Genomic DNA, 72089 nt, shown 5'->3' on the forward strand with positions numbered 1-72089 from the left:
CCAATCCAATACAGAAAATGAAATCATCATAGTGTAGCTGTTTAATTTTAGGATTAAAAACTTTAAAATTTTTCCAAAACCTTAGTAGGTTTTATAGGCAGATTATCCAAGCCATACACAAACTACTTTCTTAATCAGACAAGAGAGAACTACAAACTATATGCCATTAATGGCCAGATTTCAGTTAAGGACAGCACCTCATTCGAAATGAGAAGTCTAAAAAAATTTGACTTTCGGACCAGTTCTTAATCCAAAAAACTTTCCAAATATAAATATATATTTTTTATAAACCAGAGATGATTAACTAATTTTCAGACCTAAGCCCTTTCAAGCTATAATCCCAAATATAAAAACTGCCACTGTCATTATGCAATGACTGACAAACTTTTGTCCAAGTTCGTAATAAAACCTGATATCCTACCATAGTTTTTTAGACAGCTCAGTCAATAGAGCAAGTCCAGACAATTTCCGAAATATAATCGAAGTAAACGTATCAAGCCAAGAACATCTATAAACTTCCCGTAGTAAATATTGCATACTAGTAGGCCAAGAAAAGTTCACATAAATAAGAGATATCATATACGAAGCGAGTCAGAAGCTGTAAAATTTATTTGTATTACTTTAAGGAAAAAAACAGTCACAGCCAGAAGCAGTCATTTGATAAGCTGAATCAGAGATTCGCCAAGCAGACCTTCCATTACATTAACCATCTTGTGAAGTATTATGGTAAAAACAAACGAGGGAGAATAAACACAAGAAAATTTCCACCAAATTAGGGTATGCAAAGTCATTTTCAGCTTTCCGAGCATCATCCAATTAGGCAACAACTCGGAGCAACGTTATCAGTTCAGCCAGAGTCTCTTTAGACTTTTCACGACATTAGGTATAAGTACTAAGGACAAAGTCAGCCTGCGGTCAGTAAATGTACCCATCGTAAACCGAACCTTTAGTTTTACAACTTTATCACGGAATTCGACAATCTCTGCTCACAGTTTTGAGCAATACATATTTTATATATATTTTTATAAAACCATCAGCTTGATTCAAATCCCTGCAGTAACTGATTCATACTTACCTTCTTCAAAAAATCGACATCCTCAGCCAGTCAGAACCTCCCTTTCCTTAATAGACAAAATGCCTTCCAAACCACAATACAGCCATACCGATATATCAACAAGAGAGCTGTCATTTCCAATCCACCAGAGTCAGATTTATCAAATCCCAAAAATACCTTGATTTATTGTTCCTTCAAATTGTTTATAAAACGGAAATCTTCAACTTTAGTCTACGAGGCTCATATCTTCCAACAGTCCAGAGGTAAACACATACCATAATTCCCTATATCAGATAAATCGGTTCCAGAACCGGGTCTATTATTAAAATATTAAAACAAGACTACTTACCTTCAGTCTGTATAGTAAGCTGGAGAGAGTAAAAAATCCATATCCTTGCTGGTAAATACACATAAATCCAAGTATAGAACCAAGCGAGAAGGAGTAAGTCACCCTTGAGATAACCACTTTTAGGGTTTCTTACCGTTTGTGAGTTACAACAATTCCTATAAAGTTTCATTTTAGCCTCCAAATTACAACTAGTAAGCAACAACCCCGGCAAAAAGCCATGTCAGCAGACATTTTCAAGTTTTAAATGTTTCAAATCAACAACCATTTAATGATATGCATAACTTCAATATCTTCATCCCATTACATCCCACTCGGCTGCCCTACAGTAAACTGCTCGAGTCACAATCATCCGGTAACAATATGCCCCAGCCACAATTTCCAAAATTCCATCCAGTAACCAGTCCAAACAATTCCTCAAGCACCAGATCAAATTGAAAGAGCAATTAAATTTTACCAATTTTAACTGATATCTCAATCATTATTTTGAAGCATTAATTCCCGTTAAGCAAACAGGCAGAATCCGATTAACAGTATCCCCCCTTTTTTAAAAAATTAGAAACAAACAGAAATATAACCTGCAAATTACAACTAGTAAGCAACAACCCCGGCAAAAAAGCCATGTCAGTAGACATTTTCTTAAATTTTTAGTTTTAAATGCTTTCAAATCAACAACCATTTAATGATATGCATACCATCAATATCCTCATCCCATTACATCCCATTTGGCTGCCCTAAAGTAAACTGCTAGAGTCACAATCATCCGGTAGCCAAATGCCCCAGCCATAATTTCCAAAATTCATCCAGTAACCAGTCCAAACAATTCCTCAAGCACCAGATCCAAGAGCACTTAAATTTTACCAATGTTAACTGATATATCAATCATAAATTTGAAGCATTAATTCCCGTTAAGCAAATAGGCAGAATCCGATTTACAATATCTCCCCTTTTTTTTAATTTAGAAACCAACAGAAATATAACCTTTAAATTTGATGCAGAAGCCTCCATGATAGCTTTATCACTTTTTTTCGGCATGATGAATTCACACAGCAACGTAGAATTGAATGCAACACAGAGGTCACAAATCACAGTGCTAAGTGAGCATAGGCGCTCACCTTATGATCCATTTATAGGCGAGCTTCTGTCACGCTACAGACGGGCATGAAAACTGCACGCTTCCCCCATCGAGGCCGGCCTTCAAGACCATTCACTCCGGGATCATACTCAGCACAAGATCTGGTTATGAGAAGCCAGAAGAGAGCTCACAAAACGTCTCAGCTCAGCAAAGCCAGGGTATTCCTTACAAGCGGCAGAACGCCAGCGTGTGATATACACAATAGGGTACTGCAGAGAATACAAAACCTCATACAGGTGAGAGTTATAAAAGGTACGTTTTTCCTCTATGTACAAGGCGGTCCCACATTCACAATAAAACACTACAACAAACTACAAACCATTTTATGTGTTAACTTGCAAGTGGCAGTAGATAGCAAGTGTATGTAAGCCCATATTTGAAAAACCGATATACGGTCTTCATATGAGCTAGTGCTCTCGATCTTGGTTGGATACAAACCGCCAGTAATCCATAACACCTTATCCCTTCAGAGTCTAAGGTAAAAGATCCGTCCACTATGACAGATTTAAAGACAGAAGCTAAAGCAAAAACTAGACGAGGCATATAAAGTAAAGTTCTTTTCTTTTTGTTAAACACACAACCCTTGGGTTCAGTCATCAATCTGTCTATATAAGACGAGCATCTTTTTAACAAACTAGTGTATAGCAACTGTCGAGAGTAGCTGATTGCGAGTAAAAATAAAAATCTAGCATTGTCATCAGGTGTATTCTACATATTTATCTGTTATGGCTCATACTGGGGAACAGGTTTTAGCAATATCTATTGCACATCTTCAGCAATCAAGTGAGTCTACCAAGCGAGCCACACTCCTCCGTTATGAACGGCTTTTATTTCCACAATTAGGCATATCTGTGACTCAAACGAAGTGGTGGACATATCAGAACCAAGTGACCAGGGTGACACTTTGGGGTAGAGAGCATTTTAGGAATAACATTCGTCTGGCGATGGTAACAGAAGAAATGGGCATAGGGCCACGATACTATTATGTAGAATATTCAATGAAGCGAGGTTTTTCAGAATGATTATATCTGCTAACGCAGTTTCTTCCATTGCGAAAGATTTTTTTGTATCGCAACTATGGCCAGCCACTCAAAGGGTATTTCAATATTACTCCACGAACCTTGGAGTATGGTGTACTCTTATCTACTCGAATCCTACCTTTGTCAGAACGTCCAAACACCTGTTTCTACTGTGACAGTTGTTTGTGCGATCATGTCATGGATGGTCTACTAGACATGTAAAAGTGAAGAGCAAGGAGGGGGTTTTTTTTGTAAAAAACCAAGTTTCTTTCAAACTAAATAAAGTGGTGAAACTTGAGAAACGACTCGTGTATTAGTGTGTGTGTGTGTGTGTGTGTGTGTGTGTGTGTGTGTGTGTGTGTGTGTGTGTGTGTGTGTGTGTGTGTGTGTGTGTGTGTGTGTGTGTGTGTGTGTGTGTGTGTGTGTGTGTGTGTGTGTGCACGCACGCGCGCGTGCACCCACCCTTACCCAAGCACCATAACTAATGAGTCTAGTAGGCCCATTAGATATGGGCCTACTTCCTCAGTAAAAGACTAAATAATGCAACATCAAACTTGACACCAGGCCATTCCTTTTTACTCAGAGCCGTCGTTATGGTGGAAATCAAAACTCGTTTATGGAAGCCATTAGCTTGAAATTTCCTAATAAGGACCTCCGTTTCTTTGATGGTTGGCTGAAAATAGATTAGAGGAAGAGTAGATAATTAAGTGCAAAATACCTAAATAGGTATGTAGAGCCATTTTGAATGGTTTGTTGCTCTTTTTTAATACAAACTCAGCAACAATAAGCCTAAGGTGATCCCGTTTCCAAAAAAATCTAGTAGGAAAGTTACCAACTGTGCAAGTGTCACTAATCAATTCAATGAACAGGTAACTAGTACATTTAGTGAAGGCAATACCATTGACAGTATCTTATTCTAAAAATGTGGGTTCAATTGCTAAGCAAGCAGGATAGATATCCAACACCTGCTGGGAAAAGTTGAGATTATTAATACTTAATATGTCATCCATAAATCTATGAGTGCGATTACACTTTATAAGTATAGAGAGTCCTTTTCCTTGGAAAGTTTGTCTAATAATCCATTTATATTCAAAATATAGTAAATAAAGGTTACACATAGCACGGGAACAAGAGAATCCCATAGGAATGTAACTTGTTTGACAAAAGCAGTCATTACCAAGTACAACATAGCAGTGGTTTAGAACCCACTGCATGAGTATTTTAAATTGATCACTATTCATGTGAAGTGGTGAAGCCTTGCTCCCTTTCTTCACCCACCTGACTATCTTAACAAAGGAGATGCCAAAGAATCCATCTTTCGCTTTATTAGAGAAAAGCGAGGTCTATAATACAATTAAATACATTTATGAGACCATATTCACCTATTAAAGGGATATTTTCATAGCATTGGGTAATATCTGATGTATATACCGAATAAATGGCAGATGGTAGGTTTAAGATGACATCAACCGAGTTACCAACTATCCAAAAGGGTTGAATGTCTACTTGTGAGAAGCACCTTACATCTATTCTTTGAATAGCAAATATGTTTTTGAGTTCGTCACTTATCAAATTAAGTCCTTCCGTGACATGTTTCATAATCTTGGAAAAAAGGCAATTGGAAGCATCTGAGATCTATCGAAATTTACCTTTATGAATTTTAAACGTTGACGTGGGAAACGGGATGGGAGGTTTGGTAGTTTCTTCCCAAAATTCTATCTCACTCATACTTTTACATGTTCTTTGGATAATAATATCCAGGTCTTCTGCAATGTAACAGAACTCAATACCTCTGAGATGGTTTTTCGCTGCTTTAAAGGCAAGCTTTTTGTAGATGACAGATGTCATGCTAGATGCCTTATCTAAACTCACAATGAACCATTTCAACTTAAGCTTGTGAACGGCTGAGGAAAGTGCAGCGGTGAGCCAAGTTGACTCAGTAATTATACACTCATGTGGGAGTTGTGAAACTAGACTAGAAAAGACATTTACCAACATTTTTTTAAATTCTTCTTGTTAACTCCAATTGGAGTTTTTTTACCAATTCGGCCAGATGTTCAGTAAGTGCTTTAAATGCAATATGAGGATTAAGTGATTGAGGAGGAATGTGATTCAGGCCTTTAGAAAGGACGCATCTTACAGAGCTATTCTCAATAATAGAAAGATTCCTGGTACAAACATGCCTTCCAACATTGCCAAATTCAATTGTAAACTCATTCCATAAGTGACAATCACATGATAAGGGTTTTTCTTTTCTAAGAAACTCATTAGAGTATACCAGATGTCGTATACAATCAGTAAATCTCCACCCTAACCTAAATTGGCTAAGTAAAACCAAATTATCAAATGTAGAGAGAAAGAATTTGTTAAATATAAAACGAGGTGAAAAGAATTCTAAAATTTTGTTGGCAAAGACGCAATGAACAAAAACTCCATGCCCACTGTCCTCATGAGAAATAAGATGCATTCTTCCAACCTCATTACATAGTATCTGCAACTACAAAACCAACAAGTGCTTGACAAGATATCCTCTTCCTCTCCCTCTAATCATGCTTCTTGCTTTCCCTCTCCCTCCATACGACTCAGCAGAAGAAAAGGCGGGAGTCAAAAAAGATGTGTACAAGGAAGTGGGGGATATAAGAGAGTTGGTCTTTTAAGAGCAAGGGTATCTTCAGCATCCGTATTAGGTTTTAGCAAGCTTAGGAAAGTTTAATCCCAAGATAGTTACCATAAGTAGTCAAAAGGGGCCCAGGTTTTTCTACATCCAGTTCTTTGAGAAGAGAAAGCATAAGGGATCGAAATTGAATAAATGCCATCTGAGCTAACACAAGTTCCTTGCCCTGGCCTCCAAGCCAAGAGCATAACAGAGAGAGGTAGTGAGCTAAAGGAGTGTCAGAAAACATGAGATCCAAGTTGTTGAGGGCATACCATATAGCATGATCAAACCAGATAATGCTTGATTCACAAGAAGCTGTAGGGTCAAGAAAAGGACAAGCACATTTGACATAAGGCATGAAAATGTTCCAAATAGACTCAGTGTAGTACTCATAGCTACTTTTGGAGAACTCCATCAAGCCTTTTGTACGCACATACAAGCTGATATTTGAGCCACATTTCTTTGTATCAAGAAACCGCATAGTAAAAGAAACTATAATAAGGTCCCCTTTATCCAAAGATTGAACACCCCTTAACACTTTGAGTCGTGCTTCTTCAATTGAAGATGCTGGAAGGTTGGCTAGAAAAACCCAGGTCTCAATAGAGATGGGAGCTAAAAATCCTTTGTTGGGCAGGGCCCAACGGTAATGGTCCACACCAAGTGATTTGATTTCAACTTGTTTGGAAGACAAGAAGGGAAAAAACCAGGAAACTTTAGGTACCATTTCCATTAGCAAGGTTTTACTGAGAGAACACATCTCTTTCTGAAAGGCTTTGACAGCATCTATGGCCAAGGGGTCCCTGCAAAATAGACTGTTGGATACTATTTGTATCGGAATGGATGGAGCTGAAACAAACCCACGTCTAAGACCACATAGTTTGCGTAAGTAATAGGTTAATTTAGCACCTTCAAAAGAGAATTTAGCTCACTCGCCTTTATGAGCAAGTGTCAAAGAAAGAATGTTCTCTATGAATTCTAAGAGATCTGCAACCCCTTCCTTAGAGTTATTTACAAGCTAGGCGAGGGTGTGGACACACTTATCAAACGACATGGTTTAAACCAAGGAATTGGGTAGATCAGTAGAAGCTCCTGTTATTAGTTCAGATTCCATAGGGTCATGAATGCATCTAAGTACTTGAAGCGATGCTTTAGAAAGAGGCTCAGTAGAAAGCTCTAACCCTTGAGATAGTGGTAAGCTCTGCATGGTGAAAAATGGTAAGATTGGTAGCCTCTTCAACCTTCAACCAACCAGGAGAACCCATAAGGGCCGTGTGAAGATGGCCCCATCCCAAAGGTACAATCCTAAGAACAAAAATCAAGGACGAACACCGTGGGATTCAATATAGTAACTAGGCCTTTGAATAGTATCACTAGTATCCTTGGTGTTAGGTGTGTGTGTGTGTGTGTGTGTGTGCGTGTGTGTTCCAGTGACAATATAACATAAACGCCAAAGAATTATTTTAAATTACAAAAGACACTAGAAACTATGTTAGTGAAGAGGTTGTATAATTCCCATTCATAGTACAGAACAGACTTTCTACACAAGTAAAAAAGAGTTAAGAGCCTGAAGATGTATCAATCCACCATCTTCACTCCAAGGAACTTTGAAAACCATAGTTGAGAAGGTAACCCTCACTTGCACCCATGGAAACAACACAACTTTTAGTTAGTATTGGCACCGTATGCAGGCGATGCATGGGTATCCCACATGTTATAGATGTCACCCAACTAGATTTCTTTCAAAGAATATTAATAAGAAATACTATGTACTGCCAATTTGAGCAGCTTCCCAAATGGCATAGTTGTAATTGAGCTTGAGTGGTAAGCCATGTACCAAACGAGAAGTACAAACCACATACTTCCAAACTGAGGGGAAAAAAAATTTAAGGGATCACAATACTCAGATGGAAAATCCATAAACTAGCAAGCCTAGTAATCTCGGTATCCACCTCATAAGTGCTTCAATAGTATAAACCTACTGCGGCAGTAGTTTTAACAACTAAAAACCAGGTCATAGTTATTTACAAACCAGTAGGTTTAACACTATCATGTTAAGAAACAATTGAATCATCAAATCCTAACCAAAGGTTCAAAGCAACAATCATCCACAATGACTAGTTTTTACCTACACCAGGCCATAGTTTTTTACCCAATAGGTAGGCCATACCTACCATATATGGGCCTTCACCAAGTAGTAAGAAGACCTTCAATCATACTATTAAGCTTTTAATGACACCATTCATTTAGTTATGCAGGAGGTTACCTTCTTTCCATGTTAAACAAACCAAGCCTTTGATAGAACCATATATATGCAACAACAGAGAAACCCTATTTATGGAAAGAAACCACTAACACAAGCTGTAGCTACAAACGGCTGCATATCCTTATGAATCAACAAAAAATTGAAAGCTTTTTTTTAACGGTGAATAAACCAACCAATCCATAGCCGTACACGGCATAGTAGAAGTAACATTAGAGTATTTGTAGAAGGTACCATAACCTCAAGTGAATCACATACACCATACGGACAGTAATCCATAGTAATTCCATATGTCACCTGAGAAGGAGTCGGAGCCGCCAACTCCACAATAGCATGCTTATCCTTGCGTTTAGCCATATGGTCGACTACTAAATGCTGCCCCTTGTGGAAAAAACCCAATCTCAAAGAACACAAGCACTCACACTCACCAAAGACACACAGTACCAATGCTAAGTGAGCATGAAAGCTCACCTTTATAGGGTTGGGAGCCTGAGGCTGCTTTCCCTCTACAGCAATGTGGCAGGCCAAGTCTCAAGAGGAAGACGATGTGGCAACACCGCTACATTTAGTGGCAACTTTCCTTCATAGTGGTGAGGCAAGCCTTGCTTCAACTACATCAACATCACGTACGGAGAGCAGGTGGAATGGAAACATAGTGAGAGAGAGAGAGAGAGAGAGAGAGAGAGAGAGAGAGAGAGAGAGAGAGAGAGAGAGAGAGAGAGAGAGAGAGAGAGAGAGAGGGAGGATAAGTGTGTGAGAGAGAAGAGAGAAGAGGGAAGAACTAGGGTATTTAGAAAACGCAGTAGCACAGACTGCACGAGGGTCAGTATGGTTTAATGTAGAAGAGGGCAAATTGCCAAGGCCAGGCCGCCTGCCTTTCCTTATATCACTTAGCTATTTATGAATAATTATGTGTCATTTAAGGCACCCCCAAAAAAGAAGCTACTGAATTACCTACTAAAATACACCTAGGATTCCCTATGTCAATTAGCCCCATTCAATAATGCCCAAGGATATTTACACAACAGTATCCTTACATTATCCTAGCCAGGCAAAAGGTCCACCCGATTTTTACTCCAATACATAAGTAGCACCGGTACCAGTTCAGTACAATACTTTACCAGTACCAATACCATTACAGTCCTAGTTCACAAGTATCACCGGTATCAATCCACAAGTAGCACCAGTCCAGTATATTATAATACACAAATAGTTCTAGTATACACAAACAGTCCTAGTACCAGTACCCGTGCACGCTTAGCACCAGTACCAGTATCACAATTAGCACTTAGTACTAGTTCGGTATAATTACTGTACATAACCAGTACCAGTATATCTCATAAGTAGCAGCAGTATGAGTTCAGTATAATATACTACACAAACAGTACCAGTCCCAATACACGTACATCACACAAGTAGCAGTAGTACCAGTTCAGTACGATACAGTACTAGTACCAGTATAGTACAATACCAGTTCACATGTAGCACCAGTATTAGTACAAGTACTACTATCCAAGTAGCACTAGTCCACAATAATATAGTACCAATACCAGTACCAGTGCACAGGTAGCACCAATACCAGTACCAATTTTAGTACCAGAGCACGAGTAGCACCAGTATCAGTATAATGATATTAACACGTTATCCTTACCGATGTGTGTATGTGTGTGTGTGTCTCAGTACTAGTACACAAGTAGCACCAGTATCAGTCCAGTATAATATAGTCCCAGTACCAGTACCAGATCTGTTACCAGAGCACAAGTAGCACCAGTATTAGTATAAAGATATTAACACAATATCCCTAGAAATGTGTGTGTGTGTGTATGTGTGTGCGTGTGTGCACGCGCTTGTGTGCATGTGGACAAACAATGTTACTCAAGCAAATTAGGTCCCAAGATGGAAGCTTAGGCTCATAGACATGATCCTGAGTATAGACAAGGTGATCACAAGTTCATAAATAGAGCATTGCACTCAAGGAACGCAATAATATAGTACCAATACCAGTACCAGTGCACAGGTAGCACCAATACCAGTACCAATTTTAGTACCAGAGCACGAGTAGCACCAGTATCAGTATAATGATATTAACACGTTATCCTTACCGATGTGTGTATGTGTGTGTGTGTCTCAGTACTAGTACACAAGTAGCACCAGTATCAGTCCAGTATAATATAGTCCCAGTACCAGTACCAGATCTGTTACCAGAGCACAAGTAGCACCAGTATTAGTATAAAGATATTAACACAATATCCCTAGAAATGTGTGTGTGTGTGTATGTGTGTGCGTGTGTGCACGCGCTTGTGTGCATGTGGACAAACAATGTTACTCAAGCAAATTAGGTCCCAAGATGGAAGCTTAGGCTCATAGACATGATCCTGAGTATAGACAAGGTGATCACAAGTTCATAAATAGAGCATTGCACTCAAGGAACGCAAACTTGGATGACTTTTCATTCAGCTTTAGGCCTCTTTTATACTTGGGCATGGTATTGTGACCCTTCATCTTCCATCAACCCTTCTTTCCTTCACTCTCCACCAAAAAGGTCACAGCTTGACACAAACTTCAACACCTCCCATCAAAGATTTAATCTTTGCATATCCATGTTCTATATGCCTACTTCCCTAGTAGCATAGCTCGGACATGGTGCCCCAAATTCCTTTAGCCCAACAATGGCTAGACCGAATCTTGATAAATGCACTTACATTTTTGCACTTTCCTAATCCCTTTACTCCCACACTGAGTAGCCCAGAAAAGGTGCCCCAGACTTCTATAATCTAGCCCGGATCTCCCATCCCTATAGATTAGTCCAAGTCTTGACACGTGCCCTGCATACATGGGGGTTTACAAAACACTTTCAAAATACATTTTCAGTCTTGGAGGCTTCTGTCCTTGCTTCCTCCTCCTCTTCTTCTTCTTCTTCTTCTTCTTCTTCTTCTTCTTCTTCTACAGTGTGCATCTTCAATTCCAACAACCGATGTGTCAGCTTCTCGACACACAATCAGCAACAAGATTCCCATTCCTGAGAAGTCAGTAGTAGCAGAGCCCATTCTGCATGCTGATTTGCGAGCGTCTGATTGGGCTGCAGGTGGTGATATTACGTTGGCTGAGTTGGCGTTCATCTGGTGGTTGAAGCTAGAATTCCTTGATATAATGGACAGTGGATGTACGGCCCAGATCCACTGCCCCCCACCCCCCGACCTTGACGGGGTGTGCAGCTTGTTTTCTAACCTTCAAGGTTGGGCGTCGGGGGGCAGCGCATCGCAGCCCTCCGTTTACTGTCCTTTCTCAGCCGGAATCTCAGTTTGCAACCGACGGATGGCCACCATGTCATCATGCACAATTTCTCGAAGTTATAGGCCAATCATAGCACTACAAATCAGTGCATAGAATGTTGCGAATTGCAGACAACTAAGCGTCAGGAATGTTAGCGCTCCAAGCCAATCATGGTTGTCCATATTGGCTCACGGAATTTAGTGGCGTCTGTCAACTGCAACATTTACTGTGTTGACCTGGCCCTCCTTCGCCCGACCTTGAAGGTCGGGAATGGTCCCTGCTGACCATTCCCAGTTTTCAAGGCTCTCGCCATGGCTCCCGGCTCCCCGTCGATAGCCATGCAGTCGCCCTAAAAACAGGGAATGGTCAACAGGGGACAATTCCCTACACCTTAATCCATCACTACGGACTCCACAAGTGTAAGGTCTCTACTTTCGAATTTCACACAAGTTCTATTACGCATTTGAAACTTTTTTAACCATCACTCATTATTTAAGATATTCGAGTTCAAATTATGAATCGTAGGTTGAGAAAACCTAGAATTTGAAATTTACGCTACAAAATTCTGACATGTTTAGCTATATGAATCACTAACTAACTTATTGCAAGACTTATTTACTGATTGTAGAATTTTCTTTTACTACTGTAAAGTTAATATAAGACTGTAAAGTTTAACTTAAAAATGTAAAGTAAATTATCATTAAGAAAATAAATAAAATAATTATAAAGACAAAAGAATACACAGGGATGACAAATGAAGGCACATGGACTCACCTGGACTCACATAGGAGGGGACAAAGTGGGATACATTGTCACATGAAAAGGAGAGGCTAAGCTTGACTAATCTTAATGAGGGGGACTGTGTGGCCTTATCTTTTGATGATAATGACAAAGTGGTCAAGCTGATGGATACCACAAGGGTACCAAAAACGCGGGTATGATTTTTGAAAAAATTATTTTTTTTTTATTTTTTTTTAATGGGAAAAAAAAGTTGGACGTTTTCTTTTCTGCTATAAATAGAGCATCCATGCTCACACTTTAGACATAGATATTGCCTCTATAGTGCTCACGAAGTGCTGTCACTTCTCTTAGAGAGAAGGCGTCCACAAACCACTAAGAGAGCAAAAACTCCAGTGGACTAATAAGTACAAAAAAATGGCTCCAAAGCGTGCTCGAACCCAAGGCGCTAATGATCATGAAGCCGGTACAAGTAACGGGGGAACTCTTGCGGAACATGCTATGTCTCCACCAATCGGACCAATCAGAGCTATGGTACAGGTTAGTATTTTAGTTTCAAGTTATGCATCATTGCATATGTGAGACCATATGAATATATTATTTACCTTATGAAAAGAAAACACGGACCAAAACCACGGGGCTTAACCCCAAGAAACTCAGCATATGTTTGACAAGTAGGAAAGAATGTCTGGTTAAAGTGGTTGCTATAGGAAAGAATGTTTGTCCAAAACCTTCGGTATGGTTTCTCTCAAGTCTCTCTACTTATTAGCGCTGGTATTATGTGGAAGTTGTCGAGGCGTGAGATGACGCCCAGGATGGCACCGTTGATGCTATGGTGGGAGTACACCCAGATTAGCCTAGCTGGATACTGCAGTTTTGTTTTTCCGTGGAGTGAGGATGACGCCTAGATTGGCACCGTTGTTGCTGTGACGGGAGTACGTCCAGATTAGCACAACGAGTACTTGTCGAGCGGTATGGGACGCTCATGAGGACAAGGGTTTTTATAAATAATGTATATATCGATCGGACATAATAGCGCCAGTAGAGATTCTTGAGTGAACTTAATCCAAGGGTTGTTGGTTTAAAATTGGACGACTTCTTGTTTGACTATTGTTTGTAATACTGTTTGAAGGGCTGTTTTAACGAACCAGTATCATAAATAAAGTAAAGAAACATGTATGTTTAAACAGTGTGGTAGTAATTAGATAACAAAAGAAGGGCGAGTGTGGTGTGGAAAGTGGGAGAATGATACCCGACGGTATCATTCTATGGACGGGTGGACCCGATGAGTCGGGTAACTTTCCAATGCTAGAAATTGTTTGTTTTTAAGTCATAAATCTTAAAAGAGACAAACCTTGGCGGCTGTGCTTCTGAAACATGGGGAAAAAAGCACACAAGTTGGTCACTCTAAGATTTATACTTTTAGGTATAATTGATTATAGATAGTTTTTAGATAGGGTTCTGGTGGTCACGCTTCGCCATAGCGAGATAGGACCAATCCTTCACTAACGGTTCATGCCCGTGGCTACGTAGTAGCTAAGGCAATGTCCGTTGGTTTTTCCTTCTCAGGATTGGAGACCTATCAAAGGTACTCCGCTCCTCTCGACAAGGGGCAGGGACCTCACAACAAGTCATTTGTCATACTCTAAGCTCTGCAAGGATTAGAAGCGTTCTCCCATCTTTCTCTGCTTGACACTGCTCCCTGCTTCTACTTACAATAAGGTCATCAGCAAGGAACGAATTGGGGAAGGCTTCCCTTTTTTTTAGAGCTTGGTGGCCATTTTACTCTTGCAAGATGAAACATCGCCTGCAGCCTCCCCTGCAAGCCTTGCTTTGACTCAACGCCGCAACTTCGCCTTGGTAGTAGATATGCAGCGGTTCGCTTATGGTGATGGGCCTTCGAATCCAAGGACCTAGAGGTTATGGACCCACCGTGCTTTTGTTGCACGAGCTCCAAACCTTGCACTCGACAGAGTCACACAAGCAACTCGAAATCATTTGAATTCATGTGTAAAACACTCTCCAAATCTTCAAATGGTTTGATGTCACACTTCAAATTGTACTACGCATTCTCTTCATACACTCCTATTGAGAGTCAAAAAGAAATTAAGGATAAATAAGGTGAAAATATGAGCTTTGTACATACTCAATGGAAGCTCTCTCAATTCCCTAATCAAGGTCTCCTTCCACTAAGCACTTATGCTTATGAGAGCGCTACCCAACCCTAGCAACCTAGGCTCTGATACCATGTTAAAAACAAGGATCAATCTAAGCTAGGGTGGATGAAATTTAGTGCTTGGCATGATGTGTGTGTGTGTGTGTGTGTGTGTGTGTGTGTGTGTGGACAAACAAAGTTACTCAAGAAAATTAGGTCCCAAGATGGAAGCTTGGGCTCATAAACATGATCTTGAGTATAGACAAGGTGATCACAAGTTCATAAATAGAGCATTGCACTCAAGGAACACAAACTTGGATGACTTTTCATTTAGCTTTAGGCCTTTTTTATACTTGGCCATGCTACTTCAGTAATGAACCCTGCTTTGAGAAGATATCTCCTCCTTGAATTTCTTTGCATGATTGGGGTTCATCTTGTAGCTCTGTAATCTGACTGGTCTGACATCTGCTTTTAGTGGAATCCGATGTTTGCACACTTCTGGATCTATATGTTCCCCATGCAAATACATCCTTATATTTCTGGAACATTGCCTTTGCCTTCTCCTTGATCTCTGGCTTCATATGCTTATTGACCTTGATCATTCTGGGGTTTTCCTTGTTAGGAAATAGGACGTAGCTAAATACACATATGAGAGAGAGAGAGAGAGAGTGTGTGTGTGTGTGTGTGTGTGTATATATATATATATATATATATATATATATATATATATATATATATATATATATATATATATATATATATATATATATATATATATAGAGAGAGAGAGAGAGAGAGAGAGCAAGAGCACATGATATATGTGGTTCACCTAATGTGGGCTACGTCCACGAAAAAGCAGCAACTCAATGGCTTTAGTACTTCAAAACAAGAAGTAGATTACAAAGGGATTATACCCTTTTGGAGCTCCCGCCTTGATTCACTCTCACCACCTCACATCAACTTCACAATGCTTCAGAATCCTTTTTTGTGTGTAGGCCAAAAGGGCTGCCTCTCATGACTGCCCTCTCTCATGAGAGGCAGCCGTGTGTAGCCGCCCTTGTGTAGACAAGTCCAAATTGGACTCTCTAATCCGCCCATGTGTGTCCGCCCTTGAGAAGACAAGTCCGCCTTTGAAATCGGCCATCGGCCACCGACCACCGACCACCGACCATTGACTTTCGACCATCGGCCAAACAACCGCCATGAAAATTTTGGTTTCCGACGAGTGATTTTTCTTCACGCACGATGGCTTCTCCTCATAATGGGGGCCTTACAAATGTGTGTTTTTAATACGGAAAATTACAAGAGGTAAATCAGGCTCCATACTTAACATTCCTTTGAGCTAAGATTCCACTCCTCTACTTCTTGATCATCTGGAAGGAGCTAATTTGGCCCTCCTCCCTTCCATTTAACCATTGATTCTCCTTCTTTGTTGGTTTGAATATTGGCATCATAATCATTGAAAGGATTACTTAATTCCAGAAGGCCATTCTGAATCTCTAGTTCTTCAGCTCTTGGGTTCCCTTCCTCAAAATTTATTGAATTGGTTTCCCCAACTAGTCTAAAATTAAATTTGTTCGATGATGGTTGTTTTGGTGATTGGCCATCTATTGGAACTGACCTTTCTCTAGAATTTAGTTCGGTGTATTGCTCTGGGTATTATTTTCTTTGCCTCTTAGTCTCTTCCTTATCCATTAGCACAGCACTCATATCAATCTCTATCAAGGGAAAGATGTTCAAGGAGGCAAGCATCTTTTCTATCTTCTTTTTTCCATACTTCTGGCATAATTCTTCAAGTCTCAATGCCTTCTTCCCAGCTTTTGGTGTTGTTAGTCTTTCTCTGAATCCTTTTGCTGGCCCCTTGAATAGTCAATGTCTAGTTTGCATAATCATGTATAGCACTAGCAGTTCTGAGCCAAAGTCTGCCTAAAAGCATCCAATATGACCTAGAACATCCAACACTAAGAAGCTCATCTAAAATTTCCCCTTGCCCACTTTGATTTGCATATTTTGGACCAGCCTAGTAGCCTGAACCACCCTATGGTCAGCCATCCTCACTCTAAATGGTGTTTGTTTTAAGTCCATGATTCCCATTTTTTGACTGGGATGTATCTCTAGAATATTCACACCAGCTTCTCCATCTAGTATGACTCCTGACAATGGTTCCCATTGCTTTCTCAACTTGTAATCCACTTGTATAATTGGAACCTTGTCGTCTTGGATAGCTGTCAGGTCCACCACTTTGGCTTGAGCCTCAGCTTTTCTCTTCTACCTACTGAATTTTGCAGCTGCTGGTAATGTCATCCTGATATCTGGACCATTAAATTTTGTATCTTTTTGCATACCTTGGCATATACTGCTAATTTCCGTATCCTCTCACAGACATTGACATATATATCTTCATGTTCATTACCAAAGCTATTGTATGAACTTGAAGATTCTTCCTCCTGACAATCTTCACGGTTCCATTCCATTGGTTCCTCTTGTCTGGTTGCTGGTTGGATTTGAGATAAATCCTCTGACTGATCCTTCATCAGACCAGTGGCTCTAGCCATGGCCAAGTCTGATCTGACTTGTCGTGCCTCATTTTCCAGCTCTGTCCGCAGCGATCATAGACTCATTTGGTCTAGATGTTGCCTTCTCATTGAGGTTTTTCTGCCCTTCTGACGATTGGGGCGGTAGCTTATGAATTGTGCGAGACTCAAAACATTCTGGTTGTTCTAGAAGCTTCTTGTCAAATTTCCAATGATTTTTGTTGCAATCTCATGTTGTTCCTGCCATTTGTCTACTACCTTCTCCTTGCCCTTAGCCTTCCAGACTGCCCTTTGTTGCTCCCACTTTCTCATTTTTGCAGTCTTCTTTTCCTCATTCTCATTTGGGATCTCCTCAATGACGACCCCCTTGCTTCTAGTTACTACCCTGACCGGCACTAGTTCTGGTGCCTTCTTGTCGAGTGCTTGTGGTTTCAAAGCTTATGGGCATTGGGCCGCAAAATGTCCAAATTTTTTGCATATATAATAGTTGAGGCTTCGCTTCTCAAAATTTCCTCTACCTCTGCCCCTACCAGTGTCCCCTTGATACGTGCCCTTGCCTGTACCAATACCTCTAGTACTTGTGTTGGCTTCATTCTCGCTAGACCCACTGGCCCTATTTGCCTTGATCGCTTCAGGATTTGTCAATGCATTCATTCTCAGATCTTTCCCTTTAATGAAATGTTGGATTCTAATTCCACAATGGTTCCACAAGATTGTGAACACTCATCAGACCTATGATCTTTGGATATATACTTGGAGCATCAAATTTCCATTTTCTCGACTGAAGGTCTTGTTTTGGCAATTTCAGCGATCTGTTTCGACATCTCCTCTAGTTTCCTAGTCTACTATTCTTTTTTATTCCCTTTTCCCTTGTCATTTGATTCACTTTAAAATGTACCAGAACTAGCACTGGAGTCTAATTCTTCAGTGGAAGATTCACTATCACTGGAATGTTTCTTCTTATGACCTTTCTCCTTCTTGGCTTGTTGCTCAAGTTTCAGTGCCCTCTGTAGCAGATCATTAAACTTTTTGGTTGGTGTTGGAACCTCATGTTCCCTAAGCTTTTTACTTCTCAACCCATTCATAAACCAGGCTCTCATTCTTTTCTCTGAGGAAGGCTCTTGCAATTGAGTGGTTGGTTCCTTGATCTTCTCTACATAAGTCCTAATTGACAACTTGCCCTGTTTAATTTGATCTAGCTCACACAGGATATCTTCATCGCCTCTATGAGACCGATGCTCCTCCAAGACTAGGAACAACTGATGAATCAAGGAATTCGGAGCATTCATCTCATTTCAAGCACAGACAGTCTAAGAGAGCAGAATGACGCAACCGAACCCATGGATCCTAGCGTAGCCAGCAACGTGCTAAAGAAAGTGAGTGCAACAAGAGAAAACATCATTCAACAAGACACAAGCCGACAAAGAAGAAAGTTGAAGATGTAGTGATTGAAACATAAACAAACAATGACTGTGAAGTAGAGATCAATCATTACTGCAAGCAAAAATTTAAGGACAGAAAACCAATTTCTAGAACCAGAGCCAGTAGCCACGAGCATTCCACTAATCTAACAGTATCATTTTGAGTATTCAAAGGGGGCAAACAGGATGATCTTGATGTTCATATCCAAGTGTTTGAGTAGTATCCTGAGCTTAAGGATATCAATGAAGATGAATGAGGAGAGTACCTTCCCCAGACACTCAAGGAGGTAGTAAGGAAATGGTACTATCATTACCCAACCTACAAGCTAACGGACTACACAAAATCCATGGAGCTTCGTACGAGTACCTTGAAAAGGGGAGCATGTCACGTGCACATCTAACTCTATGTGCATGTGGACAAGCTAACTCCTATTTCTCGAGTTTAGAACTGCCTAGGAAGTGTTCTGGCACCCTGTGAGCCTGAACGTAGGACCTACATGGCCAGACACTTTAGAGTAGTTGCATACCCTCTGATTGCACATGAGAATAGCCAGTCTAGGTGTAGGCACTATGAGAGTCTTCCCATCCAGTTGCGTTAGTACATAGCATAGGTATTATCTGCATGTGAAGCACCTCTTATAAGTGAGTCTAGCCAACGTTTTTTAGTTTTCAGCCCATCCTTGACGTCGGCCATAGCAAATCATCCCATAGCCTCGTGGAGCTTGCAGGTCCCATTCAGTATCCCTAGCATTTTTCATTTTCAACCCCTAGCCTTGCAGATCCAAGCATCTACAACAAGATCCCATCAGCATCTCAGCATATAGGACCATTGTATCAGTATTTGTGCAATCTAAAGAAAATCCCTCTCCATAGTTTGTTGATAGAGATTTTATTTTTCTCTATGTGATGCAATTCTATCTCTTACCTAAGTTCTAAGGACAACTTGGTTCCTCTAAGTTTACAACTAAATGAATCGACTTCGTTGATCTTCATATTGAGAAATTGGAATGCTTCTTTCTTGAAACTAATTACCACGAAGCCCACATAAAATTTTGAAAGAGCTTACAAATCTATTCACGTTCTTTATTTTAAAAGGATGATTTTGACTTTTTTTACATTCATTGAACACTTGATAGCATTAAAGTATTGAGAGTACATTGAAGTCAACCACTTGGGCATTGAAAACTAGTCTTGCTTGGTTGGCTTTGTCATGGTAGATATGTGTGAATTGGTGCAAGTGTATAAATAGTAATTGTGTAAATAGGATACTATGGGTACACTGATTGATAAAGTTTTTTCTAAAAGAAAAGATAAATCAAAGGAAACGCAAAAGATTTTGTAAAACACATTTAGTGAAAACATTATTTTTTTTGTAAAGCATGCATGCGATCTCTTCGTCAAAAGAGAGCACTTGCCTCATGAGTAATGTCTTCACTTGAAGTTTGTACAGCAAAAACATTGGTTTTGAGGAGCTACGAAAGAAAAAACCAAACTTTTTGTACTAAGAATTTTATTCTGAAATATCAAAAAAGTAGATAGCATACAGTCTACGTGAGTGCCATCCAAAAGTATGGTGGAGAGTTGGCACAATGTCACTTTTCAAGATTTCAATGTGTGCCTTGATTTGTAGTTCATTTCCTACTACATAGTCATGGTATTCAAGGACAAGATGAGAAACCTGAATTTCTGTCTAATAATTTGACATTGAAGTCAATGCAATGCCAAGTGAATTTTTCTTGTTCCTCACATGGGATCTTCCCAAGGACGATTCAAATATTTTGGGATGGGAATCAAGCATGGGTTTTTGCTACTACTCTTATAACTTTCTCCTCTCTTTCCCACAGAAGATTGTGTCAATGAAGCTCTATGAGATGAACCATCTCGACATCCTAGAATTTTACAAGTGACACAAAAAACACTACTTTGTTTGACCTCTTAAGAAGGTTGGTTCATCCTCATTGTGCTCAACTTCAAGCTCTTCATCACCTTGATCTTGATACAAGAATCACAATCTATGAGCATTATAATTGGGTTGATCCCTCACATCCAAGACTCATGACAGTAGTAGTTACTTAACTTTCCATCATTTCATTCTTCTACTGGTCGCCCAGAAGAGCCATTTTCATCCTTATCTGTGATCATAGCCCCAAAAAGCCCTTTGCAATCTATTGTAGGCTGATTCATATCAACAAGACTAGATTCCTTATCCAAGGATCTTCTTTTCATCTTTAGAAGATCTTCCTTGTCTTTTGGTCCCCAAATCATGGTAAGGCTAAGTTTTTTCGGGTCAAGGAAACAACCTTAGCCATACCTCTTAAATCTCTTGCATCAATTTCTTTCTTTCTTGTCAAAAAGATCCAAAAGGATATGACCTTTTGACTTAGTTAAATATATCCATATAAGTAACACGTGCAAACATCTAGGCAGTCACTCTGCTTCGTGCATCTCTTGGAGTATAATCAGCTCTAGGACCAAACGTCTTCTTTCTCTCATACATGATATGGCTCTCATATTGTATGCAAAAAGCGGCAAAGGAAAAGTTACAGCGTTGAATGTGCGACGTAGAATAATAATAAAAGGGCATGCAACAAGTGCCTTCTGGATGATGAATGCAAGCGTTCATTCGATTTGTATTTTCAACCTACGATTGGTACTATGCAACGTGGAACATGCTCCTGCCTCGCATGAAATTTGTGCAGCCCTATAATTTTGCCTTCCAGGCCTTTCGGTCTTGGAAAACATCAACACTCTTCTCTCTGCATGCAAGATTAGGTGATATGCAACTGATTAATGTTTTAGAAAATTGGACAGCTATTTGAAAAGCTCCATAGACACCAATATGTCAGCAGCTTGTTGAATGCATGCCAGAGCACCAGTTTAAGACCTTATTACTTTACATAACAACAGCAGTCGAGTCACCTGCCACGTGTAGAGAGAGAGAGAGAGAGAGAGAGAGAGAGAGAGAGAGAGGCTTAACATATTCTAAAGCTAAGCTTACATCTAAAATTTGCAGCTCCAAAAAGGCCTTCAGACAGTTAGTTAATATGTCACACGTTAGAAACCTACACATTTTCTGGTTCGTCATCTCCATATGTTGCTCGGTTTGAAGACCTAAGCAACAAATATACATCACTGAAATTCTGCAATTGCTTTCTCAACGGCAGAAACATTGTTTTTCAGAACTTTCCATTGATCCACTGATAAGCTTATACCTGCAATATGCAGAGAAAAATATATATAAGAAAAAGATACGTTACCCTGCTTGAAAATTTCAAAGCACACATGTATATACCTAGATGAATCCACGAAGAGCCCAGATTCATCTATGAAGGAAAGTGCAGCTATACCACTTTGAGAAGGCACGACTACGAAAACGGAAGGGTAAGGAAAGGCTTTTCCAAAGCTAAGTATGCAATATTGTGGACCTTTCTAGATAAAAGAAAAGACTAAATGATGTATCCTTCAAACTAAAAGGTTACCAGATACTTGGAAGATTTACAATGCATTGAGACCTTTCAAAGGTGAAGTGCCGGTGGATAGGGAGCAGAGAAATACTCATTCCCGAACACGTCTTGTCACGTGACACATCCAACCCTATGTGTCCGTGGACAAGCTACAGTATGATCAGGGTTCAATCAGTCCAGTCAGTCTAGATTTATAAGTGATCTAGCACTTGTGAGTCTATTGGTAGACCATGCATGCCCAGTCACTTAGTGTAGATGCATATCCTCTAGTTGCACACAGCATGATCATAAGCATTCCCATCAGAATCCTTCAGGGGAATTTTCCAATGCATTTAGCCTATTTTTGACATTTTTCACTTATTATGTTTAAGTGACTTTTGTTGGAAAGTAGGTAGGGCAAATTGAGTAAGTTTGTATATAAGCAAACCTAAACTAGCACTAAATGGCAGAAGAGGCAACAGGAGCAAAACTCAACAGGCAACTTCTCAACAAGACCCCTTGGCGATTTCCCCCCTCCAAGCAAAAAGAACCATCAAACCCTTGCCTTAGCGTTTTCTCATCAAGGAGATCCTCGCCAGAAGCAAGCTCAGACCTAGCATTTTCTCATCAGCAGATCATCGCCTGAAGACCAGCAAGCTAGCGTTTTTCACATCAGCTAGCGTTTTTGCAACAATTAGTAACCGCGGCAAAGCTGCGAAACACCAACGTTTTCAGCCTCGCCATCGCCAGCAGAACTCCCCATGACCAACGTTTTCAGCAATGAAGAACCTGCAAGTTCAGCCACTAAAGAGTAGCAGATTCAGCTTGGAAAGACCGTCAGTTTTCAGCCTTTAAGAACCTCAGTTTTCAGCCCTAAACCTGCAGATTTTCAGCGTCAAAGACCACAGAAACAGCCCCGAGCATCAGCGTTTTTGGACTAGTCGCAGATTTCAGCCCATAGCGTTTTTGGACAGCAGTAGAAAGATTGCAGATTTCAGCCCTTAGGTCGGTTTCGTCATCCCCATCGTCATCACCGACATAGCCTAGACTTGCATCAGTCTCATACAGTTTGTACCAGTTTGTGCAATCATAAGTAGACCACTCTCGCCGACGAGAGTGGGGCCTTCGGAGGAGGGTTTTACAACGTCTCTAGTGTCGTATTCTCTTCTCTCTCTATCTCTCAGTCTCGTACACTTGCATGCATAGTGTCCATTCACTTTGTTTGTGATCATTGCATTCTCTCATTAAGAACGGAAGGCTCTACCTTCCATAAGAACAAAAGGAACCTTGAGCATAGTTCGGAGCACTCATCTTGAGCAAAGCGCAAACATTCATTCCGCTGCACCTTACAGGTCTTGGCTCAAAAGGAAAGGAAAGTGAAAGGTAAGCTGACACGACGGTATTTGGCGAAGTTCAAGAATTAATGCCAAGTGGATAGAGGAGGACTTAGCAGATACTCCTCAAACACTAAAGCTTTACCTTGAAGCTTTTGGTTTAACACCGACTATTCCAAGAGTTACGGATGAATCGACAAGTTGAATATGGTGTGGTGCGGACTACACAAGAGGGGAGTTACTCTGCTCCTTTGTCACAGGTTACCTCGATGGAATAAAGTCACAGATTTCTTTTGAGAATTTAGGCATACTAACAAGCTGACAGTATTCTCCTAGACGACTTTATGTAAAGGACTTTAAATGGGAATTCCTAAAATGAATCTCTTACATGTGCTCTCATGTGTGTATTGTTTGAATGCGTGTCTAAAAGACAAAATGATTGCAACAATTTGTCCCGGTCCTAGACGGTGATGTAGATGTGAGAGTGCCGAGATTTAGTAGATCAAGATACCCCTGAAAAGATCAACGCGGTTTGGATGTGATTGCTAAATAAGTTACAATGATCATGATTCTCATCTAAGATCTCAACGGGGATAGTGAATGATTCTCATCTAAGATCTTGACAGGGATACTAATGTGAATGTTTCGTGACTATCGTCTTCATGCAAGTGCTGGTTGTCTGTGGTCTAGTACGTCGATACTTGGAGTGTCACAGACTGATAACGTGGCATGACCTCCCAGACAGGACCAACAACACGGATGCTGGCGTGGACAGGATGTACAGATTTTCCGCGATTTGAGCTAACATGCTGACGTGGCTGCTGTACAAATTTTCCGGAATTTGCGCTGACAAGGTGACGTGCAGACAGTACGGATTTCCACGTTATGTGCTGACAGCTACAGACGTTGCAAGCTGTATGGAATTCCGTAATTCACACTGGCTGCTTTTTGGGGCAGATTTTAGACCAGATGCTTTTAGGGATTCACAGCTTTTGAGTTAAATTGCTTTTGGGGCATCCTCTGCAAGAATAAATAGACCCAAAGGGCCTCACTCTTCAAAGCATCTGGATGCATAGTCTAAAAGCAAAGGTCCTACGGGTGTTGTACTTTGCTCAAGCATTAATATCAAAGAAATACTGAAAGGGGCATCAAATTTTGGGGCCAATACCTCTGGGCACAGAGCTGCCCCGGGCCGTGTCGACTCTTATTTTAAAGTGTGAAAGTATTTTCAATGATTCTCTCGTGTGTCAAGTCAAATTCCCGACTTGGGGTGCCCAAATCTGTGTCAGTGGTATCAAAGCATCAGGCGTGTGCTTTTCTCAAAGCATACCAGTCCGGACACTTTGGAAATTGTTATTGAAGAAACTTCGTGTCCGGACCCCGGACTTCTTAGCTACTCCCACCCTTCATCATGCATCGAGCGTGCTCCTGTCTTCATCGCTCTCTTATACAGGGCATAAGCCATCATAAAAATTTCCAGATTACACATGGGTTCTCATAGAGAATCTGACATAGATAACACCTTTCAACGAGAAGGCAAGGAAAAGTTGAAATCCAGCACGGAAATTGAAAAAAAAAATGAAGAATACGACAAATTCTCGGCTAAAAAGTTTGCCAGAAGACCTTTATAATTTTCTTCAATGGTTGAGAATTTGGATATGCGACAAAAGGCAAAGTTGATCCTGGTCAACAAGCTCTACACATTGACAGGAACAAATCTTATATCCACTTTGCAAGTAAAATCGAGGATCACACGCAAGGGATTTGCATTTGAAAGCAATTGAGAGCAACAGCAGCTCAAGAATGAATCCAAATAAAAATGATGAATTTTGTTTTGAACAATGATGGATGAATGATGATGATGAATGATTCTAGTTTATCAAAATTCCCATATGAATGAGATGATTGGATATTGTCGTGAGCGTATCAAGAGTTCCTGCGGGATGAGATGGCTACATAGGGATCTAGGTGCATCAAGGCTTTTGGACGGATGAGATGACTAAATTGAATGATTGAAACATTGTGTTCAGTATGAACTAAGTGTGTGAATGAAGAACTTTGAAATAGGAATTTCCGAAGATGATTCTTATTTATGTAAGAAATTAATGTTTTCTAGAAGAACTTGCTACTTATGTGCAAATAACAGGTGAAAATCGAGAATGAGATGATGATGAGTTCGGAGCAATGAGAGCTCCAAAATGAACCTGATAACGATAAGAATCATGAATTTTTAATCATGATGAATGATTGAATGGAATTGTCATAAGCGCATCAAGAGTTCCCGAGGGATGAGATGGCCACACAGCTAGAATTGAATGATTGAAACACTTTGTTCAATATGAACTCAGTGTCTGATTGATGGATTGGAATTCTCGGAAATGATCACTCACACATGACTGTGTTTGAGTGCAAATGGAATGATTGCAGAAATGACTACAACATTTCGGTCTCGAGAGATCTATGGACATGATCGCAATATGGGATTAATTAATCTAACGTCAATGAGGTCCGATGTGGATCTAGATGCATTAATCTGACGTCAATGAGGTCCGATGTGGATCTAGATGCTAAATACGTTGCCAAAAATCATGGTCCTAGATCAAGAATGGATTCTATGTGATATGACTTGAATGTAATGTGATGTGACTGCCGTCTTTGTAGAAGTGCTAGATTTGTTCGTCTAGTGCGTTGATACTTAGAGTCAGTGTCTATTGAACTAGTTTATGGCTTCTGTCTGATTTTGCGGGCGTAATCGAGGGCGATTACAATTCTTTTTAGAAGGGGGTATGTCACAAACTGATAACGTGGCATGACCACCCGGGCAGGACCAACAATACTTATGCTGACATGGACATGCTGTACGGATTTCCCGCTATCTGCGTTGACATGCTGACATGGCTGCCGTACGAATTTCCTGAGATTTGCGTTGACAAGCTGCCGTGGCAGACAGTACAGATTTGCGTGTTATGCGCTAACAGCTGCTAACGTGGCAAACTATACAGAATTCCTAATTCGCACTGGCCGCTTTTTGGTGCTGTAATCTTTAAATATGTGGGCAAGCCTCTCACAACTCAAAGCATCTGGACGCAGAGTCTGAGTGTGAGCGCCTACCCACACTCTTATACTTTGAACACAGATTAATACAAAAAAATTACCGAAAGGGGCGCCAGTCTTTGGGGCCAATATCTCTAGGCACGGAACTCCGCCGGGCCAATGTCGAATCAATTGTGAATTGTGGACTGTTTTGAAGTGTTTATTTGTGTTGTCGCGGTAGATTCTCGACTTGGAGTGTCCAAGTCTGTTACGGTGGTATCAGAGCACGGCCGATTTCTCTTCTACAGGAAATCCGATCCCAATTTTTTATATAAAAAAATTCGCGGCACTTATGGCTTCAAGCAAAGATCAGTCGACTCCCTCTGCATCCGGAGATGCAAGAAGGGATCACAACGACGATTAACGCGAGGAGTATGTACTATGGCCCGCCTCAGCCTACTCAGGCGGAGCTCAAAGAGATGGTGTCACGTGACACATCCAACCCTATATGTCCGTGGACAAGCAAACCAAAGTTAGCACAAAATGGCAGAAGAGGCAACAGGAGCCAAGCTCAGCAAGCATCTTCTCAACAGGACCTTGGTGGACTTCCTCCAAGCAAGAACCCCCATGCTAGCATTTTCTATATCAACCATCCTCTAGCGTTTTCAAGATCTACTCATCTTGAGCAAAGTTCAAACATTCATTCCATTGCACCTTACATTAGTATCAGAGCTTTGGCAGTGTTCTGTATCACTCAAGGAAAGAACCACAAGAATCACAAGAATTTTCTTTGCTTGTTGCGGTCGCACGAACCCAAGTTCGCTTGGGCGTGTCGATTCCTTATCGTGTTTTTGAAGAGTGACAGGAATCCCACGAAAGAAGGGCTTGTCCAGCCTACCCTTGTGTCTCTTTTCACTCATTGAGAGCGGACCGTGCACTTAGCGGCCGGCCAATCGACGTGAGGTTGGTAAAAGCAACCTTGGTGTGAGCGCAAGGCCGCGAAGGGGTGCGCCCGCGGAAAGGAGTAGAACTCGGGTGAAGAGAAGATCCTTCTCAAACAGGGTTTGCAAGCGAAAGAAAACCTCAAGAACCTCAAGACCCTCAAGAACCCAAGTTCCTCGTAAACTTAAGAACCAAAGATCCTAGTGCAAGGTCGTCACCCGAAGCGGAATGGATACTTCGCATACAGGTGATGAGCATGAGAGAGGCGACGAAGAGTTCTCCCCACCAAGAGATTTTTCCGACCCTCCCCTCTTCGCCATCTACGCCACGAGTTGGACCAACTTCTATGGAGGCGATGGTCAAGTCGATGTTGGACATGATGGCACAACAACAAGGAACGAATCAAGTTGCGTTGGCACAACTAGCAAGCAAAGCAGAATAACAGGAAGCTAAGGACTACGAGCGCGACAAAAGAAACGAAAGAATTGCCGCACAACAAGAAGCAAATCGCATTGCTAAGGACCGCGAGCAAGAAGCAAATCGCATTGCTTTAGAACGCGAGCGCGACGCACGAAAAGAACGAAAAGAACTAAGAAAGGAGGAAGCGGCAGCACGAAGCGCGGCCTTGGAGATCGAGCGTGAGGCTCAAAGAGAACTACGCACTCAAGAGTTGATTCGACAAGTACTTGCCTCGAAATCCAAACCAGCCAAAGATCGTGGGAGTTTCTCAAGTGGCGCAAGCCACGATGCGGATTCCAACCATCCAGTCACAGAGAAGTTGACTTTCAGTAAGTATGATGGTAAGATGGATGCTACGGTTATTCATTCTTGGTTGCATCAACTTAATGCTTATTTTGCGCCAACTAAAAAGACAAGAAATAGCAAGGTTTTGACGGCAGCTATGTACCTTGCCGGTGATGCCATCAATTGGTACCACGCTTGGCAAGAGGCACAGCTAGCCGCGCACCTAGAGGAAGCCGACGAACTCACGCCCCTTTCCTTCAATTGGGCTGATTTCCAAGACAAGCTCATGGCGCGGTTTATGCCACCTCAGTACCTCGCACAATTGAAGGACGATTGGCGCGCTCTCAAGCAAAATGGTATGCCGGTTATGTCCTTTTCTAATCGTGTTTTGCAACTAGGTACCCAATTACGCAAGCCGGATGATGAACGCAAAGAGGCATTCCTTTATGGATTGGAGGAGTATATCAAGTACGATGTTGAGGTGCTCGATCCAATCGATCTCAACAAGGCGGTAGCGATTGCTCTCGCACAGGAGATGAAGCACAACAAAGGAAAGCCTAAGGAGAACAAGAACCCTCAGAACGGTAAGAACGGTAAGAATGGTAAGAATGGTAACTCTTCTAACCAATCTTCCAACAAGTCTCTCAGAAAAGAATTCTTTCAATGAATCTAAGGGTAAGGCTAACACAATTGCTAAACCTAAGCTTACTCCAGATGAAAAGGTAGCACAAGGAATTGTAGGAGGATACATCACATCGGAAGAGCAAAGCACTCATTGTCACATTAAGGGTCACATAAAAAGAACGTGTCCTACGCTTGAATCGAATGAATCTAAAGAATCCACAGAACCCACTTCCGCTGTCAATGCGATTAATGATAACATGAGTGTGCCCCAAGTTTCTCATGACCCTCCCATTGATGATTCTCTCATTAAATGTTATGGTCATATGACGCGGCAACGTTTTGTCATATTGTTTGACCCACGTAGTATGCATGATGTGATCAGTCCCTCTCTTGTTGAGAGAGCCCGCCTAGAAGTTAGTTAGAGATCTCCTATCGAGGTCTCTAGCTTTGTTCCCAGTATGGACGCTCTCATCACGAAGGAGTGCCTTGATGTGTTGTTTGCAATTCAAAAAGCTACCTTCACTAGAAGATTTGTTGTCTCTCCTCTCGCAGGATGTGATATGATTTTAGGCATTCGATGGTTTCGTGATGCTAACCCTCTCATTGATTGGGAGGCTAACACTTTCAATCTCATGCCAAAAGTGATTCTCCCATTGTCAATCATGGAGAGGACATTGTTCATTCTCCATCTCTCATTGCTAATATGCAGGACAAGATTGAACGGATTCATGAGAAGGAGACTCTCTCAGTCTCTTTTTCTCCAAAGCATGACACACAAGATTTGCATGATGATTTGAATGATAATGACAGGCATGATGATTTGCGTGATCAAGATGTGATTTCTCACAAGCATGATGATTTGCATGAAGAAGATGTGGTTGTTCACAAGATGGATGAGTTAGTGAATGCTTTTTCTAGCGAAGCTAACCTCGTTGTAGATTCGATCAATCACGAAGAACCGATCTTGGCTTTTGAGTCGAGGTCCAAAGAACCCCCACAGGACGATTCGATCATTCAGGAAGGATCGATCTTGGCTCTCAAGCCTAGATCCAAAGAACCCTCACAGGAAGTATTATGTGTTCGCATGATTGATACGCACGTATTGTTCGAGTGTTTCATTCGTGATCGTTCCTATATTTTAGTCAGCGTCTTTATGTGATCCCTTTTCCTAGGCATGACATTGTACGTTGAGCACGTTTCACTCATCAATGAGCACGAATGTATGCGGATTGTTGATGAAAAGCTGAAAAGTATGCATGTAAGGAAGTCACACTCCATGTCTCTTCCTTGGCATGACACATTTGTAGAAAGAGCACATGGAAGTATGAGCACCAAGCATGGGAATTTCCGTTGTGAATTGCCACAGTTGATTGCTTTAGATCAGAAGAGAAAGATTCAATCTCATTGTTTGCGTGTGTGTGGTGAACGGTTTGGCACTCCGTCTATTTGTTCATCTACATTGCATGCACAGTCTTTGAGGAAGACAAGATTTTTTCCACTCGCTTTACATGAAATGGGTATGTTCATGGTTTGGTGTTGGAAATGGTTTCAGGAATTTTCAGCCATGGAGATTCTTGAAGAAGGAAGAAGCACGACTCTAGACGAAGTTGAAGCATCGAAGGAGCCATAGAAGACATTGTGTCTTTCGGCGCGGGCCAAAGAAGCAAGCGTTGCAGACCTTTATGAAGTTCAAGTACCGCACGACCCACACATCAGAGTAGGCCAGTAAAGAGTTCCTTCCAGGATTCCGGATGTTGTTGGCAATCTCCCTCGACGCCATACAGTTCGGTACCAATACCTCACTTTGAAAAGGAGGGGATATCACGTGACACATCCAACCCTATGTGTCCGTGGACAAGCAAACCAAAGTTAGCACAAAATGGCAGAAGAGGCAACAAGAGCCAAGCTCAGCAGGCATCTTCTCAACAGGACCTTGGTGGACTTCCTCCAAGCAAGAACCCCCATGCTAGCGTTTTCTGCATCAGCCATCCTCTAGCGTTTTCAAGATCTACTCATCTTGAGCAAAGTTCAAACATTCATTCCGCTACACCTTACAGATGGAGCGTCAACGATTCATCGACGACGCAACAAAGATGATGCTCAATTTTGCGAAGGATCCAAAATTTGCAAAATATATGAGCAAGACCTCTTTCGAGGAGGTGCACGCGCAGTGGCAGAAGACCACAGAACCACCCAAGAAACCTACTACTCTCAGATGTACACAGAGCAAGAATTAGAAGAGGTGGTTGATGCACGAATTGCTCAGCTTTTTGACGCGCAAAACAAAGGTAAAAAGCACGACAAAAAGCAGAAGAAAAGAGCTGACTTCCCGGGTTATTTGGGTCGTCAGTCTACATTTGAAAAGGCAAAAAAACAAAAGAAGCGTGTTCGCTTTGAAGGAGTACCCACTTCTTCTTCTTCTGACTCTTCTTCTAGCTCATCTAACTTGAGCGAAGAAGACAGAAAAGGCAAAAAGCAAAAGCAAAAAGCAACGCTTCGAAAAGGGCAAGAAAAAGGCAAAGAAGAGTAAATCTTGCCCCGTGATTGACAATTCTACAGCAGACTCGTCTACAGACAGTTCGGACTCTGATGACAGCAACTTTTATGCAAAGAAGAAGAATTTTTACAAAGCCAACCAGTATGACTTTCTGGAAGACAAAAGCAAGAAAGTCTGAGAGTTTAAGGAAGGTGGACAGTCAATTAAATTTGACACGTTTTCTGGTTATAGAGATGCTTCGAAGACTTTGTCTTTTATACAGCAGTTTGACATCGCTTTCTCTGGAGGGCATTACTCAAAGCACCCTAAGATTCGGAGAGTTGCTTCTTACTTGAAGGGGAATGCTTGAACTTGGTGGTCCACACTTCTATTGAACAAGACAGCGCCAGTTAAATGGCTGAAATATAAAAGGCTTTTTGTTTCTTCTTGGTTGACTCGAAAGTATGAACGCGACATACGAACTGCTTGGAACCATCTTCGGATGACCAAGAAGGATACAGTGGACGCTTATTGCGGGAGATTCTGGAGCTCTTTTCTACCCGCCTCTTCATTTAAGAAGATCTAGTTCAAGGAACAGATTGAGCGGTTTACCTTGGGTCTACCTACAGAGATCCGAGATCACTGCTTGGAACAAAAGTCAGCTTCCATTCAAGAGTTGATGAGTCGTGCGAAACGGGGTTTTGCCATTCACTCTGACAGTCTGACCTACCCCACAGATAAGATCATGACACAAAGAGCCGAACAAACTTCGAAAAATGGAAGTAAAAAAAGAAAGAGCAACCCAAAACAAAAAGAAAAGGATGCACGACCCAAGCTTACTCCTCAAGAGAGGGCTCTCTACATAAAGGAGGGGAAGTGCTTTGAATGCGGGGAAACTGGACATATCTCCGCGAAGTGCCCTAAAAAGACACTGAATGAACAAGATGAAGAAAGTCCAAAAAGTTCTTAAGCAACTGAGGGACGTGGCAGAAAAGGCAGATAAAAAGCAAAACTAGTACCACATTTTTTTTTTCCGAGAAAAAGATCCTTCTATTAGTTACCGAAACTGCCCATAGGGCTACAACCACCTCTTCAAGAGAGGGCTACAACAACCATGATGGGAATCTCCCAATGAAAAAACCAGCATATGTACAATGGGGCTAAATCAAGAAATGGGGAGAGGGAAAAGCCACACAGGTGGTCGGTAATGCCATCGGAGTACTCCCTGGACCATGGTGTAAAAAGGCCCAGGACGCCAGAGTCCAAGGAAAGCCTCTCTGCGCTCCCGCATGCGGTCGGAGCTGCCCTGTAGTACCTCAAGCTGTCCTCTGAGAGTATGGATCAGCTCTAGCCAAAAATCGCGAACAGTCTCTGCTGGTGGCACAGGGCGAGCCTCAAAGATGCGGAAGCAACGGGCCCGCCAGATGAACCAGAGTGTCAAGCCACTGATGAGCTCCCAACACTCCTCTCTCTCACTGCACCACTCCTGTGGAGTAAGCTCTGTAGCAAGCTGGAGTGTAGGTCACCCCTCCTGCATCACTATCATCCTGCTGGTGGAAGATAGCTCAAACTGAAGTACCGAGCCCGTGAGGGTGGACCAAGCCGCTGCTCCCCAAGTGTACTGTCGAGCCGTGGAGAGAGCAGGCATCAGCCGAAGAACTCGTAGCCGCTGGGCCGAGGGACAGTCCCAAAGACAATGACGCTGACTCTCCACAAGATGGTCACAAGCTGCACATGCGACCGAGAGACCACTATGCACTAGCCAGCTTCCAACTGCTGTAGCTCTGTGTGCGACCAGCCACTGAAACAAGGTGAGTCGCCTCGGCTGTCTGGAGTCCCACAACCTCTCCCAGAAGGCTGCCAAGAACTCAGCTATGAGACCCTCTTCCTACCAATGAGGTGCTGCAGTGGGGCGGGCCTCTCTCTGTGCTGCTAGTATATGACGTCCCAGTCGAACAATGTACTGAAAGAAAGGGACTCCTAGGTGGTCTGCAGAAGAGAAGGGGTCCCTCCAGAGCCACTCACCAGGATCCCAGTGCCAGTGGACAACACTCCCAAGCCCACAGCCTCCAGTGTCCAGTCTCAAGAGCTGTTGGGTCAGGATCTATGACACAAGTCCTCCCACAGATGCCCACTACTCGAATCCTCTGAAAACAGCACTCTGCCACCTGCGGGGTCTCTATTGCAACTCGCTGTAGGCGTCCCCTACCCTGAAGCTCGAAGAAAAGGGATGGAACAGTCTCTGAGCAGGCCCTGACGGAGATGAGAACCTCCAGTCATGTGAAGGCTCCCATCCACCTAGGTGCTACTGGCTCGAGAGGCATGAGCCACTCAGCTGGAACTACCTCTGAGATGTCCTGGCGCATGCTTTGCATCCCTCTCATGCCATGTAGCTGGAAACCCTGCACCTCCTCTGACAAGCTTGTGAACTCTAACCAGTACCTAAAGAGCGCGCTGGACCCGCTGCCATGGGACCCCAGGAAACATGAGGCCGACTACCAACCAAGTGGGGTTCTAGTATGGAACAGTCCATCCTGTATCCAAAGAAAGACTCGTAGCCTTTCTCACATGTATCCAAAGAAAGACTCTCGTAGCCATTCTCACCTGTAAATCCAAAGAAAGACTCGTAGCCTTTCTCACCTGTATCCAAAGAAAGACTCTCGTAGCCTTTCTCACCTGTAAATCCACTCGATCTACTTTCAAACTCTCTGTGTTTTCAAGGTCATCCCAAACTCTCTGTGTGTCTTTAACCCAAACTGACCAAGGCTCACTTTTTGAGGAAAAAGTGATTTAATCCCATCGATGGAACCATGTAACCGGCTTGTTAACTTCAAACAGGGCGGTAGACTTTACTTCAAACCTTGATTTAGCTTTCACCCATTATTAGTCGTCTATTCTACCTGTGCTATAATGACACAAGAGAGGGGAATGGGATACAGATGCTAGAATGCATCTGTATGCGAGTCAGACACCTGATTGGCCCCTAAATAGGCGCCCCTTTCGGTATTTCTTTATTCTTTAAAAGAGGGAATAAAAGCTGTGGTTCCCTACAAGCTGCCCCACACAACCTTGGCTGAATTTCAATTGTTCTGGCCCAATTTCGACAACATAACAATACTAGGACCCTTCACAGTCAATATTCCCACGCATTGGATGACTTTCCCGACGCATACAGGCACTCTGCAAAACCTGGCGAGAATCTGCAGTACGCTGAATTCTCTGTTTTCTGCCCCGAAAATGCGCCAGATCACCTGTACAACGGTCCCCTTGCGTCCCCGAACCTTCTGGGCGTATTAGGGTCCGTTTAGGGCCAAAACCCTAAACCTGCAAAAATACACAGCAGGCTGTAATTCACTGTTTTGGGCTCCATTTCGCGTGCCGGTCGCATCCGTAGCAAGCCCTCGACCTCCCGCACTTGTAGGGCTCCTTGCCCTTTGAATCGGACGGGATTTCGCACGTGAAACCTCTCCGAATTAACCTGTACTTGCGGGGGATTAGCCGCTAGCTATCCAGTACCTGTGCAAGAGGCTCTTGCCTCGGCAATCGTGCATGAACCCACATAGCTGTACATTGGTCAAATGAAAAGCCCACTATAGGGGCATAACCATAAAGAATAGGGGAGAGAGAGAGAGCAATGAGAGGTGTGCAGGTCATGACATCCTGCACCTCACTGTACATAGAGGGTAACCCAGCACTCCATTGAAGCTCTCCCACGTGTGAGAGCACTCAAAAACGAGCTCACAACTGAAAATCACGTTTTTGCCTTCTCTTTAAGTAGTAAACTGGCCTCAGAGTGCCATGTGTCACTCATTTGTGCATTTTCCCGCTTTAGACCCTCGGGTCTAAAAATATCTCACCTGCAGCCTCTGTTGACTTGGCCACAGAGTAACAAAATGATCCCCATGTCAAAATGCACGTAATGACGCGAAGACATTTTGCCATCCAAAAATAGTAATCCCTAAAATTTAGGAGTTTCTGCCATTACATTCTTCTAGGTCATCTGACCCCCTTTGTACACTGTAGCCACACCCAGAACTGAAATGTAGCGTATGTAGCAAAGGATTCCGCTTTGGCTGGCCAATGACCCCACTTTGGCTAACCATAGTTTTTGTCCAACCTTAGTGCTCTTTAGCCCTCAGGCCTGGACTCTCTCTGAACAGTTCCACACTGGCTATGCAATGCAGGGCAGTTAGATTTCAAGAGGGTTTTTCCAAAAGGTAAAACAAACGAAATTCCCCAAAGAAAGAGAAAATAAACAAAAATGGAATTGCCACTGGCTGGTGACATACCCCCCTCTTGAAATCTCAAACATCCTCGTTTGCACCTATGTTGTACATGGTCACAGTCAACCCTGGTGTATTCAACACCTCGTCGACACATGTATTGCTTGCACGTGAACCCTGTCCCAATGACATAGTGGTAGCTTCGCACTTTGCCATTGCTTTGAGTCATTAACTTTCCAATGACAAAATGGTAGCGACGCATTTTACCACTGTCTTTTAGTACACGTTGGATCCAGTAACACTTTCGAGCATACTCAAACCGACAGTTTAAGAATGCAGTTACACATGTACCCTTCAATAGAAGCAATTACTGTATCCTTGACAAACTGACAAGAAATACTCACTTCTATAGCACTAACCAAACTTTTGGACATTCCATAAGAGCAATTGCCAAACTGACAATCTGTACAGCTCTAACATTCATGTAACATGCACTTCATTTGAGCTCACTGTAAGTAACATGTACATCATTTCTTTCAGAAGCCATTGTCACACTGATAATCCATGTAGCTCTGAATCTCAAGGGGTCAAGGTAGGTTGCAAACCAAGGTTTTAAGTTCCCATACTTTTAGTGACTCTGCAAGTTCAATTTTTTCCATCCACTTGACATCCAGAGGTGAATAGCTTTTGAACTTTACCAAACATCACCTTGCAACCTTGCCTTTTCTTTTCTTTCTTTATGTGCCAAAATCTGTTCCGGGACCAAGATCTCGTCAAGTTCCTCGACTTCCGGCTGATCTTCAGCTGGCATATCTTCTGCCACATCACCCACATAGGATCTGAGAAGAATCACGTGAAACGCATTGTGAATCTTCCAACTCTAAGGCAATTTCAGCCTTTATGCAATATCATTGATTTGCATACTGAGCATCGAAAACAATCTTTCTCTGCTCTTCATCTTGATCTTTGGAGATTAACCTATGATCTACCCTTATGCTGTCACTTTTATTGGGCTGAGAATTCTCTTTTTGACCCAATTTTGGCAGCATAACTGTAGTAGAAACCTTCACAACCAAAAATCCACATATCCAAGTGATTATCCACCCATAATAGAGCACTTTTGCAACCCTGTCCTGGAAATTCAGCACGCTGAATTCTCTGTTTTTAGCTCCTAAAATGCTCCAGATCACTTGTATTACTGTCCTCTAGCTTCCCCGAAGCTCTTGGGACAAAAAGGCATCAAATAGGGTCAAAACCCTAAATCTGCAGAAAAATACAGCAAGCTGTATTTTCTTCTTTCAGGCTCTGTTTTGCGTGCCAATCGCACCAATTCGTCGCCTTTGATCTTCTGCATCAGTAGGACTACTTGCCCTTTGATTTACACAAGATTTCTCGCAAGAAATCTTGTTAAATCATCTTGTACCTGTTTTGAATTAGCCTTTAGCTAATTCGGTACCTGTATGAAATCATTCCAAGTGGAAGGAGTCTGTCCTTGTAACAACAGTGTTTTCCACCACTGACTTGCATTTTTTTCAGAAAAGTGGCAGCTTTCCTGACTTTAAATGCTCCTTCCAACAAATGCTTTGTCAAACTATTCGAGGAAAGAGAAAACCTTTGTCATTCATCAAAGCCATTGAATGTGTCAATGGACTCACTGATCATCTTCTTTGTATGGCTTTAGCTTATCCATTGACTCCAAATTGTCAAAAGAGACAATTTGCATAATGGGTACACCTGTGGGAGCCATCTGTACTCCCTGGCCAGTAACATGTTGATGTCCAGGGGTCATATTCATTGATGGGATTGAAAAACCAGCCATACCCAAGTTGCCTTGTGACACCCCAAACTGACCTTGTGTGCCCTGAAATCCTGGGTGCAAACCAATGTTTGCATACATGGGGTTGGGCACCATGCCTTGCATACCCCTAAACACTGTTCCTGGCATGCCAAAACTGCCTTGAACTTGATGTGCTATTGATGAAGATTATATAAACTCCATAAATCTTGGATTCTCCATCAATTGCTTGAACATGGTCACAGCAGTAACAGCCTGCAAAGCTTTCTTTGCTTGGCCTAAACTCTCGCCAATTTCATGTGCAGTTGGAATAGGCTGTCTATCCTCTGAAGAGGAACCCTCTTCCTTGTTGCCATCCATCCTGTATCCAAAGAAAGACTCGTAGCCTTTCTCACCTGTAAATCCACTCGATCTACTTTCAAACTCTCTGTGTTTTCAAGGTCATCCCAAACTCTCTGTGTGTCTTTAACCCAAACTGACCAAGGCTCACTTTTTGAGGAAAAAGTGATTTAATCCCGTCGATGGAACCATGTAGCCGGCCTGTTAACTTCAAAAAGGGCGATAGACTTTACTTCAAACCTTGATTTAGCTTTCACCCATTATTAGTCGTCCATTCTACCTGTGCTATAATGACACAAGAGAGGGGAATGGGATACAGATGCTAGAATGCATCTGTATGCGAGTCAGACACCAGATTGGCCCCTAAATAGGCACCCCTTTCGGTATTTCTTTATTCTTTAAAAGGGGGAATAAAAGCTGTGGTTCCCTACAAGCTGCCCCGCACAACCTTGGCTGAATTTCAACTGTTCTGGCCCGATTTCGGCAACATAACTATACTAAGACCCTTCACAGTCAGTATTCCCACGCATTTGATGACTTTCCCGACGCATACGGACACTTTGCAAAACCTGGCGAGAATCTGCAGCACGCTGAATTCTCTGTTTTCTGCCCCGAAAATGCACCAGATCACCTGTACAGCGGTTCCCTTGCGTCCCCGAACCTCCTGGGGGTATTAGGGTCCGTTTAGGGCCAAAACCCTAAACCTGCAAAAATACACAGCAGGCTGTAATTCACTGTTTCGGACTCCATTTCGCGTGCCGGTCGCATCCGTACCAAGTCCTCGAGCTCCCGCACCTGTAGGGCTACTTGCCCTTTGAATCGGACGGGATTTCGCACGTGAAACCTCTCCGAATTCACCTGTACCTGCGGGGGATTAGCCGCTAGCTAATCCAGTACCTATGCAATAGGCTCTTGCCTCGGCAATCGCGCATGAACCCGCATAACTGTACATTGGTCAAATGAAAACCCCACTAGAGGGGCATAACCATAAAGAATAGGGGAGAGAGAGAGAGCAGTGAGAGGTGTGCAGGTCATGACATCCTGCACCTCACTGTACATAGAGGGTAACCCAGCACTCCATTGAAGCTCTCCCACGTGTGACAGCACTCAAAAACGAGCTCACAACTGAAAATCACGTTTTTGCCTTCTCTTTAAGTAGTAAACTGGCCTCAGAGTGCCATGTGTCACTCATTTGTGCATTTTCCCGCTTTAGACCCTCGGGTCTAAAAATATCTCACCTGCAGCCTCTGTTGACTTGGCCACAGAGTAACAAAATGATCCCCATGTCAAAATGCACGTAATGAAGCGAAGACATTTTGCCGTCCAAAAATAGCAATCCGTAAAATTTAGGAGTTTCTGCCATTACATTCTTCTAGGTCATCTGACCCCCTTTGTACACTGCAACCACACCCAGAACTAAAATGTAGCCTATGTAGCAAAGGATTCCGCTTTGGCTGGCCAATGACCCCACTTTGGCTAACCATAGTCCTTGTCCAACCTTAGTGCTCTTTAGCCCTCAGGCCTGGACTCTCTCTGAACAGTTCCACATTGGCTATGCAATGCAGGGCAGTTAGATTTCCAGAGGGGTGTTTCCAAAAGGTAAAACAAACGAAATTCCCCAAAGAAAGAGAAAATAAACAAAAATGGAATTGCCACTTGCTGGTGACAGAGGCACCCTAGCACGAAGCCGTTGTAGCAAGAACTCCTTCCAGGGCCTCCTCACCTAGAAGAAGTCCTCTGACAATGAACTTCCCAAGAAGGGATCTGCTCTGTTGTGCTGGGTCAATGATCCCAAGCCCTCCCTGTGAACAAGGAAGAGTGATGACCTGCCAAGCCACTCTGGCTCAGGCTATATGAGTGTCACGTCCTAACCAAAGGAAGTTCCTGATCAGCCTCTCTACCTGGCTGATACAAGAACTCGAGAAGATCCAGCAAGAAGTGATGTACCACATAGTCGCCAACAACACCTGGTTGGCCACTACTACTCTACGAGCCAAAGAAAGTTGTGTTGAGCTCCAATGTAACAACTTTCTCCTGATAGACAGAAGAAGGGGAGCAATCTGCTACTCGGGAGACATGTCCAAACCAACCTGACAACCCAAGTACCGAACTGCAGTCCCTGAGGGAATCCACCTAAAACCCTCTCCTGGTATCCAATCGGGTACAGGAGCACTACCAACCGAGAAAGCCACTGTCTTTCTCCAGTTGATCAGTGCGCCCAATGCACAACACAAGGGCTCCGGAGCCTGCTCACACCTATGAAGGTTGGCCTCTTGGCCATCTAAGTACAAGACTGAGTCGCCGGCAAACTCAGCGTCCAGAAGCTCATCTCCCCGAATTGGGAGTGCTAAGCCCCATAGACCAACCTGCTGCGACACCAAAAACCTTCTCTTCACCTTCGCATAGAACAAAAAGAGGAAGGGGGCAAGAGGACAGCCCTGTCTGATCGAACGTGTGAGCATGAAGCGATCACCTCTACCTCCCGCCAAAAGTTCCTGACTGTAAGCCTATCTGTACAAAGCTGACACCCCTCTGATCCAAGCATCTGAGAAGCCCATCCTGCGTAGAGTGCCCTCTAGAAAGTCCTAGTCAACTCTGTCGTATGCCTTCTCAAAATCAAGAAGAAGAATCACTAGGTCCTCACCACGGAGCCGTGCCAGGGCAGAAGCCTCCCAAAAAAGAAAGATGTTGTCAAGGATACTGCGTTCCTTGACAAAACCTGTTTGAGTCCCATGTATAAGGCTCTCTAGAAGTGGCTGAATCCTCAAACACAAAGCCTTGGCAAGAATTTTGTAGGCTGAGTTGAGGATGGTGATGGGCCGTCACTGTCGAATCTCATCCAAGGAGCCACCCTCCTTGGGAATGAGGTAGATCAGGCCCTCACTCATGCTGTCAGGCATCACTCCTGTGTGCAAAATGTACTCAAAAGCACTACAGAGATCTGGGCCAAGCAGGTCCCAGTACTCCAAGAAAAAACTGGGAGTCAGCCCATCCTCACCTGGACAGCTACCACGGGGGAGGGCCCTAAGAGCCGTGTGCAGCTCCTCAAGTTGAAGTGGTAGCTCAAGCCTCTGACGCATCTCCTCAGTCACAAGACAAGGCATCTGTGCCCAAACCTGATCCATGCATGCATCCTAACGCTCTGACTGGGGCTTTGCGGACAGTAACTCGCGGTAAAAGTCAGTACAATTGCACGCATATCCTCGGGCTCAGAAGCAATTGACCCGTCGGGCCTCCTCAACTAACTGACCTTGGCATGCGAATGTCAAGGTCCCACTGCCTCAAAGAAAGCACCCGTCACTCTGTCGCCCACCTGGGTCCACTGAGCTGCATGTCGGTGGAAAGCAAACTCATGTCGCCTCTCCTCTGTGCTGCTAACAAGCTCCTAACGAGCCTGCTGTAGCTGCTCCTCCAACCAAGGACTGTCTGGATGCTGCTCCTGCATCCTCTGTAGCGAAGCAATGCCCCATCTGAGACGCTGCTGCTCCTCTCTCGCTGCAGCCCAGCGAGCCAGAGACTCCTAGAGAAAAAAATTGCTAATCTAAGCTAGGCCTGAGGCCACTCTGTCAGCAGGAGCATCCTACCTGTCCAAGCTCTCTGTCCAAAGAGCCTCTACCCGCTCTCTCAATGTTGAGTCCAACAAGACCCTCTCTGGGATGCGAAGCATCGTGCTCCCACTCCTCTGCCTGTCTGCCACTGTGAGGATCACTGGTGCATGGTCTGAGAAGAAAGTCCCTGCCAGAATGCCCATTGCCCCTCCCAAGTCACTGGAATGGTCACTAGTGTAGAAGCGATCTATCCGAGGTAGATTCACTCCTCCCAATCTGCGGTCCGAACGAGAAGGCAAGGCTGTCTAGGGGCCTCACAAAACCAGAGTGCTGTCAAACATCCGAGACCCTCAAGAGTCATACAAAACCTCTCCCAAGCTGCCAGCTCAACTCCATGCACAGTAGCATGGCTACCACCAATCCTGTCAGAAGGGTCCGCCAACACGTTGAAGTCCCCTCCTATGCACCAGTGTTCTGCCTGCGACAGAGACTCAACTATCTGTGACCAAAACTCTGCTCGAGCACTCGCCACATTGGGCGCATAGATGTTCAAGAAGCCCACTAGGCAACCCTGAACCTGCATAGTAATCCACTGAGCCCTACCTGGCACAATAATCCCTCTATCCACAATGGCCTGCTGCAAAGAGTCCGCAATAGTCATACATACCCCACCCTGGATGCCTCCAAGTCCAAAAGCAGCTGACCAAAAAGTGTCATATCGTCCACGCAAGAGCTGGCCACAACGTCTAATGCGGCTCTCACACAGATGGTGCTCCTGAAGCATGAGGAGATCAATCTCTCCTTCCACAAGGCAACGCTGAAGCTCCTGACGCAGTCGGCCCTGCTGACGCTGAAACTGGGGCCCACCTAGTCCCTGCACGTTCCATGAGACGATCCTCATGGGGAGCGAGAGAACACATGCTGCCGCAGCAGCTAGACGGGCTATCTTCGAGGCTGGCTTGGATGGGGAGTAATCCGCATCCGAACGTCCTCTAGATAGGCATGACTGCAACGAGTGCCTGGCCCAAGCCCAAGCAGAGCGAGCCGTACGTAAAGCAACCTCCTCTGTCCAGGAGTCCTCATGAATGTATACATAGCATGGCAAGCACTGTGTATCGGCAAAGAAGTATACCACAATGTGTCTACATCCTACTGAATCTGGAGGTGTCACCGCAAACTTGGCCAATGGCCAAAGAGTCTGAAGCATGTCTGTAACTCCTAGTTTTCCCATGTAGTGAGAGAACTCTAGGACCTGTGTGTGCAACCATCCCAACACTAAGTCGAGAGTCCACTCTGTCTGGTCCCTGCCGCAGAGGGGAAAGGAGAAGCCAACTGTTGAGTCCAAGGCCTCTGTCCCCCTAGCTGCAAGGAACAGAACATGGACCCTGAAGCAGGTTGCCTCATGGTCTGCTGAGAGGTCATCGAGAAAACGAGTGAAGTCGTAGTCGAAGAAATCCCATCGACTATCAATGCTCGTCAGACCTCGAGGAATATCTGCAAGGGGGGACGTCTGCACCTGTAGAGGGGGCCGCAAGAAAGGTTGTCCCTCTCTCGCCAAGCGACTCGTGGCAAAGGCGCTACCAAGAGATCTCCTAGCATCCGGAGAAGGCCCTGCCCCCTGGGACGACTATGGAACTGAAGCGGGAGGGGGGGGAGAAGGAGTAGGGGGGAGCGGTGGAGGAGGGGGGGGGGGGAGCGGTAGAGGTAGAGGGGCGGAAGGAAGAGGCGGCGGGAGCAGGAGGCGGGGGGGAGGATGAGGAAAAGGGGGAGAACTCTGAAGGGGGAGGGGTTGTCGAGGGTGAAGCTGGGGTGGGGGCTGGAGCAGGGACCTCATCCTGCTCAAGAGGCCAAATCGGTTCCCCGTGGGAACCCACTGCTGTTGAGTAGGCGCCTGAGGACGACTCTGAGTGCCAGGCTGTCGCTGTGGCCCTTATTGTCGTCGACCACGGACCTGTTGCCATCCCTCCTCCGCTGGAGCCCCAGGCTCAGAGGGTGGCTCTGCATGTGTGCGCTGTGTCTCTGTCTGTGTCTGCTGGCCAACCCTTACAGGCTGGGACTGAGGCTGTAGTGTACGTCGAGGCCTCCTCCGTGGACAGGCCTTCGCTAGATGGCCCATCTATCGACAAATGAAGTACTGGTTCGGGAGGCCCGAATACTCCACACTCTGTCTAAACCAACCCTCACTCACCCGAGGCAAAAGAATAACCTTCGGGAGCGTGTGAGTGTCTCTGACCAAAACGCGAACTGAGGGAATGTCAGCAGCCTTGGCAGCTACTAAGGCTGCCGTGCGAGGTGTCTCCAGGACAGTCCCAATGGCTGAGCCGATCCTGGACAAAAGTGGTAAGTACTCCCTCCGCAAACCCGGAAAGCAGACGGAGATGGGGATGTCTGCCTCCTCTACTAGAACATCCGAAGCAGGGTCGAAACCATGTCTCCACTGTCGAAAGTGGGCTCGTGCCGCTCGGATGGTCAATGGACTCATGGCGATGACCTTGGACGCCATCTCGGAGGTCTCAAACTCTATCTGATAGTAACCTCGTCCGAGTATCTGTACGTCCAAGATCTTGCCCACCTCTGCGAGAAGGCGCGCCTGGAGAAGGTCACGCAGCTCTCCTCTGCTAGGTCGGGTGCCGAGAATCTTGCAAATGACAGAAGTCGCCTGCAAGCGCTCTACCTCTGCGGCTAGGCTCGCTTGCTCTGTCGGCGAAAGAGTAAGTCGAATGGTGGGCTCAGCAGGGTCTGGCGAGGGGGCTTCGGACGAGTCCCTTTGTGGCGGAGCTAGAGCCTCCATTTGTGTCTACTGCTGTGTCGAAGAAGCGGGCGGTAAAGCGACTCTGCAGCTGAGCGCGTCGAGCACTGTCCAAAGAAACAGTGTTGCCAGAGCCAAGTGCAGGAGGCTTCGGGGAGAAGGGGGGGGGGGGGGGGGGGGGAGGGAAGATCGGATAAGGCGGGCAGTGTGGGGGACCTCAAGAGGCAGTGGGCGGGCGCGCGGGCGGGGGGGGGGGGTTTGAATGGCGGCGCGAGAGGGTGGCAGCTGGCGAGCAACGCAAGCTAGGGGCAGCGGCGGGTACGCGGAGCAGGGGGTGGGCGGGCTGGGCTGCCGCATCGCAAGGGCAGGCGGGGGCGGGGGGCAGGGCGAGGGCAGCGATGGCGCAACAGGGGGTGGGCAAGCTGGGCTGCCGCGCGCAAGGGCAGGCGGAAGCGGGGGGCAGCGCGAGGGGGGAAGCGATGGCGCAGCCGGGGGGGGGGGGGGGGGGTGTTCAGCAGTAGCGAGCGCTCGTGTCTTTGTCATCTCGTGAATTGATACCACATTGCGTGGGGTCTGAACCGAATCAAATGAATGAAAGTACAAACTTTGTTGGGCTAAGGGAAAGATCAGGAAGCTCTTTTGAAGGAGCCAAGCCAAACTTCTTGAATTGGCGGCTCGATTTGGAATTATGCCCGACAGGCTGAGGCCATAGGCGGAGGTAGTTCGAGTGACACCCGGAAGGGATGTTGCCATTACACCGAGCATTGGCAAACTTTGTTTGCAATGACAGGGGTGTTTAGGGCACGCGGAGTTTTACGTAATTGCCTTGGAAGGTTGTGACGTTCTACTCATGATCCGTTGGTACCACAAGAACGTGGTTGACTACCGGGCCAAGAATGCGACTTTGACAAATGAAGGGCTCAGAGATTGTACTTGATGAACTTCAATTTCTTTACTCACCTTTTTTTGAGAGAACTGAACGATGGATGAAGGTCGAATATGTTTTGACCTGAGCATCGATTATAGAGCTCTCAACAAAATCACCATCAACAACAGATTTCCGATTCCTAAGATCAATGATATCCTCGACAGAGTAAAGGGATCCTCATGTTTTGGCAGGATTGACTTGAAGAGTGGATATCATCAGATCCGAATTGCACCGGAAGACGCCTACAAGACAGCCTTTCGGACGACTTTTGGGTTATTTGAGTTTTTGGTGATGCCTTTTGGCTTAACCAATGGTCCTGCGACATTTAACCAAATGATGGACAAGATTTTTCGAGAGTACAGACTATTTGTTGGCACTTTCTTTGACGACATCATTGTTTTCTCCAAGGATGAGACAGAACATAGAGATCATATACTTCAAGTCTTTCAGGCATTACGAGATCACAATAGGAGTGCATATGGATCCGGCCAAGATAGAGACTATCCGTGATTGGCCCGATTTGAAGAATGTCCAAGAAGTTATAGAAGCTTCTTGGGACTGTGTTCGTACTACAAGCGGTTCATTCGAAAGTTTGCAGAGGTTGCTTCCCCTTTGCATATCTTGACTCAGAAAGGAGTCCCTTTCTCGTGGGGACTCACAAAGGTGACTGCCTTTCAGACTTTGAAAGAGAATTGACTACGGGACCAGTTTTGACTTTGCCAGACTTGCAGAAGTCGTTTGAAGTATATTGTGATAGTTGTGGTCGTAGTCTGGATGCAGTCTTAATGCAAGAAGGCCAATGTCATTGCCTTCGAGAGCCGATTGTTCTCAAGGCCAAAATTGACAGCACAGATTTGTGAGAAAGAGCTTTTGGCGGCTATCCATGCTCTTATTCAATGGCGACATTACCTACTCGAAGTCGATGTTACGATTTTCACAGATGATGGGAGTTTACACTACTTGTCACGGAAGCAGCTATCGGGAAAAGCAGATGCGGTGGGTAAAACATCTTGTCACGGTTTACTTCCGGATTGTCCATGTGCAGGGATAGAAGAAATTGGTGGCGCAGGGATAAAAGAAATTGGTGGCAAATACTTTGTCCCGAAAGCCGTTGGATCTGGCTATTTCCGCGATACATCATAGGAACTTCAAGGATATGGTCGATCAATACACCACAGACCATATTTTGCAAATGTATTCACTTGAATACAGAAAGGGGAGATAGTAGCGGACTATTCCATTCGGGATGGCTACTTGATGAAGAAAACCATGTTGTGCTTTACACAGCCGTTGATGGAAAAGGTTCTAATCGAATGCCACTGTCCACCTTTTGCGAGTCATCGATACATTGCTACCACCTTGAAAGGGGTAGAGAGATACTTCTTTTGGTCGAGACTCAAGAAGGATGTGGACGAGATTGTGCGCAGTTACTTGGTATGCCAGAAGGTCAAGTTTGACAGGCATAAAGCACAGGGATTGTTACAGCCTTTTACCCATACCCACCCGCCCCTAGGAAAGTATTGCAATGGATTTCATCTCCCGAGACCACAGAGTGGACACGACTGTTTATTGTCCAGGTCTTTAGATTACATGGCATGCCAGAGACGATTGTCTTTGACAGGGACCCCAGGTTCATGAGTTTGTTTAGGACGGCTATTTGGGAGAACATAAGCACGCGGTTGCAGTTCTCGTCATCGTTCCACCCGCAAACTGACGGGCAATCAGAGATTGCTAATTCAGTGAAACACGATTAACTCTTTGATGGGGAAGGTGCCATTTTGAGATTCTTGAATTTGCTACGAAGATTCCACCCTTCCTTAGCACGAAAGATAAGATTTTTCTTTGAAGCCGACCAGTTCACGAGGGAGTTCACGAGGGACTTGGTCCGGAAGGCTTTGCAGAAATTTCAGGAAAGACAAAAAAAGGCAGCAGATCGCCATTGTCGTGATTTGAAATAGAAGGAGAATGATTGGGTGCTCTTGCATTATAAGAAGGTACTCTCGAGAAAGGAAAAAAAAAAGGAAAAGGAGCGTTTCTTTGAAAGCTTAGCATGAGATAGTGTGGACCTTTCCAAATTTTCCGAAAAGATAAATGATATCTCCTATGGACTGAAGCTGCCAAAATACTTGGAGCATTCACAATGTTTTTCATGTGTCTCTTAAAGCCTTTTGAAGACGATGTGCCCGATGATGGGAAGCTAGATGTGCAACCCGAATTGGACGAAAACGAGCAGATACTCGTTCCAGAACAAAAATTGGCATAGAAAGAAAGAAAGAAGATAAAGCGAACTGACGGTTCTTGGTTAAATTCAAGACCTACTTCGCAATGGACGCGAAGCGAATGGAGGAGGAAGACCTAGCAGATATTCCTTGGAATGTAAATCTTTACCTTGAAGCTTTTGATTTAGCATAGTCTATTCCAAATGGAACCCAGAATTCAGCTTGGCTGAAGATCTGGTGCAGTGGGTTTGCACAAGAGGGGAGTTACTCCGCTCCTTTGTCAACAGATGCCTCAATTTTTAAATATTAGTCACTGATGTCTCTTTGAGCTTCAGGGAGACTGAGAGCTGACAGTATTCTGTTGGATGATGGTATTCCGGAAAATATGAAACTGACTTATTCTTGACTTGTTCAAGTGCAAAGAACTGATAGACGAAATGACTGCAGCATTTCGGTCTGAATGATCTTGAATAGACATGGTTGCAATAGGGGTTAGTCAATCGGGCATCTGTGAGGTCCTGAGTGGATCTAGATGCGATTGCTAACTGCATTGCCGATAAATCATGGTCTAAGATCCGAATGAATGTTGAATGTCACGTGATGTGTTGCTAAATTGGCTTTATCTAGCAGGAAAATAATTCTAAATTAATTATTGGATTTATAAGTGAGGGTTTTCTCGCTTGGAACACCAAGGAAAAATGATAATAAATGAATTATTGGAATTTTAAGTGAGAGGGTTTTTCTCACTGGAGACATCCGAGTACAGAGTATTCCTAGTGCGTCAATCAAAGTAATGACGGGAGCACTGAGAACGGGAATATTTGTAAGGCCACCAAGAACGGGTACTTTTGATGCGTCACATCGAATGGGTGATGGGGAGCAAGAAAGAAGTATCCGACCATCCGAGAACGGACATCTCTAATGCGTCATAGGATGGGTGACATATAGCATCGTGAAGGAGATTGTACCGTAAGTTCGGTAGGAAACGACTAGGTGATGGGTATTCCTAATGCACAAGGAAAAGCAAGCACTTGAATGAAGATGGGTTGAGAGGAAACTTTTGAGGAAAAACAGATGCTTTCTGAGAAAGCAGGATTCCCTTTAGAGAAAACAGATGCTTTCCCGCGAGGAAGTCTATGTCTGCATTGCAACTGTGCATGTGATTGCATCCAGGGACGCCTGGGGAGTGTTGTAAGAGCATTGTTTTTAACTTATAAGATTTTATTGAGTTTTTGGGCAAATTCATACTATTTTTAAAATCATCGGCCGTCCACTTAATAAGTGGGCAGCCATCTGATAAATAAGGCAACAGATCAGCCAGGGTTTTCTCTCTCTCTTTTTCTGGCAGAACAACGCCAAAAAAAAAAAAAACGGCCGCGATCTCTACGCCAGCAACTATTCGTGCCCGTGGCTAGGAGCTATAAAAGCATTACATGCCCTTACTCAGAGGGGAGGATCAGTTTTTGCAAGGAGGAGATGCTACTGCAGAGTTCACCCGCAAAGAAGACGTTTGCTGGTGATGCCCATGACTGTCCCAAGTGTACCCGATGTCGCCAAGACCCAGTGCGCAAGTTCTCTCGCGAAGAAGTGCGTACGGAGCGTGTTTCCATCGCGACAAGCTGCTGTTTTTCTCTGTTTTCAGCCCATAAACGTCGTAGACGGGGCTGATTTACAAGGACCCGAGAACACACCTCTTTTGTGCGTAGGATTGCAAGAGAGGATTTTCTATTTAGAGATCTCTTCCGGGGAATTGCTTTTCGAGAACCAAGTTGCGTTTCGAGCGTCGAGACTTTGAAGGTAACGATTTCCATGTTATGATCTCTGAGTATTTGATTGCAAGTGTACTTCCTCTTCGTGAGGGAGTAGGAGCAGAGGAAGGTATGAGCCTCTGCAAGAGAAAAGCGCTCTGAAGAACTAGAGCGAGATCAGCCCAAGGGTTTCGTACCCAAGTTTGGGAAGTAGATCCACGGATCGAAGAGAGGTAGTCTCTCAAGTTTGTGATCCGGAAGTTGGGACTCATTAGTAAGGGCTTCGTGTCGGGGAAAGCAGAGTTGTTCTGCGGGAAGAGGACTCTGGAAACACAGTTGGAAAAGAGAGTTGCAAGGATGTCATGCCTTGAGTCTAGAAGGTGAGGTCCAGAGGCGAGAACCTTGGTTCTCAAGGATTTGGAATAAGGAACGGAAGTTCCTCGGAATAGGGTTTTGCCCTAGGAATCGGAAGCTGAGACTTCCGGGAACCATCAAGTCTTATTCTAGAATGAACGTGGTAATACGTTGGATTCAAGTGCTTGTATAGACTTCTCCTCAGTAGTAAAGATACTATTACGGGGGGGGGGGGGACCATCCCATCTTTTGGTCCCCAGTACTGTGTCGATCTTCTCTCTCTATCTATTTCTCTCTATATCCTCTGGCTTCAATAATAAGTGATAAATCCTATTATCCCAATGTATTTTATGTTGTTATGCGCTCCCATTTGTGACATGATGTCCTGTGATGTCGTGTGATGTGATTGTCGATTGGTACATGTGCTAGATGTGTGTTCCTAGTGCGTCGGTACTAACAATCAGTGTCTGCTAAGACAGTTTATGGCTTCTGTCTGTTTTGCAGGCGTAATCGAGGGCAATTACAATGCTTTCAAGAGGGGGGGTATGTCACAAAGTGGATGACGTGGCATAACCCTGACACACACGCACACTCTCGTAGGCTGCAACTGACGTGGCAGGCTCCGTATGGACAGGCCTTGCAAAATGCGACGCAGAATACGGAAAGCCGTACTGCTGACGTGGCATCCCGTGAATTGCGGTGGGTTTTACGGCTGGCTGTTTTTGCTTTTGGCTACGCGAGAGAGAGAGAGAGAGAGAGAGAGAGAGAGAGAGAGAGAGAGAGAGAGAGCTTCAATTTTTTATAGCTTGCTTTATTGCCAAGAATGGCTTGACAGATAAAAATAATGAAAGTTTCTTTATTTTAGGGACAGCTTTTTATGGACAGTTTTTGAAACTTTTGGGGCTTTTGATTTTTAGCTTTTGGGCTCTGCTATTAGCAACCCTTGTAATCTTTAAATATGTGAGCAGGCCTCTCACAACTCAAAGCATCTAGACGCAGAGTCTGAGTGTGAGCGCCTGCCCGCACTCTTGTACTTTGAACACAGATTAATACAAAAAGAAATACAGAAAGGGGCGCCAGTCTTTGGGGGCAATATCTCTAGGCACGGAACTCCGTCGAGCCAGTGTTGAATCAATTGTGAATTGTGAACTGTTTTGAAGCGTTTATTTGTGTTGTCGCGGCAGATTCTCGACTTGGAGTGTCCAAGTCTGTTACAGCTTATGTTCTTACTATTAAAAACAATTTGCGAAGATAACTTCCTCGTTACATACCCTTACTCAAAAGGGGTACCATTCATTTGAGACCTTCACTTTGAGCAGCTCAAGAAAAAGTCGAAGCCGGGGCAAGTGTCGATTCTACCAAACTTGAAGAAATCTTTTGAGGTTTACTGCGATGCTTGTGGAAGCGCTTTGAGTGCAATCTTGATACAAGATGACCATGTAGTAGCTTACAAGAGTTCGATGTTTTCGAACGTTGAGAGGTGTACAGTCATACATTCTTTGAGTCCGTGGAAATATTACTTGCTCGGCACACGGATCATCAGAGTTTGAATGTTTCTTGTCCAAGCCAAAGTTGTCAAAAAGCAAATGAGAGGGACGAACATCTTGTCTCTCTTTCCCTTCCAAACAGTATACTTGAGAGGCAAGAAGAATATGGTTGTAGACGCTTTATCTTGCAAGCCACAAATATCCGTTGTACTTCAATCAAATGTGAGAGTAGTATACTACACATCAAATATTCGACAAAATATTGAGTGGGGAGACAGTTTCAAGGTATTCTTGCAAGCAAGATTATTTGATGCAGAAAACCATGTTGTGTGACACGGAGTTTGAGGCAAAAGTTATTGACCTAGTATCCTTTTGTTGGGTATAGGGGAATACAAGCGACACTCAAGGCAAATGAGAGTTACTCCTATTGGCCTCAACTCAAGAAGAATGTGAATGAGTTTGTGCGTACTTGTTTGGTATGTCAAAAAGTTTAGTATGACACGCACGAAGTGCCAAGACTCCTACAGCCTTTACTTATTACACATAGACCAAAGCAAAATATAGCTAAGGATTCGTATTTGATCTCCCCAAGACTCGGGGCGAGCATGATGGCATTTGGACTATCATGGATAGATTCAGTAAACACGCTCACTTCGTATTAGTGAAGAAGACAATGAACTTTGAAGGCCGATAATTGGCAAGGCTATTCTTATCACACATCTTTTGGTTGCACGGAATGCCTAAATCTATTATGCTAAATAGAAACCCCAGATTTACAAGATTGTTTTAGAGAGCACTTTGTGAGAATGTGTATGCTTTACTTCCTCGTTTCATTCGCAGACCGATGGGCAATCAAAGATTACCAACTAAACGTATTAGACTGTTGAAGTGTTATATCTTTGAAAATAAGTCTTCGTGAGAGAACTATTTGCCGCTGGTGGAGATTGCTTACAACAACATTGTTCACACCTTGACGAGGAAGGCACCATCTGAGATGGTTGAGGGTGGCTATCTTAGCACCAAGAATAACTTATTCCAGGCGAATCATTAGGCCGAGGATCTCACCACCACTTTTGCCAACGTTAAGGAGGCTTTGCAGAAGTCTCAAGAACGGCACAAAAGAGCAACAGACAAGCATCGACACGACGTAGTTGAAAGAAGGTGAGAGAAGGCATGCTTGAGAAAGAGGACGGGCAACAAGTTTTTCCAAAAGCTAAGTAAGTGACGCTATCGGCTCTTCAAGATTTCAAAATAATTATACAATGTATATGAAGTTACCAGATAGTAATGTGTTTCGTATGAGTCTACCGCAACCTTTCAAAGGTGGTGTGCCGGAGGACACGGAGCCAAAGGAGTAACCAGAGGTAGAAGAAGCCGAGGAGACTCTTAAGCCTAAGCAGATCCTAGCGCAAGTCAAGGAAAAGTTGATCCGGAAATACTTGCTCAAGTTCAAAAACTACCCTGCTCCTACTTCATAGTGGAAGGAGGACTACTTCGGAGATAATACTCAAAGATTAGAGCTTCACCTTCAGGCCTTTGGTTTAGCTGCGACTATCCCAAATGTGCACATCGATTCAACGGGTTGAATTTGGTGCACATGTGGTTGTTGATTGTTCAATGACCATTGTTCTTTGTGCTAGTGCATGGTTTGAGTAGTCAAATGAATACAACAGCAGGCACATACAACCATCAGAGAAAACAAAAGACTGGTCTACAAAACAAAAACACATGCAAAGCCTCATAACAACCTTCTCGATTTCATACGGCTATATAAGATACACACCTTTCGCACTGGGTCGAAGCTCCCCATCTTTCTCATAGTACTCACGAATGGAAACAAGGGTTTTGCCTCTAAACTTTTGGATGGAGACATTTCTTTTGCTTGAAAGCTGAAGTCAAGACCAATCAGGTTAGCGAAGAACACTGACCAATCAAAACATAAGCTACAAGAACCATGACCATACGATGATGCAAGACATCTGAGAACATGTGATTCACATCACATCATCACTGCACAACATTCGAGGGATATAGAGCAAGAGATACATACTCTCTAACTGAAGCAAGAGCAATAAGCAACTCTATACGGAGACCAGAAGTTGAAACTTTAGGCAAACAAAGCAAGTTGAGAAAACTTGCCTGGCAGATGAGGTTGTCGTCATCGCCGCCTGACATCTGCTTTTTCTGTTTCAGAGCAGGTAGGGGAGGCTTGCGAGCAAATCGACTGGGCTGACCATCATCATCATCATCATCGCTTGCATTTTGAGACTTCAAGACTTTGACTTCCTCGAGCTGCGCATCATCATCAAGAGGAGGAACATTTGCCGCTGCTTCGTCTCCTTCTTCTTCTTCGTCAGCTGGTTGTGCAGTCTTGGCCTCCGCCTCAGCGTCTGCACGCGCGTCGAGGTAGTCCCCCACCACTTTCCTGACGAGCTTCTTATAAACAGGCTGGTTGAGGTCTGCCCCGAGCTTCTCGGAAGCGGAAGCCCGTACTTTGAACTCTGTCATATTCTCCAGGTCCGCTTCTTGAAGAATCTGCAGAACCGTCTCTCGTACTTCCTCCTCGCTTGGAGAGCTGCTTTCCGTCGCCATAGCAAGCCAGCACAAGGTGCTACAAAAACCACTTTCACATTAAATGTACAAGCCTACTGTTGGCGACCTATTGCTACAACTGCACCGATTAGTAGGTGATAAGACTTTTTTGAAAAAAAAAAAAAAAAGAGGTGAATCATCATAATTCTCCTCATGCAATCTGCGAGCACTCAACTAGCTAAGGGTAGGATGGAATGAAGACATCAGTCTCTCTCTCTCTCTCTCTCTCTCTCTCTCTCTTACATGCATGCATGGTGATTTGGTGTCCATAGATCGTCGAGGCTCTTTTATATATTCATCACCAGCAAAGATCTTCCCAATTGTCTTGACTAGCAATTGGAGTTTGGGTCTTCCTTTAATAACTTTGAAGGGTGCCTTTCCCGTAGAAATGTGGACATTATTATTGTACGCATACTCCACTAAGGGCAAATATTTTTTCCATTGATCTCTTTGATCTAGCTCAATAACCTAAGCTCTTGGTAGATCAATAATAGTCGACTTTGCTATTTCACTTTGGCCATCTATTTGTGAGAGGTTGAGGAGAAATCCAGCTTAGTACTTAGATTTTTAAAGAGACCTTTCAGATTACTAGTCTTACTTGGTGGATCTCTGTCGGATACTGTGGATGTTGGTAAGCCATGATACTTAATGGTGGGGTAAAAGCAATGTGCCTCTTACCCCGGTTGGACAAACTAGAAGCGTCCAACTACCCACCACTTGTACACACCTTATTCTTTACTAGATAGAAGAATAAGGGGCTCTCTCTCACACATTGTGTTGATTTGCTCCACCCACTTCTCGTGTTCTCTCTCTCTCTCTCTCTCTCTCTCTCTCTCTCTCTCTCTCTCTCTCTCTCTCTCTCTACACTTGCACCGCATTCGCACACTCACAATGCATCCGCGTATAATGCACTTTCAAATGGTATCAGAGTGGCGTCAATCGACGACATTGCTCCCTCAATGGCGATGGAGCTTGCATGGAGCTTAGTGCCTAGCAGCATCGGATGTAGCTATTGGCGCGCATGCAACCCCCCTTGAGAAGCTTGGAATCTTGAGAGGGTATCTTTGCATGAAATTGGGGATCTATGTGTAGGAGAAAATAGCTGCAGAGAGAAGAGTTAAGCTAATGCCGCATGGATCTCTCTATTGTTGGGGTAAAGGCGGTGTGCCTCTTACCCGGGTCGGACAAGCCAGAGGCGTCCGATCACCCATCACTTGTACACGCCGTATCCTTTACTAGATAGAAGAATAAGAGGCTCTCTCTCACACATTGAGGTGACTTGCTCCACCCACATCCTGTGCTCTCTCTCTCTCTCTCTCTCTCTCTCTCTCTCTCTCTCTCTCTCTCTCTCTCTCTCTGCACACGCACCGCATTCACGCACTCACAAGTGGTATCAAAGCGCATGGTGATCATAGAGACCATGGTAGTTTCGAGAGCTTCGAGGTGCTAGCTTGCTTACTCTCGGCAGTGGAGAGATCAAGTGTTACGAGACTAGGCACCCTCCTGTTGTAGTGGTTAGCTGGAATTGGGATAGCTGGCGTAATGGTTAATTATGTGTTGTCTATTTATTTTCTAATTGAGTTGATGATGATTTTGTAGAGTGGAATGCGGGAAGTTGATGAAGAGGCGCCGGCAGTTACTCTTGGCCATTTTATATTTGCACAGTATTTTAGAATCTCATTTCAATAAACCACTATGGCTCTGTAAATACTTGTAGTGGGAACTCCCCTTATGGGTCATGCAAGAACTAATGAGCTTCACTTATTTACAAAAGTGAAGTGGTTATAAAAAGAGGGGCCTCAATTTTTGGCACCTTAAACTCAAAAATAATATATTAAATACCAACTCCACAAGAGAGGTGCCGTGGAGTTTGGGGCTAGATTTAGGCCTTTCTCTTGCAGATTCTCTTCTCTACTCTCTTATGCTAAGTGCTATTTGTTGTGCACTTTCTACTCTAGTCTCCATCTCTTACAATTCTCTTACACTCTCTTACAAGATGTCTACGTCAATTCTATGTTCTCTGTGTGTGCGTGCTTGGAAATTGGGAAAAGAGGTGGACAGGTTGATGGTGATGTTTGGGAGCATGTGTTGAATAGTTTAAGCAGTCAATCTCCCCCTCTTCTCACATCAGTGGCATGGGTTTTTTTCCAACCCTACCCTCCACACACTCACACACACACATGCCTCTATGCAAGCTCCTCCTACTTCAATCATTATTTGACCATATGATAGTCCTTAGCTCCAGAAAACAAAGCTTGGGGATCATATCTACTGTCAAACAAAAGGCACTCATACCGTAGGTACTCCCTCCAAATAAATGAAAGGGATTGCAATTGAATTCTGCACCTTTTCTAAGTAAGCCTAACTTCATCGTTTTTCATATTGCTTTACTCACCATAGTACATGGATACATAGAGATCCTCCTTCAAGCCTATATAAAGAGTTGAGCCAATTTCCCTTGGTGGTGCTCACTTAGTCCTTGTGCATACATTCTTTAGTTTTTTGTTTATTATTGTTTGCATTCTTGAGTGCATCACAACAAAGTCCTCTAAGAAGAAGGTGTAAAGGGAGCTATTTACATCTCATGTAGATAGGTCCCCCTTGTTTTTTAATCTTTAAAGACCCTTGTTGTTCTATTATGGGCATTCAGTTGCATACGACTAATATATAGTTATAAAATTGGTTGTCATTCTCTGACTTTACCTATACCTACCTCATAGCCCCTATCATAAATCTCAGGCGCTTTGTATGTCTTTGATCTTTTCAAGATCAACCTTCCCATAAGTCTTTGACTTTATTTTCTTAACAAATCATGTTCTTATCTTGTCAAAATAGAGGACCTGCTAATAAAACCCCTCATATTAGTAATGGTATAGGGGAACATTGGCTTGACATTGGTAGCAATACTTTCTTACCAATAGCTCTTGTGGGAGCGGGTGCTCTCCTCAAAGAATTTTTTAAGGGGTTTGCTTGGTTTTTGAAAAAATGAAGGTGCTCCTCCTTGTGGGAATTGGTCCCCTTGTAATGTTTGATGCCACAATTGATTACTGTAGTTTTTACGCTTGACTGTGGGAAATTTCCCCTCACTTGAAGGTGGTCATCTTGGTGGGAACCTTACCCTTCATGTATTAGTGGTGGTTTCCACATGGGCTTGCTTTGTGTTTGGAGGTGGGGCCTTAATGGCCCCGTGGTCGATTTTTGACTCTTCCTCTTTCTCCCTCTCTGCACTGTGAGATTCTCCTATGCTCCCTCTTCATGTAAATGACATCACTGGATCTTGTTGCTTTGTTGATGGGTCCTACCCAATGTGCTACTATATGGTATGGAGTTGTTAGGAGTTTTTTGGAAGAAGTGATTGCGCATATGTACATACACATGCATGGTGCATCAAATAAAGAATTGCCCATTTTCCAGAGCCAGGTGGTTACGTGGGGCCCACATGTGTATAGGTAGGACAACATATACATAGTACATTGATTTTCATTATCACCAGTGTTAGTGTGTTTCTCTACAATAATGAGGAGTTGGTGGAGCGTAAAACTTCTCGAGCAAGCTATTAGCGGGCCGACACCATGAGGTAAGCAGGTGCGTCAGATGGCATCCAGTGGCGTCAGGAGGTCGAATGGGGTGAATACTTGCACATGGTAAGCGAGGACACAATGGGGGTGTTTTCTTGTGATAAATTATGTAAAAAAGGTCATCATGAGAACTGTATTTGGGGGCCACTTCGCATGATTTCGGGATGCATTATTGGAAAAGTTGAGTGCCAGGTGTGCGGATGGATGTAGAAGGGTAACAAAAACGCATTGCGTGGCCATTTTTGGGCCTGTTCGTGGTTCGTTTGAGGTCAATTAGAAGGCCAAAGGTGCCCAAGGATAAAGTGAAGTGTGGACACTGAAAAAAAACCAGCAAAACGTGGAGAGAAGAGGAGGAACAGCCGCAACTCAATTTTCGTTGTTTTTGGAGCTTGTTTTGGCCATAAACTGCTCATCCGAGGTCAATTTTGAGCACTTTGATATTGTAGGTTGGGGTTTTGGACCGTTCTGGACGCAATGACGCTGTCCATTTTGCCAAATTCCTCACTGTTTTTCTGTTGTTTTGGCTGTGTAAGTTTCTCCTGTGGAGCAAAGCCTCTGCTCAAATTTGTAATTGTATCTGGCATATTTCATCTATATTGTGTGAGCTATTTGCCCCATTGGTGTTGGCCCAAGCTCAATTGTATCTAAACATTAAAAATATTCCTCTTTTGAGCTGAGTTTTTTGGGGGTGTGTGTGTGTCTCTCTCTGTGTTGAGTGGGCAAATGGATAGTCTCTCTCCTCTCACTTCATTGGTGTGTTCCCTGTCTCGGCCAGGTGGGTTGTGTAAGCAGAGTGGTGCCCCATAATGTGTGTGTATGTGTGTGTATCATCCCAAGAGTGTGTGTCAGGTGATTATAGAGGTGTTGTGTGTGTTTCCATCCTGCTCACATTCTTTTGGTGCCCCCACAGAGGATCTTCTTCGAGTACCTTCAGCTTCAAGATTACAAGTTGCAGATTATAGATCACAGATTACAGGTTACATGTTATAGGTACATGTGATTCCAATAGGTACATGTAGCTGGAGTAGAGTGATATACTGGCAAGTGGAAGTCACTTGCAATTGCCGTGGGAATGCATCATTTGGCGCCTATTTGAGCGCATTGTCTTGTATTGTATGTTGCTTGTGGATACTGCCATTGTACGTCTTTGTGGAACCATACTTGGTTTTATTTAGCAGTCCCAACCATTCCTGAGACTTGGTCTAGAAGATAGTCATTTCTAAGACTTGACTATACGATATTTGCATAAACCTTCGTGAGAGGGTCGTGGTGAGGTTTTATTGAGCTGGGGGATTCTCAAATGTGAGATCCTTTTGGTGATATAGGTGGCTGGAGCACCCTTTTCATGACCTCGTCATAGGCTATGTACTAGTGATTCCTACTTGATGCTTGGGTTCCATTGTTGGCAGGTTATACATACATATACAGTCTATATTTTGGGTTCTTACTGCTCTACTTCTGGGGAAACTCTGCTAAAATTTTTCCAAGTTGTGATGGCTGGCTTTTTGGTCTTTTGAGCCATTTATGTTGTTATGCTGTTGAAATTTCGGCAAACTCAGAGGATAATTAGTCAAGTCTGCTTGTTTGGGATGGCATGGTTGGCCTTTAATGGATAATCACGACGGACCTCAGTTTACTCCTTTTCATTTTGCATAAAGAATCCAGATAAATGTTAATGTTTGGGCCAAGAAGATTAAGAGAGATATTGGAATCCCCTTTGCGTGTTGTAATTCCAATGATTAACTATGAAAACTCATTTGATGTGCATGTGTTCATCCTTTTCTAAAGTTTGGGCCAAGAAGATTAAGAGAGATACTGGAATCCCCTTTGCCTGTTGTAATTCCAATGATTAACTATGAAAACTCATTTGATGTGCATGTGTTCACCCTTTTCTGAAGTTTGAGCTCCATTGAAGTTTCTGGGGATTGAGTTAGTAAAAAGTTTTGGGTTCTTGCACCTGTGTTAGAAGGGGTTCTCAAAGCATCGAAACTTGGGTAGCCATGGCTTTCTCTTATCCGGAATTTCATGGAAGAAGTGATGAAGATGTGGAAGACTTTTTGGAAAAGATGGAGGTTGCCTGCATTAGCAACCAGATTCATGATTGTACGCAAAAGTTACGTCTTCTCTAGATTTGTTTGAAGAGTGATGTACGAGTTTGGTCCAAAGCATTTGAAGAGGAGTTGCGTGCGGCTGATCCACCTGTGAAATTAAGTTGGGATAATCTAAGGCATGGATTGGAAGTGGAGTTTGTAAAGACAGAAGATCCTGACAAAATGTGGCAAGAAGTACAGGGTTTGGTGCAAAGGGAAGTTGAGCCAATAGATGCGTACATACGTAAGTTTTCAATCGCATGGGAGCAGGAGCGGATGTGCAAGGCCTTAGCACCACAGGCACCCCTACTTGACATGATGAAGAAGGACAGGTTCTTGGTTGGTCTTTGAGAGAATATACGTTGGAGAGTGAAGATAAAGAAGCCTAGGACATATGAAGATGCACTAGATGTAGCGAGGAACAAAGAGTGGAAGCTGAGAAGAATGAGTCAGCTAGGAGTAGATTATTTTCCTAGGAGGTCTGAGTTTCAGCCTATGGATTCTTTGCAAGGTCGCATGCCAAGGGGTTCATCATGAACCAATGGTTTCTATTACTCCTCAAATGCCAGCAGTGGTCACTACAGTAGTGCAAGATGATGGGCTAAGGCAACACATGAGGCAAGTGCTAGATTTAAAGAAGAATCTCAGCCTAAACATGCTAGGTAATGTGGGAAATAATCGAGGTCGAGGGAGGTTTTCAAATCAGCCAGGAGGTGAAGAAAGACCCAGGAATGGTGTTGGACAAAGAAATGGTAGAGCCTGGAGGCAGACGCCCACGTGTTATAATTGCAGAGAGTTGGGACATATCAGCTCACAATGTGATAAGCGACCAAGGATGGGGGGAGACATGTATCCATTGCCAAGACAGGTGCTAACTAGGTCAAATGATTATGGCATTGAAATTAGGGAGAAGAAGGAATCAGTGGATTGACCCAAGAGGAAAAGAGAAAGACAAAAGTGATAAGTGTTGTCACCTTGGAGAAGGCAACAAATTTGGAGGATACATTAGTGATGCCTATTGAGAAGAGGACCACACAGGATAAGGAAGGAACAAGTGGTGCATGTCCTAGTAAGAAGAAGGGATAGAGCCATGAAGATGAGGATGTCAAGGCCAAGAGGAAAAGAAGAGCTCGTCGCAAGTTTCATGTTTCACATTTTCCACTAGGAGATGGCCAATTAAGCTATGACTGAAGGAGGATCTGACAAGCAGAAAAGCTTCAACAACTGCACTCAAACTTGGCAGCACATCCTTTGTCCACTTTGGAACCACCTGCACTTCTTCCACAATTGGAACCACTCTAGCCGATATCTTTGGCATAGGAGCCACCCTGTCTCTCGGTAGCCAAAGAACCCTTGGTTCTCCTTGCACTTGCACTTCTCTTTGTACCACCTGTGGCTCGGCTATTACCACATTACACTGCCTTGGCATCACCGTACCTTGCAAACCCTGCCTAGCTTCATGCTTCTTCAAAATCTTTTTGGTCCACCCTTTCGCTAGAGCTACTGCCTCTTCATACGACACCAAGCCATTTATCTCCACCTTATCACGCACTTCCTCATGCAGGCAATCCATGAATTTACTCAACTTTTAAAAACTGGCATTTTCTGCAGCACTTACCTTAATCAATTTCCCCCACAGGGCTTCAAACTCCCGCTCGAACGCTTGAAAATCACCATCCAAGCTTTGCTTCAAACCGTCCAGCTTTCACCTTACTTTGTCCAGTTGCGCATTCGCTACAAATCTGCTTCAAAAAGCCGCCTCCAAGGCCTTGCAATCTGCCTTTTCTTCTTCACACGGCCATCGAACCACAGCCTCGCTTTACCACGAACTACGAGTGGGAACACCTGTACCACACCATCTTCTCTCAATAGACCGCTTTCCAACACAAACAATCCATAGTCTTGAAGCTAGGTTTCTGCATCTTCGACCCCAATGAAAACGGGAAATCCCGTCCAAGCCATCACTAGCAACACCTGCTCTTCAAAGGCCTCACCTTACATCACCAAAATCATCGCTTCAACATCAACTAGGAACATCAACACACTCCTCAGTGGGGGCACCAGAAGATGGAGAGGGGGAATGGGGGAACACGCCCGACACAAACACAAGGGCCTCTCTATAGCTCAGGGTATCCACAACACCCCTATCCTCTCAGAAAACACCTTCAAAAAACACACTTCACACTAGCAAACCACCGCCTGCTCAATTTCCACTGATCACACACTCCACAAATCCACCACACAACGCACACATACTACCACGGTCTGTCTCCACACTTACACACACACACAACCACTCAATCTCACTCTCTTGCACAAAGCACCGTCGGTCCGAGGGGGCACACACATCCACACTATCGACATCGAGGGGAAATGCCAGAGCAGGAGAAAGACAAGGGGGTAAGGGGAAACGACGCGAGAGCAAACACAAAGGAGGCTTCACCACTGCTCAAACACTCTTTACAACTCATTTACATCAAACGGCGCACCCACATGGTCGTCGGGTAAGAAAAACACGCACTTGGGGCTTTGCACGCACACACCTCTGCACAAAAAAGCCAACCCAAGAACTCACACATACTCCCCATCTTGGCTCTCTGCAGGCTCACCGGCTCAAGGCCCTGGCAAGAAGCCTACTCTGGCAAAAAGCATGAAAAATGGCTCAAAAATGGTTTTTATAGGGGTGCCCCTTTCAATTTGGGCATCTGGGCTCTGATTGGTCTACCTTGCGTCCACATTTGGTAACTTTGGGAGGAGGTAGCCGCCTCTGGCTTCATCTGCTCTCTTTCTCTTTCTTTGTACTTGAGGAGGGGTGCATTAGCGACATCGGTAATGCCCCTTGGCATTTTTATTTTTTATCTTTTCTTTATTTTTTTAGCCTTTGGGGAGCCTAGCCTTGCACTGCCCTTTTGACTTACTCTTGACCCATCTTTGTCCAGCTCCCTCCTGCCTTCTCTTCCTTGCCTTCACCTCGGACCGCCTTTTATGCTCTCCCTCTCACACTTTCCATGGGACCTTCCCCTTGGCCTTTGATTTTGCTTGGCCAGCCTTGAAACGGGCCCGCCCTTTGCACTTGTACACATGGCGGCCTCCTAGGGCCCTCTCTCTCTCTCTCTCTCTCTCTCTCTCTCTCTCTCTCTCTCTCTCTCTCTCTCTCTCTCTCTCTAATGGGACTGCCCCCTTGGCACTTGACCTCCCCTGCTGCTTTGGCCCTCTCTTCATCCTTGCGGGACTGTCCCCTTACCATGCCTCGGAGAGGGGGGGCATTAGCAAGGTCGCTATTGCCCTCCCCCCTTAACTCCAAAAGATGGGGTCTCTAAGGGCCGACCGCGAGAACATACCCTCAAGGGCACGCCACATCATCACTGTCAACAGCTAGCCGAGCGGGCGTGCTCATAGCGCCGCCCCTCCTCCTCCAAAACCTGCACCCATCGCCACTGGCGTCGCCAACCTAGCCCGGCAAGGGGCCGGCCATCGCCACGGGGTGAGGGAGCTCCCCTCTCCCCCTTTGTGTACCTACTGAGGCTCACGGCCCCGCCCATATAGCGTGCTCACTTCATGCTGCCCTGTGTATGCGAGATTAACCCGTGCCATGTGTCATCTCCTCATTCATGCACCCTCATGGGTTCCCAAGCCTTCATAAGAAAAATTTCAACAAGATCTTTTATCCCCTACTTTGGCAGCACACCACCATTTGCTCCCTTTTACTGCTCCGGGGTCGGAAGCTTGAGCCGCCAGGCCGTGCTAGATCTTCACCAAGTCATCCCCGGGTTGTGCAAACCTCATCGTATTCTAACTCCTTTGAGCTCGCTATCCGAGGCCATAAAAAACAGAGAAAATTATCTCCATCCAACCTCTCTAGCACCTGTCGCCAATTTCAACTTGTTGTAATTTGATGACCAAGAACCCGATTGATGCGCCGTTGATTTGTGCTATCCTCCCATGATGTCCTCCACCTCCAAAATCTTGTCGAGGTAAAAAAGATGCCACATGGTGCATCCTCCATGCAGGCAAGTGGGCACACTCCCGGCCCCCGTCCAAACTTCGACAACCCATATCTTGCACACCGTGAGTCCGATCATCGATCTGAAAAAACCAACAGGCTCCATAAATTGAGCACTTCATCCCTATCACTTCACATCCACTTCTTTGGCCTAGCTGCACATGTCCATCCCGTCGGGAATTTGCAACCACCTTCACCTTCAAACTGGCGTGTCTCTCTCTGCATAGCTCCGTTTGATGGGCCGTCCGGACCAGCATGGAAAACACACTGAAGACCACATTCTAGTACATAAAATCCACATCTCGGGCATAGAAGGCCATCCACCTGCTTAGCTCTTTGCAGCACATCTTTGACCTAAAAAACCACATACGGCGTACATTTCTATAGCCACTAGGCTGCCTAGGACCTTGGTACCTGCCCTAGGCTTCTACACTGCACCTGCTTGCAACCTCTACTTTGCATAGACCACTTCCCAGCTTGGACCAACTTTGGTTGCACCATCATTGCCCACCCCCTTGTTGAGCATTTATGTTCAACCACACATGGGCTTATTGCACTCAAAAAATGCACACCAAAAACAAACTCTCTGTACCCCACAAAACCCCTACCATATGTACATAGACTGGCACATGTGACCTGCCGCTTTTGCTCAAGCGGGTTGCCCAACCCCTGCTTCACTTGTAATCACCCGCCAGGATCAAACACCTTCCATTCATCTCCTCCATCCACCTACAACACCCTTGCATAGTGCCACACGAAGGCACCGAACCAACTACATATCCAAACCGCCAGCAACATACCTCTACCACTCCAAGCACTCATTAGCAAACTACCCACTCGCAACAAAGCACCTCCAAGAACACCAGACAACCATTGTGCTCACCATCCAAAGACATACCTGCACCATCGCTCGCACCAAATAGACCTGACATACCTGGCCCACCCTCCCATCCATGTAAAGCTAGATCCTCATCTAGCAGATCCTGTACTTGCTCAGTGGCCCATTGCACAACCGCTTTTATCAACATCCCTTTCAACCACCACTCACAAATCCCCTTGGAAAGCTTGGATACTGCCTTAGAATCTGCATCACATTCACTGCAGAGGAAGCACCTCTATCTTCGATTCTGCACTGCCCTTCTCACCTGTCATGCACTCAATTCTAGCATCGTCGTCTATTGGCCCTTCAAGGTCGACTAGCACCACCTACTTGTCCGGTGCAATCACCTGCTCTTCTACCGCTCCACCAAGGAAGAGAGAAACTCATTTTCTATCGCATCACCCTCGTCTTCTTCCGTAGGTACGACTACTCTCTCCCTCTTGGCAAGACTTTGCACTGGTTGCACCATCATGGCACATTCCATAGCTACCTTCATCAACATGGCCATGAGCATGGCACCACACACCACCTTTCCCTGCACATCATTCTAGACTGCTCTACTTGGTTTTCACTAGGCATCTCGGCTTGCACTTCATGCTGATCCTTGCACACATTCGCTGCCTCTCTACTCACATGCAAGAGATCGAACTCATCATACTTGGATTGAGACGACTCGATCTCCCAATTCGTATCTGCATCCAAAGAGCTACTATCACTCAATTCAATCTCCTCTTCTGTTTCAAGCTCGAGAACCTCCTCTAGCTTTATCACTTTGACCTCGTCTGCAAACCGCACTCTTTGGTCTTTACCGCACTAATGGAGCTTCAACAACCGCATTCGAACTTGGCAGCACATCCTTTGCCCACTCTGGAACCACCTGCACTTCCTCCACAATTGGAACCACTCTAGCCGGCATCTTTGGCATAGAAACCACCCTGTCTCTCTGTAGCCGAAGAACCCTTAGTTCTCCTCCCACTTGCACTTCTCTTTGTACCACCTGTGGCTCGGCTACTACTGCATTACACTGCCTTGGCATCACCGTACCTTGCAAACCCTGCCTAGCTTCACGCTTCTTCAAAGTCTTTTTGGTCCACCCTTTTGCTAGAGCTATTGCCTCTTCATACGACACCGGGCCATCTATCTCCCCCTTATCACGCACTTCCTCATGTAGGCAATCCATGAATTTACTCTTTAAAAAACTAGCATTTTTTGCAGCAATTACCTTAATCAATTTCCCCCAAACGGCTTCAAACTCCCACTCGAATGCTTGGAAATCACCCTCCAAGATTTGCTTCAAACCATCCAGATTTCCGCTTTACTTTGTCCAGGTGCGCATTTGCTACAAATCTGCTTCAAAAAGCCGCCTCCAAGGCTTCGCAATCTGCCTTTTATTCTTCACATAGGCCCTCGAACCATAGCCTCGCTTTACCACGAACTAGGAATGGGAACACCTATACCGCACCATCTTCTCTCGATAGACCGCTTTCCAACACGAACAATCCATAGTCTTGAAGCCAGGTTTTTGCATCTTCGACCCCAGTGAAAATGGGAAATCCCGTCGTAGCCATCACTAGCAGCACTTGCTCTGCATCATCAAAATCACCGCTTCGACGTCAACTAGGAACATCAACACACTCCTCAGTGGGGGCACCAAAAGATGGAGAGGGGAAATGGGGGAACACACCCGGCACAAACACAAGGGCCTCTCTATAGCTCAGGGTATCCACATCACCCCTATCCTCTCAGAAAAAACCTTGAAAAAACACACTTCACACTAGCAAACCACCGTCTGCTCAATTTCCACTGATCACACACTCCACAAATCCACCACACAATGCACACCTACTGCCAAGGTCTGTCTCCACCCTTACACACACACACAGCCGCTCAATCTCACTCTCTCACACAAAGCACCATCGGTCCGGGGGGCACACACATCCACACTGCCAGCACCGAGGGGAAACACCAGAGCAGGAGAAAGAGAAGGGGGTAAGGAGATACGACGCGAGAGCAAACACAAAGGAGGATTCACCACTGCTCAAACACTGTTTACATCTCATTTACATCAAACGGCGCACCCACATGGTCGCCAGGCAAGAAAAACACGAACTAGGGTTTTGCAGGCACACACCTCTGCACAAAAAAGCCAACCCAAGAACTCACACACACTCTCTATCTTGGCTCTCTGCAGGCTCACCAGCTCAAGTCCTGGCAAGAAGCCTACTCTGGCAAAAAGCATGAAAAATGGCTCAAAGATGGTTTTTATAGGGGTGCCCCTTTCAATTTGGGCATCTGGGCCCTGATTGTCTACCTTGCATCCACATTTGGTAACTTTGGGAGCAGGTAGCCGCCTCATGCTCTCCCTCTCTCACTTTCCATGGGACCTTCCCCTTGGCCTTTGATTTTGCTTGGTCGGCCTTGAAACGGGCCCGCCCTTTGCACTTGTACACATGGCGGCCTCCTCGGGCCCTCTCTCTCTCTCTCTAGTGGGATTGCCCCTTGGCACTTGACCTCCCCTGCTACTTTGGCCCTCTCTTCATCCCTGCGGGACTGTCCCCTTACCATGCCTCGGGGAGGGGGGGCATTAGCGAGGTCGCTATTGCCCTCCCCCCTTAACATCCAAACGATGGGGTCTCTAAGGGCCGATAGCGGGAACAGACCCTTAAGGGCATGCCATGTCATCACTGTCAACAACGGCCGCCATCGCTAGCCGAGCAGGCGTGCTCACAGCGCCACCCCTCCTCCTCCAAAACCTGTGCCCAGCGCCACTGGCACCGCCAATGCAGCACCGTAAGGGGCCCGCCATCGCCACGGGGTGAGGGAGCTCCCCTCTCGCCCCCTTTGTGTACTACTGAGGCTCACCGCCCCACCCATATAGCGTGCACACTTCATTCCGCCCTATGTATGCGGGATTAACCCATGCCACTTGTCGTCTCCTCGTTCATGCACCCTCATGGGTTCCCAAACCTTCACAAGAAAAAATTTCAACATGATCTTTTATCCCCTACTTTGGCAGCACACCACCATTTGCTCCCTCTTACTGCTCCGGGGTCGAAAGCTTGAGCCTTGCTTGACCTTCACCAAGTCAGCCCCAGGTCGTGCAAACCTCATCGTATTCAGACTCCTCTGAGCTCGCTATCTGAGGCCATAAAAAACAGAGAAAATTATCTGCATCCAACCTCTCTAGCACCTGTCACCAATTTCAACTTGCCGTAACTTGCTGACCAAGAACCCGATTGATGCACCATGGATTTGTGCTATCTTCCCATGATGTCCTCCACCTTCCAGAACCTTGTTGAGGTCAAAAAGATGCCAGATGCCGCATCCTCCGTTGCGGGCAAGTGGGCACAGACCCGTCCCTCATCCAAACTTCGAGAGCTCATATCTTGCACACCGTGAGTCCGATCATCGATTTGAAAAGACCGACAGGCTCCATAAATTGAGCACTTCAGCCCTATCACTTCACATCCACTTCTCTTGCCTAGCCACACATGTCCATCCCATCGGGAATCTGCAACCACATTCACTTTCAAATTGGTATATCTCTGTCTGCATAGCTCCGTTTGATGAGCCGTCTGGACCAACATGGAAAACACACTGGAGACCACATTCTAGCACATAAAATCCACATCTCAGGCACAGAAGGCCATCAAACTTCTTAGCTCTTTACAACACATCTTTGACCTAAAAAACCACATTAGGCGTACATTTCCATAGCCACTGGGGTGCCCACGACCTTGGTACCTGCCCTAGGCTTCTACACTGCACTTGCCTGCAACCTCTACTTGGCATAGACCACTTCCCAACTCGGACCATCTTTGGTTGCACCAACGATTTCATCATTACTTGCTACCATGACCTTTTGTTTTCTTAAAGAGTTATGCCTTTTTGCCACAATTAATTAATGGCACTAACATGTCAAATGTGGTCAAGAAATGGGTATTTGAGTTGGAAGAGTTTGAGTTCTCTTTTTTAGTGGAAGACAGCACAAGAGCGACCCTAGCTAATTTATTGACTTACAAAGAGAATCCCCTTCTTGTTAAGGAAGAGGTGGTGAGAAGGGTAGTTGAAGAAGTGCCACAAATCAGCAATGCACACGTGTTGTTCTTTTATGGCTCATACAGAAAGAGCCATGATGCGTCTTTAGGGGGTATAGCACTTTATGATCCAGAGGGGAAGCTAATATGCAAGAGAGGTATCGAATTGGATGCTCATAGTAATAATGAGGCTGAATATGCTACTGTGGAAGCTGGGTTACACATTTTTTTGAAGCATGGGGTTAGAAGGTTGAGCATAAAAGGTGATGCCTTGTTAGTTGTGAAGCAAGTGTTGGGTGTGTGAAAGAGCAAGAACACCTCATTGAAGGAAATGTGTTTCAAAATTAAAGGCCTATTAAAGAAGTTCAAAGCATGGAGCATCAGACACATTGAACATGCTCTAAATGGAGAGGCACATGAAGCAACTAAAAGCATGATTGGGGAGCTATTTGTGTTGAGGACCAATTTACCTCTTTATCATGGCAGGGATTGGCTCAAGAAGAGGAGTTTTTGCTAACAAGAATTGTTCCGAAGGACATTCATAAGTATAAGAAGTATGGTTTTGTGCTAGAGCATCCAAGTACAAATTGATTGGTGATGTCTTATACATGAAAGGGGCTGATCTCGTGTTGAGACGTGTATCTTGGCGGGAGGAGCTTTATAGAGTGTTGGAAGAGAATCATGAAGCGCATGTGGCGGACGAGAGCAAGGCTCCATATACCGACACTCAAGAAATTGACTTGTGTATCACGTTGGCTATTATATTTTTGATATATCTTCCTTGTGATACCTAGAGGAGGCGGAAAGCAAGGCTTTCACAAGCACGGTTCCATGCATTGGATGCACGCATTGGATGGATACTCACTTCAAAACCATTGTAGCTTCCCACGGAGCAAGCAACATAAGTACACGAAGCACACTTGAAATCACATTGGCATCCACATCTATGAGCTGAATCCAATGTCGACCACCACACATACGGGATACTATGACTTTCAATGTCAAGGGAAATTGGTAAGTATGTTAACTTTAAGTTTCACTTTTGAACTTATTCACTTTTGCAAAAAATTTCACTATGCCAACTTGTCAAGCAAATATTGCTTTGATCAAGCAGTGTTTGGCAATAGATGACACTTGATAGCTAAGTTGTAGATACTATCTCTATCAATATTGGGCAATCATGATTCTCAATAAGCTGCATAATTCGACAAGGCCAATTCTCTATGAAATTTTGACAAGATTTATTTTTTATAGCTTTAAAATATGTGTGTCGACAAGAGCACCTGTTATCTATAAGCACTCAATTTCTGTTCTCTCTCATATTTTTTATGAAATTATGTGAAGCAAGGCTCTACTTCAAGACATCTTGCATAGGAGTCTCCAAAGGAATATGCTATTAGCATACGGACTTTAGGGAACTTGGCACCATGTCTACGCAAGACACGATGGCATGTAGGGTACATCCAATAGCTCTAAATTTCTCAGCATATACGGCTACGAGCCAGCTTCAAGCAACAACAACCGCTCTCAAAGAGCCAACAAAGTTAGTACATTCTAGCTTATACTTGCTTTATCTGCACTTTAATCTTTTATTTGAAAAATATTTCTCTACTGTGCAATGCAGAGTGCTTTGCTAGACTTCATGCAAAGCTATGTGCTGAGGAACTATCACTTGACTTTAGATCAAGGATAATGGCACACATATTTGGCATTAAGTGGATATAAACTCACAATTTGAGTCTAGAAATGATGCATTTCATGTGTCCATGCCAGTGTAATCATGCAAGGCACGTATAACAGTATCTCACAAGGTTGAGACGGTTATTGAAGCCAAGGGCTTACCACTCAATTTTTTTTGATATGCATGCACGACATGCGACTATGATGACAATACATCCACCCCATCATTGTATACACTTGTGCAATACGATCAGCTACTTTGGCTACAAAGATTTGAGACTAGTAGATGGGCTTTCGATCGTTGTATATGTATACAGCGGTGAGCACTTCACATTATTGGCTCCATGCACAAGGTGCAACCAATCCCACTAATGATTTTTATGGGTAGCAAGTAGGCACGGCCTAGCTATCAAGCAACTGATTTAATGGCAAGACATGAATACATTTAGAGAGCCTCCATGCAGTTAGTCTCTTCTAGTATGACTATCTTCTTGAGGCTATTTTCCATCTTTCTCCTCTCTCATGGAGGGAGAAGATTCTATCACGACTTAGTTGTGAATAAGACTCCAATTGAAGAAGAGTTGTTTCTTAGTTGCAGCACTAATTGGGCCTCTAGGAGTGGCATTTTCAAGGGTATGACCCCATTAATAAATAATTACTCCATAAGTGTTGAGAGTCATGCTTAGAGCTCAGCACAATGGTACTTTCAAGGGAAGGTAGAGGGCACAACAAGAAGTTAGACCACACTTATTTAACAAAATCAAGTACATATGACATCAATTGATTAGAAAGTACATTGAGCACATTTAAGTGCTAAAAAATTGTGTCACTTCTTTCATGCAAAGCTCAAATAGCTTCTTCATCAAGTAAACGTTTTTACTTGCACTTTTACTCTCCTACATATTGTACAGCTTGTCCCATAAGGCTTTAGAAATAGCTTCATCTCCATGATAGTGAAGCACCAAGACTCTGCAAGTGAAGGCAAAGAATGAGCTAGCTTTGGCATCAAGCAATTTCCATTGTGCAATTGTGTAGCCATTGTCCTCTAGGTACAGCCAATGAGAAGTGGACAAATTCAACTTTCTCGGTTGATTCAAACATTTTTAAACACGAAGCTAACCAAGGTGTTTGGATTGCAAAGGCAACACCCAGGATTACCAGTTTTTACTGCTTGTTTTTTCAGTTGTTTCTTTCAGGTTTGCAAAGTGCATGTGGCTACAAATAAGTGAATGTTATGTTCAATATCTAGGTATGCATTTGATTTGGTTTTATTCCATTTTTAAATATATTTTTCTTGACTTTTTCAAATCGGATGAATAAGCTTGAATGCTTTCATCCATTTTTCTCTTTAGAGACATGACAAGGTCATGTAAGAAAAAAGAATTATGGTCCGCACTGTCCCAAATACATTTCTTCATTATGCAGTTATGGACCTATATAAAGGGTTTTCTTTGGCACATGTTGTCACATGGGATACAACATGGTTTAGGAACTCAAGGAGTTTGGTTTAGCCAGTGTGGAGCAAGGTTAATGAGGGTCCCTCTCACTCATGTCACTGAGTATTTACAGTTACCTCCACACACAAGTACATCTTGTACTTGAAGGATGTTCTTTTTTCAGACATCCTTAGTTGAAACATATTCCACATGTGGAGAATATGAGTCTCTAGGACTGACACTGGCATCCACTATTTTATGTGGCAACAAAGTCCCTAGGTGTTGGTCAAATTCATTTATAAGACCATTTATGCACGTCATATCATAAATAATTTCACTGGCCAAAAATTGTTGGATATGTAGTCAGACTTGTTAATGTACAAGTGTTGTTAAACAAATTTAATGGATAGTTGTTTATATATGTAGCAAGGCTCTATTCTCTTGATGAACATGTTTCATTGGTACCTAGGTGTGATTGATTTTCACATTACATTATGGTCCGATGGAGGGCCAAGGGTCGGGACGGACATGGATCTGCGGGTTTGAATCTGTTTCGGCTAAATGAATGTACACTAGGTGTTATGGTCCCTAGTGTTTAGCAAAGGATGATTTAGAACAACATGCACATTCATTAAATTAGTTGCTTATACATCATCTTGCACTCTATGTACAATATCTTTATGCGATTACTTTTGGATCTACCAATCACCAATACAGGTCGTGGCTTGGTTTGGGTGCTTGTGGATCTTTCAAGTTAGCCAAGATGGTTAGTCATCACATTGTTGATTCCTCAACAATGTTATACAACACTGTGATCCTTGGTTACTAGTCATTTGAGAGGATTGTCTACAAACGGTGGGCAAAACATACCTTACTATTGTCAATTATCCAAAGAGGATAGGCAGATTACAATGTATAGGCAGATTACAAAGTGTAATCTTGTGCTAAAGGATATGTGAAGCGCGTACGTTAGCACCAAGCAATTCAATTAAAAAGCATGTATTACTCTAGTGGAGTCTGCTAACCATAAGGTAAAGCATATTTGCGATTAGGTTTAGTCTCTTCATGTTTAAGTCAGGTTCTCGACCTTGAACACTAGCTATCGTGGGGTTGTTTACTGATGAAAATTGATAACAAGTCAAGGACTTAGACCTTGTTGATGATTTATGTCATCCAATTACTTTCATGGAAAGTGAAAAGAGTACTCTTTTGGGTA

General features: G+C 44.1%; 1 protein-coding gene across 1 annotated transcript; it reads right to left on the minus strand.

The window, feature by feature from the left end:
• Positions 1-21569: 21569 nt before the first annotated feature.
• Positions 21570-53221, minus strand: LOC147462074 (RNA polymerase II transcriptional coactivator KELP-like). Its single transcript, XM_086502538.1, has 3 exons — positions 52717-53221; positions 52361-52466; positions 21570-21803 (listed from the first exon to the last, which is right to left on the minus strand). Exons 1-3 carry the CDS (start codon positions 53167-53169, stop codon positions 21721-21723), a joined length of 642 nt encoding a protein of 213 aa, XP_086358664.1. The 5' UTR covers positions 53170-53221; the 3' UTR covers positions 21570-21720.
• Between the last annotated feature and the right edge of the window lie 18868 nt (positions 53222-72089).

This window comes from Adiantum capillus-veneris, chromosome 3, assembly GCF_014529385.1.
Source record: "Adiantum capillus-veneris isolate H3 chromosome 3, ASM1452938v2, whole genome shotgun sequence".
Lineage (NCBI taxonomy): Eukaryota > Viridiplantae > Streptophyta > Polypodiopsida > Polypodiales > Pteridaceae > Adiantum > Adiantum capillus-veneris.

Excerpts from the sequence above, each read along its gene's own strand:
- LOC147462074 (XM_086502538.1), bottom strand. The coding sequence starts at position 53,169 with ATGGCGACGGAAAGCAGCTCTCCAAGCGAGGAGGAAGTACGAGAGACG. Across the intron at positions 52,467-52,716 it reads ACGACAACCTCATCTGCCAG|CTTTCAAGCAAAAGAAATGT; the intron begins GCAAGTTTTCTC and ends TCTTGACTTCAG. Across the intron at positions 21,804-52,360 it reads GCTTCGACCCAGTGCGAAAG|GTATAAGCTTATCAGTGGAT; the intron begins GTGTGTATCTTA and ends TGCATATTGCAG.